This window comes from Lactuca serriola, chromosome 3 (assembly GCF_051521515.1).
Source record: "Lactuca serriola cultivar US96UC23 chromosome 3, Lser_US96UC23_V15, whole genome shotgun sequence".
Classification (NCBI taxonomy): Eukaryota; Viridiplantae; Streptophyta; class Magnoliopsida; order Asterales; family Asteraceae; genus Lactuca; species Lactuca serriola.
In genome coordinates, this window is record NC_136410.1 from 167992984 (window position 1) to 168060733 (window position 67750).

The window sequence follows — 67750 nt, forward strand, 5'->3', positions numbered from 1 at the left end:
GACAAGATTGATTAGATCAGAGTTTGACAACGTCTTTGAGAGCTACGATTGCAAACCGAATTGTACTTGTGCATATAGTTACTAGACTTATCCAAGTGGGAGACTATTGGAATAGTGTCTAAGGCTGCAACTATATTAGGCAAGTATTTGACCCGGTTGTGCATGGTCCTTTTGGGTTGCCTTCACCATAGCAACTTGATAGGATGATTTATTAAGAGAGAGTAAATATTATTAATATATTATGAGAATAATATAAAGAATAATATATTGTTATTTGATTAATATAAGTCATAGAATTAATTAGAATTAATTTGGTGACTTAAAGAGGTTAATTAAATAAAGGGGTATAAACTATCAATTGTGTGACAATCCGAAATTTCCATTCTGTACAAACTATATCACTTCAATAGAAGTTATAGCAGTCTCAGTTAATTTTCAGACTTGTTCGCGTAAGTTTGAGTAATTCAGGGTTTACACTTTAGGAAATATCAGGAGAGTGGGTGCACTAGGGTTTTGTGCAACACTATTATTCCAACACTCTATTATATTAGAGATCATTTCTGGAATAAAAATATTTTCTGCCAAATTATCGCAGGACTATAAATAGTTTTTTAAACCAAATTTATTCATTATTCACATTTCCAACTAGAGAAAAGCCATTTTCTCTCTCACAGATCTTCGGGTTTTTATACCAAAACGTGAGTAACTCTTTCTAGTAGTGTTAGAATGCTTATTAGATGCTTATAACATGATTTAGATGGCTAAATCATAAGATCTAGGAGTTTACTCCCCAAGGGGTTCTTGGACGGTAAACTCTCGAAACGAAGCCAAAACCGACCCTTGTGTTATGATAAAGCCTTAGACTCTTATGTATGCATGTTAGGGACAAGAAAACAAACCAAAATCCACCCAAGTTTGGGAGTTTATGGCCCTAGTTTATCATAGGCCGTAAACTCCAAATTCAAACACTAAATGGTACTTTTAAGGCTCCTAAAGCCTTAGACAATTACCTAGACTTGTTCCCATTAAACCTAGGGCATTAAACACATGAAAGAAACACAAACAAAGGAGAGTTTACGGCCCAAGTGAATCTTAGGCCGTAAACTCCATTGAAATGGACAAAAGGGTGTTTGTATGACACCTAAAGCCCTAGACCTTTACAAGAAATTGTTACACACTTAAATGAAGGACCAAAACTCACCATCAAAGTGAGTTTACGGCCAAGAGAATGCTCTTGGGCCGTAAACTCAAAAGAATGGGACCAAAGTGTGCCTAGGGTCCTCATTAACTTTAAACAATTGTCTAGAACATGTCCTTCAAAAGCAAGAGGCTTGGAAAACAAAAAAAACACCATATACTTAGAGTTTACGGCCGTAAACTCTAAGGGGAATGGCCTTAGGGCCGTAAACTCCTATTTGGAGTATTTCTAGACCTTAAACCCTTCCAAGGACTTAGCCACCAAGTTAGAATAATTCTAGAAAGCATTTGGGACTTCAAAACACACCAAACACACATGTTTGGGAGTTTACGGCCGTAAACTCAAGAGTTTACAACCGTAAACTTCATGTGTGTTGGTATATGAGGAGTAAACTCATATATGGGATCCTTTGGAACCCTAAACACAAGTACCTTGTCCCACATTAGCTTAGATGCAATCCTTAGGGCATAAAACACTTATATAAAGTGTTTATTATGTCTAGGATGTCTTAACTTTATCAATTAGTGATTTAAGACTAATTGAATGCATATATGTGTGATTATATGTTCATTAGGGTCATAGTGTGTGTACAAGTCCTCGCTTGACACCTAGCCATCCTATATCGTTCAGTTCATTCCAATCACCAACTACAGGTGAGTTGATACCCCTAATCAATGTTTTAAATGATTTTAAACGCTTTAAAGGGGGGGAATACAAGTAGAAACAAACATGTTATTAAATCATTGATATGTATTTTATAACTGTGTTTGTTATTTAACAGATTTCACATACTACAAAATGTGATGCATGAAATGGTTTTAAATCTTAAAAACACATTGTTATCAAATGTTTTACCTTTGAAATGTATATTAAAATGACAACAAGTCATTGTTAATTATTGTTCAAAACCCATAAGATATCTTACAAAACTATTTTACATTCTTGAACTAATGCATGTACATTTATATTCTTATATATGTATTGATGTTATAGTTTACAACTTTCATTTAGTTTTTCACACCCTTGAGTAGTAAGAGTGTATAAACCTACTTGAACAACCAATTACCTTCCAGCAAATTATCATAGGGATAATTTGGAGATATCAAACATAATTCCTATTACAAGGAATTCACACAAGAGTCAGTTCATTCATGAGTCCATACCAGTACATTACCTGATACATGAGTACATATACATTTGATTACATGATACATGAGTACGTTTACATATACCTACATGATACATGAAACACGTTTACATGAACGCATTACATGAGTACCTTTACGTAGATACCTTTAACTGTGTACATTAACATGAACACTTGTATCTCGAATTGCGAGGATGATTTATTAGTACCTTCTGTGTAAATCTTCCTGCATATCCCCCATACCTCGGGATATTTAGACAGGACCCTATCCCTAGTACCTCGGGATACCTAGATGGGCCTCTATCCCCCCAGTACCTCGGGATATACGTACGGGACTAACCATTCCGGAACTCATCTGTTAGCAACAGTGGGTATTGAACATCTACGGATGCCTACGGTTATTACTTATACTAGGAGTACCTTTACAGGGATTAACCATTCCTCTGCCCTACTGCTGCTACAGAGGACAAGTGGACAGTCTTCGGATGTTCATTAGGTTATACATGTTATGTTAGCCCTAGTACCTCGGGATAACAGTTACAGTCGTGGTGTTAGCCCTAGTACCTCGGGATAACACTTACAGTAGTACATTTTTCCTGTTTACTTTATTTTGTGATACTTTCACATAAACGATGAGTTAGACTAAGTACTTCGGTACTAAACAATTAAAGGAAAACTATCATTTCACAAACAAAACATTCGGGTCTTGGTAGAAGACTACATCTCAAATTGATAGAAAATAAGGGATTTTCTAGGGTTTTTCATGCTTACATCAACATTTTCATTTAACGATTTACATGGCCTTCATAACAGATTTTCACAAATAAGGCAATGACACTTATATACTTATGAATTCACCAGCTTTAAAGCTGATACTCGCTTTCAAAATAACTTGTATTCTCAGGTCATCAGTAGACAGGTACGGAGGCCAGGTTTTGAGAAGACGGAGCAGACAAGTCTCGTCTTTTATTTTGATTGTATATTTTTGGTGTCTTACTACAATGAAAGAACAAATATGTATTAAAACTTTACTTATAATGCAATGGATGATGTTGTTGCTTGTTTATTATATTACACTGTTGTGATACTGTACATGACGTCCTCCACCCCTGAACGTTTCCGCCGTTCGTGGTTTTAGGGTGTGACAAATTGTTTGATAGTTAAGCTTTAGACTATAAATCCTTATAGATATATAGTGGACGGATTCTAGAAGCTAGGATAGCTTCAAAATCGTCCATGACTTATCTAAGGAAAAGATTTGGATAGCCTTAAGAGAAGATTATCCAATTAGGGTTTAGGTTGTAACCCTTAAGGAGTCTACAAGTATAAATAGACCCCATGGCTAAGGGAAAATCGACGCCTCACCTAAAGTAAGAGAACCCTAGCCGATTTCCTCCCCTCTCCTCTCTTCTAAATCATCTTCCTTACTGTTGGTGTTTGTAAGCCATTAGAGGAGTGACATTTGTGACTCTAGAAGCTCCAAGACTACAAGATTAACAAGGAATTCAAAGGTATGGTTCTAGATCTGTTTCAATGTTGTTATTTAACCTAATTAGCCATTAGAAGTCTTGGATTCAAAGCATGTTTAATTAGAAATCCTAGATCCAAGCATTAGGGTTTTGCATGCGCACATAGGAAAGTTCTTATGGCTAAAACCCATCAAGAGGGCGATGTTCTGCCCTGAGCACGTGTCTACCGAGCAGGGGCGTATGAGTCGGTATTTGAGCATTATGAGGAGAGATATCTGCGAGTTCATGGAGAACTCGACATATCGGTCATTTGCTAAGCTCCAGTCAAATGCCCGAAAGAGGGAGATCGAGTTGGAGACTCAGGCCTGGGAGGAGGCAGAGTCTCAGGGGAGGGATCGCGAATGACGCAGTATCAGCCGACACCCAAGCGGGCAATGCCCGCTGATTCGAGGTCTAGGAATCAGAAGGGCTGCACTTGTGGGAAGTGTGGCAAGCATCATGAGGGGATATGTCGAGCGGGGTCTTGCTACATGTGTGGCAAGGAGGGGAACATGGCTAAGGATTTCCCCAAAGGATTGGCAATTTGTTTCCACTGCAATCAAATCGGCCACCGCAAGGCCGAGTGTCCCTAGCTGCTTCAAGGATCAGTGCAGAGATCTGAACCTACTACTGTACGAGCTACCGAGAGTCGGCTTGTGAAAGCTGAGGCGCCGAAGGTTGGTGGGAGAGCCTTCCAGCTGACAGTGGAGGAGGTCCGCGCAGCACCGGATTTCGTGGCCGGTATGTTTTCTTTTGATTATTTTCCTGAATTATGTGTGCTTATATTGTGTTGTGCGTAGGTACTTTTCTTGTGAGTTTTGTACCTTCCCTAGTGTTATTCGACTCGGGTGCGAGTCGATATTTCGTATCATTTGCATATAGTCGCCACATCAGTATCCGCGTGAGTCATTGAGTCGACCTCTGAGAGTTTCTATAGCCGATGAGCATGCGGTGTTTTTCACTGATGTGATCCTGGGGTGTGTGCTCGAGATTTTTAGTGTTGAATTTCCGATAGGTCTGGTGCCGATTGCCATTGGTGACGTCTGTGTCATTGTGGGCATGGACTTGTTGAGCCGGTTCGGAGTGGTGATCGACTGTGAGCGTCAATTGGTGACCATATGAGACCCCAGTGGGGGAGTGCTTACAGTATGTGGCGAGGGTATCCGATGTAGATCAGCATTCTGCTCTGCTATCCGAGCAAGGAAGATTCTACACCAGGGATGCAGGGGTTTTGTAGCGTATTAGTGGATACGCGAATTGCTATCAAGAGATCGAGTTCTATCATTGAGGTCCCGATAGTGAGGGAGTTTTCGGATGTTTTCCCCGAAGAGTTACCGGGTGTGCCTCTCGAGAGGCAGGTGGAGTTCCGGATTGATTTGGTTCCGGGAGCGGCGCCTATTGCCAAGGCACTTTATCGCCTTGCGCCGCTTGAGATGCAGGAATTATCCTCGTAGATTCAGGAGTTGTTGAGGAAGGGATTTATCCGACCAAGTAGCTCGCCGTGGGGAGCGCCGATCCTTTTTGCCAAGAAAAAGGATGGTTCACACCGGATGTGCATTGATTACCGGGAGTTCAACAAGATAACTTTCAAAAACCGTTATCTGTTGCCGAGGATCGACGATCTGTTCGATCAGTTGCAAGGCACGTCTTGCTTTTGCAAGATCGACCTGAGATCTGAATATCATCAGATGAGGGTCCGCGAGGAGGATATCCAGAAGACGTCCTTTAGGACTTGTTTTGGGCATTACGAGTTTGTGGAGATGCCTTTTGGCCTCACCAACGCACCGGCAGCATTCATGGATTTCATGAACCGGGTGTGCAGGCCTATGTTGGATCGATTGGTGATCGTGTTCATCGATGATATATTGGCGTATTTGAGATCCAGAGAGTAGCACAAGGAACATTTGATAGAGATTCTTGTAGTATTGAGATCTGAGAGGCTTTATGCCAAATTCTCCAAGTGTGATTTCTAGCTACGGGAGGTCCATTTCATGGGACACCTCGTCAACCAGAATAGGATATTGGTTGATCCTACCAAGATCGAGGCAATTATGATATGGGAGGTGCCGAAATCCCCTACAGAGATCAGGAGTTTTCTGGGTTTGGCCGACTACTATCAGAGATTTATCAGAGATTTCTCCAAGATTTTTGTCCCCTCACCAGGTTGACCCAGAAAGGCGTTACTTTTTCTTAGGTTCCAGAGCAGCAGACCTCATTTGAGACTCTTCGCCAGAAGTTGCGCGAGGCCTCAGTGTTAGCTCTTCTCGAGGGGATAGAGGTGGGGGTGTAAGTGAGCCGAGCTACTTGTGATCGACTCGTTAAAAGCTCGACTCGAGCTCGAATTAAAGGAGCCTGAGCTGAGCTCAAGCCTAAATATAAGGCTCGTTTATTAAATAAGCTCGAGCCGAGCTTCAGTTAATGGGCTCGCGAGCCTAAACAAGCTTAAACGAGCCTCTCTCTCTCTCTCTCTCTCTCTCTTTATATATATATATATATATACACACACATACATACATACATATGTACGTACGTACATACATACATACATATGTACGTACATACGTACATACATACATACATACATACATACACATGCATGCGCACACACACAAATATATATATATATATATATATATATATATATATATGTGTGTGTGTGTGTGTGTATGTGTGTGGAGGCTCGTTTAGGCTCGCAAGCCCACTAAATTGTTCATGAGCCAAGCTCGAGCTTCATTTTAAGGCTCAAATCGAGCTCAAGCTCGAGCTCGAGCTTCCTCAAAATTATACGAGCCGAGCTCGAGCTTGGTCAGGCTCGGGCTCGGCTCGGCTCGTTTACACCCCTAGATGGAGGACTTTGTGGGATATTGTGATGCATCTATATCTGGGTTGGGGGTGGTGCTAATGCAAAGAGGGCATGTGATAGCATACGTATCGAGGCAGTTAAAGGCCCATGAGACGAGATATCCCGCCCACGATCTAGAGTTGCAGGTGGTGGTGTTCGCCCTCAAGATATGGCGTTACTACTTGTACGGGGATCGATGTACCATTTACATGGACCACAAGAGCCTGAAGTATCTTATGGATCAGCCCAACCTGAATATGCGCCAGAGGAGGTGGATGGATGTGGTGAAAGACTATGACTGCGAGATTTTGTATCATCCGGGCAAGGCTAACGTGGTAGCCGACGCATTCAGCCACAGAACAGAGTGTGCTCCAATTCGAGATGTGTGTATGAGAATGACGGTGATGACTTCGGTCTTGGATACCATTTGAACGGCACACGCAGAGGTCGTGAAACCGGAGAACCGCAAGAGGGAGTGGGTGGTTGGGCAGGTGTCCGAGTTTCCGACAGACAGTTGAGGACTTATTACCTTTCAAGGGCGAATTTGGGTGCCATATACGGGCGGAGCTCGGCGTGTACTGATAGAGGAAGTGCATAGATTGAGGTTCTCGATCCATCTTGGGGCCACTAAGATGTATTTGGACATGAAGAGAGATTACTGGTTGCCCTGTATGAAGAGGGATGTTGCCTGGATAGTCGAGAGGTGATTGACCTGCCGTCGAGTCAAGGCAGAGCACCAGTGTCCTCATGGTCTATTGCAGCCTCTAGAGATTCCCCAGTGGAAGTGGGAATAGATCTCTATGGATTTTATTACCAAGTTACCGAGGACTGCGCGTGGAGTGGACGCGATTTAGGTGATTCTAGACCGATTGACGAAGAGCGCTCACTTCCTTGCTATTAGTGAGAGCTCTTCTGCAGAGAAATTAATTGAGAATTATGTGAGGGAGGTGGTATCTCAGCATGGAGTGCTGACCTCGATTGTGTCGGACCGAGACGTGCGTTTTACTTCCACGTTTTGGAAGAAATTGCACGATGAGTTAGGCACATGCCTACATTTCAGCATTGCGTACCACCCGTAGACCGATGGACAAAGCGAGCGGACGATTCAGACACTTGAGGACATGTTGCGTGCTTGTGTCATGGACTTCGGAGGAAGTTGGGACACCTACATACCATTGGCTGAGTTCTCTTACAACAACAACCATCATTCGAGTATTTGTATGCCTCCTTTCGAGCTCCTGTATGGGAGGAGGAGTCGGAATCCTATTGGCTAGGGAGAAGTGGGGTAGAGGGTGATGGGAAACACAGAGATAGGGCTCAAGATGACCGAGCAGATTCAGCAGGTCACACAGAGGTTGCTGACAGCCCAGAGTCGCCAGAAGAGTTATGTAGATATGCGGCGGTCCAAGCTAGAATTTCATGTTGGGGACTTTATGCTTCTGAAGGTATCCCCATGGAAAGGGGTGATCCGTATCCAGAAGTGGGGTAAGTTGGGACCCCGATACATCGGTCCTTTCAGAGTGACCGCCAGAGTGGGTAAGGTAGCATACCAGTTGGAGCTACCTGTGTAGTTGAGTCAGATCCATAACACCTTCCACGTGTCCTAGTTGAGGAAGTGTGTAGCCGATAAGACGGAAATGGTGCCACTGGAAGACATTCAGGTTGATGCGAGCCTGAATTATATTGAGAGGCCGATCGCGATCTTGGATCGATAAGTGAAGGTTCTGAGAAACAAGGAAGTACCCCTAGTTCAGGTACAGTGGCAGCATTAAGGAGGATCCGAATTGACTTGGGAGCCGGAATCAGAGATGCGGGAGAAGCGTCCAGAGTTATTTGCGGAGCAGGACTTCGAGGGAGAAGTCCAATTCTAGTGGGGGTGAATTTTAACATCCAGATTACCAGATACTATTTTCATTAATTATTTTTGGAGGATCATTGGTCTACTCGACGAGTTGGTGCTATGACTCGCCGAGTAGAAGCGGGTTTGACATGTGAGTTTAATAAAATACTCGACGAGTCCGATGGTAGACTCATCGAGTAGGCATTGGAATGAGAAACCCTAAATTCCCGGGTTTGGAGCCTATTTAAAGGCACTTATAGCCTCCTTGGGTGGCCACACTTCACATAAAGAAACCCTAACCTGCCATTTTCATGGTATATATATATATATATATATATATATATATATATATATATATATATATATAGAGAGAGAGAGAGAGAGAGAGACCATTTTAAGCATTCTTGAGTTTTTTGGAGGAAAGATTGGAAGAGTTTGGTGGATCTAATCAAGAGAAGGTTGTGGATCTTGCATTCTTCTGTCATTAGATGCTATTCTGATGTAAAAATCTCTCATCTTGACCTCTTGTTCGTTAGATCCCATTTTTGGGAAGCTTTTAGGGTTTTCTCTCAACATATTGTTTTCTAGAGCTATATGGGTATGGTTTGATGTTAGAACCTAAGATCTCGACAAGAGAGGACCTTGAGGGTCCAAAGTTTTGAACTTTATTAAGTTAGAGGCAAGTCCCCATGCATTTGACCTTCCATGGGGTTTGTGATGGCATTATGAAGCATTTATGCCATGCATGGTTGTCAAGATCGAACCTTTACGTGACTTTTGGGTATTAGGAGACTAGATCTAGAGGTTGGAGTTGCAGAGTTAGCCTCAGACATCCATATGAGACATCCAGATGAGTCAACTCACCGAGTCTATGAGATGACTCGACGAGTCGGATAGGGTTGCACCAGCGAATCGTGACCCAATGATAACCCGTCGAGTTGGAGGTTAACTCGACGAGCTATGTGAAACCCTTGGAAGAATTCAGAGGAAACGAGTGGACTCGACGAGTCACCTGAGTGCACTCGACGAGTCGGGTCAACCTTGGTTGTTGACTCATATTGACTTCTGTTGACTTGAGAGTAGGACAATTAGGAACATTGAGACCATGGAGGGGTAAAATGGTATTTTACCCATCCCAAGAGAAAAGAAAGAGAAAAAAGGACTTTAGGTGTAAATGAGGAAAAGAGGGATATTAATTGAAATGGTTGTCTAATGTGTTAGGCGGAGGCTAGTTCGGGATTCTCGAGTGTGTGTCTATTTCCTACTAGCTGCGAGGTGAGTCTTCTCAGTATACATACCTAGAGTGGTAATCAGGGTTGTGTGACAGAGTATCTTATATGTTATTTGTGTATTGTTATATACTGCATTATTTCTATGTGATTTATGTTGTGTATTATTCAGAGTTTACAGAGTTAGGACCGGAGGGTCCATCGAAGTTATGGGACTGGAGGGTCCCACTGAGACACATTGACCGGAGGGTCTTATAGAGTTATAGCTTCGAGTGGCTAATATGTTATATGTGGTATTTAGGGAACTCACTAAGCTTCGTGCTTATCGCGTTACGTGTTATGTGTTTCAGGTACCCCAGAGGATCGCAGGAAGGCACCAGCGTGATTGTACACATCTGTTCATGATGACATGGAGGTTTCTGAGATTTGACTTATGATTGAGATTTTATGTTGACATTGAGACATTTATGATTTCCTTGAAATATAATGCATGAATTTTGTGAATTTTTTAAATGAAAATTTTGGTTGAAGATTTACGTCGTTACAAAAAAATAACATTAAATGGTTTATACCCTTTTAGAAAATGTCCCAAATCTTTTGATTCCTTTATGAAATTGAATATGTAAATAAAAAAACCAAGTAATAATGATAATTGATAGTGTAATGTAGTAGTTGAAAGGCAACAGTGATAAAGTTCACTCTTCTTGTCATAAGACCTTTAACATGTCAAACCCATTTTTAATGAACTTGAAAGTTTTCAAAGAGGTTTAAAATCTCTGATTTTTTTTTTGAAAGAACAAGAATGGTGAAAGGTGCATAATTTAACCTTAGACAATGGATCCAAGCAATGGTTTTGCTTATAGCATTTGGAAACCAGATACTAGTATTGCTACTTTTATTCATATAATAAATACATTTAAACACAATGAAAGATACAGTTCGTTTACAACAAAAAAGACTCCCCCATGGAACAGGGAGCTCTGGAGTTTCTTGTTCAATCTTCTTCAATTCAGCATATACAAATGGTAAGAATAGTCAACTAATGATAAGGTATTGTAAGTTGTGAACTTGATAATGGTTAACAATGGAATGGGGGCACCATACCAAAAATTAGGACATTCCACCAAACTTTTGATCTCACTTCTCACCATAAAATTAGAAATGCAAAACATTTGTGTATGTTCTTTTCCATCTCTTTTAACCATTGCACATAATATACAAGGAAGACCATCTACAAATCCTCTCAAATACCTTGAAAAATAAAATATACATATCATCATATCTACAGATCTAAATAAAAAGAAAATACCTTTTTGGTTCTTATTCACCATCCTTTCTCAACCATTTATGGTGGGAATCTCACCCTCACGGGAACCGGACAAATTTTTTTTGACTTTGTTCTATCCAGCACCGTGTTCTTGATCATATAAATGGCATAAGCATTTATTAACTATTGTTGTATATGACTGAAGTTTAAATACAATTTTAAAATGTGTATATTTTATTGCTTGAAAATTATAATCACAATCAATAAAAAGTACCAAATATACATACCTTTTCATCATGTTCAACAGCATATCACTGTAACCATCGACAATTGATTTAGGCGAGTGCTCTCTATCAAGTAGAAAAAAAACAAAAAAATATAAAATTCTTGACCTATGGAGAAGAGAAGATTGATTGAGATGGGAGGTTTCGAAAATAGAATCAATATAAACGAAAATCAGAAAACATAAATTAGTGATGGTGAGATAGAGATTGTGGCCAACATATGACTCATCCTCAATAAGAGTCTCATTGGTGACAGTGATAGTTTAGGGTTGTGTGTTTATGGTTTGTTGAGAGATAAATGTGAATTGGTGGTGTAATAGTTGGAAGGTGGTGTGTAATGGCGGTGTCGATAAGTGGTTGATGTTGGAAATATGAAGATGGGAAAGAATGCGGTTTACCTATTGCACGCATGGTACTACAACAATAACTCGAGAACAATAAAAAGCTATAGAAGGGATACGACACCAAAAAGGGGTTGCGAATAACCTGAAAAAATACTCATTAAGAATTTTTAGTAACCACATAAGAAAATATGAAACCAACACCAACCCTTCATCAGAATCAAAATCAAGAATTGGGGAGAAAACAAAATTGGAATAAAAACTAAATCAGAAGGAACATGTACAAACGATACTCAGAGAGATGACCCTTTGAGCATAGTTACCAGAAAGATGAACATATTTAAAAAAAAATTAACAACAAATCTAAACCTTTTAGTCGAAAAAAATATACAAAAAATATGGTTTCGATGGTACCCTTGGTGGCTGACGTGACGAAGGTGTTGGTAGGTTACAACTAAAAAATCGAGCATATAAATCGAAAAGAAAAAATGGAACAACAATATCCATACCTATAAATCTAAAATAAATGTGTTGAATATGGTTTCGAGGGTACCCGTGGTGGATGATGGAGATTATGAAGGTGATGGTAAGCAGCGACAACTGGCATGATGGGTTTTCTACGGTGGTGGCGGTAAGCGGTTCGATGTCGGTGTGTTTTTTGGTATGTATGTATTTGTGTGAGATTGCAACCGATAAAGAGAGAGAAAAAGAGACCTTATATGTGATTTGCCATAGGGATTTAACAACGGGGGAATAAAATGGTTTAAGAGAGAAAGAGTTCGTATTTCAAAACTTGAATTGAAATGAGAGAATGGGGGAGGCGTTAAGGATTTATTTGGAGAAGGAATTTTAAGAGAGGAATTGAGATTTTAACGTTTCATACGGGAGATATAAATAAGTAGTTAAGATATCAGATTAAATTGGAATATTTGATCAACATTGACCAATTCCTTTCCTTGTTTTTCTGTAATTGTGGTTATATCTAGCATCTTTTATAAGATTGGTCAAACGTATGCGATATTTAAGGATATTTGTGCATGGAATAATTGCACTTCATGCTTTATATTTTGTACAACTTAAATTTAAGACCTTCTTGTCCTAAACCAGAGATCTTAAGATTCAACCTCAGCCACATAATTCACATCTGCCGCTCTAACCCTCTAGCGTACCGATGCGGTGGGTCACTTATAATCATAAATAATTATGTAGCGTCGCACGTTCCTTTCATCTCCGCCACCTTCCCAACCACCAAAACCGTAACCGCCACAACCATTACAACCACCTCTACCACCTGTCGACCCTACCACTGCCACCTCTGTCACTTATACCACCGCCACCTCTGCCACCAACACCAACTGTTATAATCATATATGATTACTCAATATGTGAACAGACATATGTATAATCATTTATGATTCGGCATATACGTATAAACATGTATAATCATATATGATTATACCTCTCTGCCATTTATGATTAGGCATACTTCGTTGTTGCCGGTACGCTGGAATGTTACAGTGACAAATGAGAAATATGTGGCTGATGTTGAATCTCAAGATCTCTATTTTTTTAATCTCAAATAAACCGTCAGTTTTATATATATATATATATATATATATATATATATATATATATATATATATATAGTGAGAGAGAGAGAGAGAGATAGAGAGGCGGAGAGAGAGATAGATAGAGAGAGAGAGAGAGAAGATCGAGTGATGACTCATTTTAAAGTGAAAACTTGTGAGGACACCTTAAAAAATTTTAAAAAAAAAATCTAAATAAAATACAAGTTATAAAATCGAGCATAGATCTATGTCCGGAAGAAAAAAAATTTGGAAAAATAAAATTTTGATCATTAAAATTGAATCATGGATCATAACGATGCAAAATTTTAAAAATTAAAATTGAATCATGAATCAATTTTAATGATGCAAAATTTTTTCCAATTTTTTTTCTCCCGGACATAAATCTATGCTCGATTTTATGATTTGTATCTTTTTTAGATTTTTTTCAATTTTTTTAAAGTGTCCTTACAAGTACTCATTTTAAAATAAGTCCTAACACAAATTGGATCATATATATATATATATATATATATATATATATATATATATATATATATATATATATATATATATATATATATATATATATATATATATATATATATATATACCCCACAGTTGCCTATCCACCACTCATGATCAGACAGCAAAAAGTATAATAATCTATATCTAGTCATCTAATTTTTCCTTAAAACTTCTACAGGAAACTAATTTAAGGAATATCATTTCAACACAGAATATAAAACCTATAAGGTTTATTCTTATGTTACAAATAAATATGTATTGATGGTGGACAGAATGACATTATATATATTTTAGCAAACGCTGAGAATGACTATTATGATAGTTAATTATAGCGGTTGAGTTCAAAACAGAATACCTTTTTTTTTTTTGAAACGGTCAAAATTACCTACTTTTAAACTATATAGTCCTTAAATCCACCTACTTTTTAAAATATATAGTCCTTAGTTCAATGAATCACTACAAGAAAAACGGGTATTAGCGGCGACAACCGTCGCCGCAAAAAAGTAGGTTTGTCGCCGCTAAAGGTATTAGCGGCGACAACCGTCGCCGCAAAAAAGTAGAGTATTAGCGGCGACGCGTCACCGCAAATACATCGTCGCTAATGCCCTTCTTGTCGCCGCTAATACTTACCTGTCACTGCTAATATTTATATGTCGCTGCTAAAAGCATCGCTGCAAAAGACTCTTTTCATTTTCTTATTTGTTACAATTTTATGGAATATAAATCTACAATTTTATAAAATCAGTTATATTTAACCCATACACAATCAAAAACAATATAACAATTATAAAATATTAATCCACAATCAAAAATATTAGTCCATACAACCTAATTAAAGTATTCTTCTAAACAAACATTTCATAAAATCCTAAAATTCCTACTCCTCGCCATCACTCTCATCATTTTCTTCATTATTTGGTGGTGACAATGAACGAAACCACTCTTCTAATGTCGTAGAACATGCCGGGTCCTTCAATATCATTTGCAGCATTTCCATCTACAAAGAAATCAAAATATATTACCAATATATCATAATAGTATTATATTTTTCAAAAACTACCAACATATCATTATAGCATTATAGCATTATACTTTTCAACTTAAACAAACAATTACCTATGATTGTGATGGTTCTTGTGTCATTGGTTGTTCTTGATCATTCATAGACACAACGGTAGGGGGTTTTCGCCCAATGCCTCTAATATGTCCGCGTCGAACACCCAATATTTTTTCAAAACAGAAGTTGAATAGAAAATAGGGAAGAAATTGGACCTTAAATCGAACTTTTGTCGCTGGAAATGAGTGTGGTCGCTAGTAATAATGGAGCTCCACCAGTGGCCGGCAGTAATGGCTGTCGGAGACGAGTCATGTGGCGCAAACGAGGTCGTCGGAGGAGGTGCAATGGCCGATTATCGTTGGAGGAGTGAAAGGAAGCAGAACGAACAAGAAAGTGACGCAGTGGAGGGGTTATCTGCGACGAGTATTAGCGGCGACGCCTTAGCGGCAATGCTGGGGTTTTAGCGGCGAGAATAGGGTATTAGCAACGACACCCGTGGAGGGAAAACATAGCGCCTTTTTTCCTCATTTCCCACCGTTGGATGAAAAGCAGATCGAACGGACATGGTTGATTTGACGCGGATCGACACTGTAGCATCATTAGCGGCGACACCAACTATTAGCGGCGACATGTAACGCGTCAATTACATGTCGCCGCTAATATCCGGTGTCGTCGCTAAAGGTGTCGTCGCTAATACCGATATTTCTTGTAGTGAATGATATAAAAAGAATTTTGAAAATCATAAAATCTTGTAAAGCCGGTGAAACATCAATCAAGAGAATATAATTAAGGCCGTAAATGAAACGAACGAACACGAAAAAAGCATGTTTCACGTTCGTTCATTTAAGTTAGTTGAATAAAAGAAAAAACATTAAACGGATAAACGAAGAAAGCCTTGTTCATATTCATTGGTTTATGCTGATTGAAGATGTCAAACTAAATAAACGGGCGGACATAAACGAACATATAATATATTATATAACTAAAAAACAATTAAACATATATAAAAATAAATAAAGCTAAAGGAACAAACATAAACAAACGTAAACAAAGAAAATAAAGGAACGTAAATAGGAATTTGTGTCATGTTCGTTCATTTATAATATATATGAATATGAACGAATTTGTTTCTGTCGAACCATTCACGAACAATTCTTTTACCTTTCTTTTGGATTTACAATAGCAGCATGAACTTCAAGATTAACTAATTTTGTTCGACTCACAACACTAAATGTTATTTCCACTTGGAAATGTACTTTTTTTTTCATTGGTAGTTTTATAAAATCACCATCGTCGATACAGAAAACATGACAATAAAACGACAGAATCTCTAGCCAACAAGGGGCCAAAGTGTTAATTGCCAAGACCTTCTATTAAAAATCATGCATCCGATAATTTTATCTTGTTCACAAGTTAAATTTTATATTGTTTATAAAAACTTACTTTTCATATGCTTCAAGTTGGTTAATTGTTTTTTCAACGGAAAGGGAATAACGAGAATTATATAAATACAAACCTCAAGCACCTAAGGTGTCACACTTTCTAGCTACGACTATCATAAAAGATTCCCTTACATTCATAATCATGTCCATAGCACATTCAAATTATGACACAAATGAGTTACCCATCATTACAACCGAAACAACAGAAGACAACCAACAGTTTAAAGTCGCTACATTACTTCAACTTCGGTATCCTCCCGGTTTTTTCCGAAAGGTAAGTTACCATTTCCATAATGGTTGATATCATATTATATACATGGCATCCAATGATAACCATCTTGCTCTATGGACGTTATGATTTACAACATCTATATACCCTTTTTTATCATCTTCAAGATGATTTCAAGATGTTTTGGATTTATTTTTCAGGTGGTGGCAGAGGCGGTTGCCACCTTCTTGTTGGTGTTTGTGACATGTGGATCGGCGGCACTTGCCACAAGCAATGAACACAAGGTGTCTCAACTTGGAGCCTCGCTTGCGGGTGGTCTCATTGTGACGGTTATGATTTATGCAGTTGGACATATTTCGGGTGCACACATGAACCCTGCGGTCACACTAGCGTTTGCATCTGTGAGACATTTTCCTTGGAATCAGGTACGTGGCTAGACCTAGACCATCAATAACATAATGGATCATGTTATTTAGACCATAAATCTCAATAGGCTCGAACCATATGTAGTTAATGTGATTATGTGATAATGATGGGCACATGAGGACCATGGGAAGCCAGGTCGAATATAACCTGATTTGGGCCACTACATGACCTACTTTTAATTGGCGTATTGTATAGCTTCAATAATATCATGAATATTTTCATGGAGTTCAATGAACTCAAGTCAAATCCTTAACTTCAAGTAAGGTTTCATACTTAGATATAAATATATAAATTGATTAGTAGTTATCATTAGTATGTCATATAAGGTTTTCTATTACGACATTAAAGTGAGGAAATGTTTTGTTATGATGAAGATAGGATAAGATTTTTGAATCGTTGACTTAGTATCCCAAGGTGCATGGCACCATAAAATGAAAAAGTTGTAAGAAAAAACTATAACCCTTGTGGATGCTTCCATAATAGAATTTTTTCAAGAACTTATGAAAGAAACAGATAAATAAATGAAAATAAAACCTCGTTCTCAATAACTAATAACATTCACAAATTCAAAATTTTGACTCGTGCAATTATAGTACAAGTAGTTTATTTCTTTTGTCCTCTAAGTTATATAAACTTAAAAGTTGTGGGTCCATAGATAAGTTAAGAATCTTTATAATGGAAATATATATTGATGACAAATAAATCTCATCCATTGTGTTTATGAAGGTCCCGATCTATGCAGCTGCACAACTAACAGGGTCCATATCGGCTTCATTCTGCCTACGTGTACTTTTACAACAAGTCAAACATTTGGGAACAACAACACCTTCAGGAACAGACGAACAAGCCCTAATAATGGAAATCATCGTCACTTTTACAATGATGTTTGTTACGTCAGCAGTAGCCACAGATTCTAAAGCCGTAAGTACACCACAAAAGTACATTGACTTTTTTTGAAAATGTCATAAAGTTAACAAGAACCATAATTTGATTCTAAAATAATTTTTCAGGTAGGAGAATTAGCGGGTATAGCAGTAGGATCGGCCGTATGCATTACTTCCATCTTAGCAGGGTAAAAGCTAATGTAATAAAATATACTTATAACTAAATATTATATTTATAAAGATTAATTTTTTTATATGGATTATTTTTCAGACCAGTATCAGGGGGATCGATGAATCCCGCACGTACTATCGGGCCGGCATTAGCTAGCAATAATTATAAAGGGATTTGGGTGTATATCGTGGGCCCTATAATAGGAACGGTGTCTGGGATGATGTGTTATAGTTTTATTCGTACAACTGATAAACCTCTTCAAACAGTTTCTTCGTTTAAACTTCGAAGAATGAAGAGCATTGTCGAGAATGCTACCGTTTAAAGATAAATTCAGTTCACTATAGTTTTAATATATTTCTATCAACTATAATGGTTTGTCATTGAATAAAATGAAATAAGATAATAAATTAGTTGTTACATTCCATTCCATGGCATATTTTATTGTTGTTTAGGAATTAAATGGAATTACTGCAATGAATCTTTTGTTTATATATAAATAGAAATATGGTTTTAGCAATAGTTTGTGTATTATTTCATAATAGTTAAAAATTCTAGTATTCATAAGTCTAAAACATGTGTCCTATTATAAAAGTTACCCCCTTTTGTACATTTATCAGAAATTTAAAAATAATAATAATACAATTTGCAATATACAATTCACACAATGCATTTTTTCCACAAAATTGCTTTATGATTTCTCCTTGCTACTAAAAAATTTAATAAAAACTATAAAATTCTTTTTTCTTTTAACTCATAATTACATCATCATTTTGATAATCACGTCAATTTGTGTAAAAAATTTTTGTAAGAGGCACTTCATGAAATCCATTTAGCAAAGTATGTTCTTTTATTATATCTTTAAAACTTTTGTTCGGGAGTTTAATGATTGGTGAATAAAGTTTCCTATAAAAGGTCTAAGGTTCAAACCCTATCAAACACACAATAAATGTTCCATTATTGATTACTCACATAGCCTTGGGATAAGTTGACATTTACCGTTTAGATGATGCAGTTACCATTTTTTATTATTATAAACAAGTGTTGATAGGTTGATAGCTCGTGTGTTGTGCCGGCTTTATTAATTATTTATTTTCGACTGAAAAAACTAATAAAATAGATTGATGTGTAAGATTACTTGTGTAAATTATATATTTGAGATAAAAGTACGCAAACAAAAACAAAACAAAAAGTCTATGAAGACCTATTTATTAAAAATAAATAATTGGGTAAATCCTTCTCAATAAATAAAAAACTTGACAAAATTACAAAAATGGTCCTTGTGGTTTACTAAAAGTTACTAACTTAGTCCCTATAATTTTTTTTATACAAATGGTCCTTGTGGTTTGCAAAACTTGCAAAGTTGACTCTTTTTACTAATTTCGTTAAAATGTTGCCGTTAGTGCATCCAATGTGGGGGTATTTTAGTCATTTCAAATATAGGAAGGACTGAATTCGTTACATTTACCAAACCAAATGGACCATTTTTGTTATTTGCCTTAAAAAGTCAAGAAACTAAGAGGGTAGGGTTCAAACCCGGGTCTTCTCGCAAACAGACACCACTTGTTTCCACCAAGATAAGAATCAACTTGTGCTTATATATTTGTAATAGTAAATATAAAGTGCCGTTCTTCTTTTTTTATTAACAATTTTGTTTTTAATTGAATGAGTTTTAATTATTATTAATAATATTATTATTATTTTTATTATAATATAAACTCATTTTTATGAACGTATAAATACAGTTTTATGTATATATATTTAATAAACATATTTATATCTCCATAAAAACGTTATTTTTATATATTAATGTATAAATATTTAATAAACATATTTATATCTCCATAAAAACGTTATTTTTATATATTATTATTATTTTTATTTAAAAACATTATTTTTGTTTATAAATTCATATTTATATATTTAAAGTTATATTAAAACGCTTTCAAAATATATAAATAAGTTACTAAGGACATACAAATGTATGTATATATAATTATTAATTTTAAAAATCTATATACATATTGATGCGTATTTATATGTATTTATACATTTTAAAAACATGTAAATACATATAAATATGTTTTTAAAATGTGTGAACACATATAAATACGTTTTAAAAACATATAAACGTACTAATATTTTTCTAAATTATATAAATTCATATAAAAACGTTTTTGATATGCATAAATTTGTTTCAAATGTTTAAATACATAAAATATGTATAAATGCATACATGTATTTTTTTTAAATTAATAAATATGTATGCATACGTTTTTATATCTTTACAAACTTATTTATAAATCATGAAGTCTGTATATAATATTAAATATATAAAAGTCTGTATATAATATTAAATATATAAATACGGTTTTAAAGATAGAAATATATTTTTTAAAATAAAAAGAAATCATGTTTTTAAATATATAAATAAGTTCTTATACATTTATAAAATATAGTTATGTAATAATAATAATAATAATAATAATAATAATAATAATAATAATAAAAGTAATAAGAATAAGAATAAATATTTATATTAATAATAGTGATAATAATGATAAAATGATTCGTTTGGTTATTGTTATATTGATTAAATCCGAAGGAGAAACATCATCCTCCTCCTAGCTTGATGGCAAAGTCGTTGACCTCAGTATGAGACGTCAACTTCGATCCTTGGCATTAACCCAATTTATTATGTTTTTTCAAACAAACTTCCAAAATGGTCACTGTGGTTTATCAAATGTCACGAATTTAGTCCTTTTGTACTTGAAAAAACGAAAATACCCTTACAAATTCAGTCCATATCGGCATTTTACTAACGGTGTTAGTAAAAAGGGTAAACTCTGCAAGTTTTGCAAAGCACAGGGACCATTTGCATCAAAAAAAATTATAGGGACTAAGTTTGTCACTTTTAGTAAACCAAAGGGACCATTTTTGTAATTTTGTCAAAAAAACACTTTTTGTCACATGTCATGCTCTTATTGATTTGGTCACATGTCATTTTGTGATTATTTTCAATTAATGTTTTTCACATGACATTTTGTGGTTTTTTTCATTTTATTAATTTTCACATAATATTTAAATGTAATAATTACAATAAATATAATAATAAATGTTTGTCAATTTCATTAATTGACTTCCTTCTAATTTCAAATTTTATAAAATTAAAGTTTCATTAGTTTTCTTTGTTTATATAGCTAAATTATTTGTTTAATTTGAAAAAAAACAAGCATTTTAATTTTAATAGTTCAATATTTTTCTTTTTTTTCTTATAAATTCAAACTTCACAAATGTTTAGAATTTCATTTTTTATTCCTTTAAAATGAACTCATATAATACATGAGTATTACACCTAGTACGTAATAAAACTTAAATGAAAAAACAACAAAACATGGCAATTTGATTATCTTGTGGAGATATTAAATCAGCACGGATAAGTGGTCTTGGGAGCTTGAATCGTCGGGTACCTTTACTGATAAATCAGCATGGAATTGGGTTAATGATATGACGCTTCCTATGGGTAGTATGCCTACTAGGTGGAACCCTTTTGTCTCTATTAAAATTAACATTTTTTATGGTGTGTGCTTTTGGATCGCATTCTGGTAAGAGACAAACTGGTGGAAAGGGGGTGGTGATAGATTCCTTATTGTGTTCTGTATGTCTTAATTCTCAAGAAAGTGTGAAGCATTTGTTGCTGCAGTTTTCGGTTGCTGATCAGGTTTGGAGTCGGGTTGGGTATTGGCTTCATTTGGACCTTCTTGTGTTTTCATCTATCCGTGATGTGGTGGATTGTGTGGATTCTAGACCGATGGTTCATATGGAACGCCCGATTGTTGAGTCGGTGTTCATGATGGTTATATGAGTGCTTTGGACGTTTCGTAATTCTTTACTTTTTAGTAGCAATGAACCTAGAAAAGATAGGCTCTTTGATTTTTTTGTGGATCTTTCTTTTCGTTGGTTTTCGTTTCAGAATTCTAAGGTTGTGGTTAACTAAATGATGTGGTTACAAAATTCAATTCGGCCTTAATTTATTCTTCTCTCTAGCTCCTTGCTAGAGGTTAACTGGATGATATGGTTACAAAATCGAATCCAATCCAATCCAATCTAAACCTTTCTACTTTTTATTCTTTTTAATTTCAACAACTTTATATGAAATACACATATAAAAATAAATGCTAAAAATCTTAAAAATATATATTCAAAATAATAAATACTAAAAATAACCTTTCTTGTTTGTCCATTTTAGGTCTCTACGTATTTTTTGTGCGTATTACACCATTAAGGTTATTCTGACCGTTTACAAATAGTTCTTTTAACAGGGAGGAAAACGGTAAAATGAATTATTTCTAAATGGTTATAACAACCTTAATGGTGTAATACACACAAAAAATACGTTAGGACCTAATATGAACAAACTGGAAACTTTATTACCCTCCTAAGTCATTATCCCTTTATAATAGGACACATGTTTTAGACTTATGAATACTAGAATTTATAACTATTATAAAATACTAAACAAACTATTGTTAAAACCATATTGCTATCTATATATAAAATAAAAGAAATAACAATCCAATTTGCAATATACAATTCACACAGAAGTCTTTGTTGTAATGGCTATAGGGATCAAACGTGTAATTTTCGCCTTAGTTGTAATGGCTATAGGGATCAAACGTGTAATTTTCGCCAACCATGGTGATAATCCATCTGAAAATCTTAAAACTTGGACCTAATGTGTATATCATGCAAATCGCATGGAAAATTTTAATTTGGCGTTCTTGTAAAAAAAGTTAAAACACGGACCTAAAGTGCATAACAGTGCACACCACTAAGACCAAAATAGTAATTTACTCATTCTTTCTTGATACATATTAGAACTAAAAACTATAACGTCCAAAAGTGTAATTAATCTATTTCTTTTTAGAATTTAAAACAAAAAGTATAATTCTTTAAAGAAATTTTTTCAAAAATGGTCATTATGAATTTATATTTGTCCTCAAAACAGTCTTTTTTCGAAACATTTTTTCCTCGGATGGTGTTTAAGTATGGATCTCATTTCACTACTGATCCTTTTTTTAACAACGCAAACTTTTATGAAAAGCACTCCTAGATGGTTGCTAGCTAGGCAATGAAGGTTGAACACATAAAAATAACCCTAGGAATTATGTCTAACTCCACCACAACCTTTGCCTCTAACAATTAACCATAAAAGGGAGACAGACACCACCTTACAGACTAATTAGGCAATACTCTTACAAGTACTTTTAAAACATAACTCATTTCTGTAAGACCAAATCACCCATAAGAAAGCTCTAATGATAGGTTCCTATTTGCTCACAAGAAAGCTCCAATTTCCTTTATTACTGGTCCTTTTAATTAACCTTGTTAAATTTGTTACACGTCATCAATCCGTGATAATTAAGCTCTTTAAGTTATTTACATTTTGTGTTTCTTGTGATGTATATATTTCCTTGTTCTTGTTTTGTACAGAAGGTTCCTTTTTTTTGAAAGAGAATGAATATTCTTGATTTCGTTAATTGAAAAAAAAAAAAAAAAAAAAAAAAAAAAAAACACTTATCAATGATCCATCTGATTTTAATTTTGGTGAAATATGTAGGAAAGTCATCCGTGCCTTGTGAAATCGAATATAATTATTGCTGAATCTGATAAATCAATGATCCATCAGATTGAGAATAGCGATGGTGAAGCTCTTTCCAAATTTCATGTGCAGATGGAAGAAACAAGACACTATTAGCAATGTTCTTGTGAAGAGAGTTTAGAAGCCAAATAATAACTATCGAATTGACTCAGAACCATGCAGAATATTTTGAAGAAGTAATCGCAGGTTGAAGAATAGTACCATCAACGAATCCAAATGTGTTTTTGGCATACAAGGCGATTGACATCGATTGTTTCCAAGAAGAGAAGCTGATTTCATTGAATACAGTAGAAACGAGAATTGAACTTGGATTATCTGCATATCCAAGATAATAGGGACTGGAATGATCAGGAATTTGAGAAGAATTATTGGATGAAGAATGAGAATTCATTGATTGAAACAGGATTTGCAGAAAACAGAGCAAGAAAGAAGAATTTTGAAGAAGATGGATCGAACACAATTACTCTGATACCTTGTAAGAATTGATGAAGATAAAGAGATATGATAGAAAGAGAATGTCTTTATTTTATTGATTCAAAAAAAAAACCTTCTGTACAAAACAAGAATAAAGATATATATACATCACAAGAAACACAGTGTGTAATTAAAATAACCAACTTAATTATCACAGTGTGCTGTAACAAAATTTGTTATGTTAAACCCAAATACAATTTACCTTTCCGCCCTTCTTTTATCTCACTATTAATATAAAGAAAACTCAAAATTTGTTATGTTAAACCCAAATACTATTAAAATAATTACATAAATCAATTTATTACAAAAAGATCGGAAAATAAAAGTATAGGGTCTATTTTGTTCTTTTCTGAAACTATTGATGCAAAGAGAATTGAGGATCGGGGCGTATTATGCCATCAGACCAAAATCCGGGGACCTAAACTGCCATTTCCAGAAATTTGTGACATGTCATTGTGTTCAACAGTAGCGACTTATTCTTTGCCATTTTCAAAGCTACACAACCTGATGCAATCGAGAGAGAGAGAGAGAGAGAGAGAGAGAGAGAGAGAGAGAGAGAGAGAGAGAGAGAGAGAGAGAGAGAGAGAGAGAGAGAGAGAGAGAGAGAGAGAGAGAGAGAGAGAGAGGTTTGTTTTCCATTAGATTTTCTGAAATTAATTGGAGAGAAAATGAGATACGTATGATCTCCGGTGAGCACTCAGTAACCCCCAATAGAACTGCAGAGAGATAAAGGCATGGAAAGAGAAAGGAAGGGAGTTCTTCATGTGATACCGGTGGGTGTGGGTCTAAGCTCTTGGTGCTTGATCTCCAGTAACCCTAGGACAAAACTAATAGAGAACAGATAAGTGGGAGATGTGATTATGTTGTTGTTTTTCCATGCTTTTCAACAACCAATATCTGGTGGAAGATGGAGGTCGATCAAAGTTAGACAAATCTGAGATCTAGAGAGGGAAAGTATGAGAGATTGTATGCGACATTGGAGTAATCTGATGACAAGATTTAAGGTGCATGGGAACTGGTTATGAGCTAGATGGAGCCCTCTTTGATTTTTGCAACATTCTAACGAGAAACAGTAAAGGAAAATCGATCTAGGCTCATGTTTACCAAGTGTCATACACGGAGTGTATCTGTGTGTGATATTTGGATTCTAGTCACGTGTACTATAATCATTATAATAATAAGGATGAGTTAAGTGGGAAAAAGGTACATATGTCGTGATGAAGAAATATATAAATGTAAAGACGAAAAATAATGTAGAGATGCTACTGTGATGAACACACAAATAAAGGGAAGGAGACAAGGTATTGGAGTTGCTAGTGCTAGGTTGACAGCCATACCATATGGCTTAACATACATTCTAAATTATTATATTTTTGGATATAGAATCTATCGTTGGGTGTAAACGATTTTTACGAAGGAATTCAGAAAATAAATACATACTTTTTTTTTGAAAGAGAAATTTAATTATATACATAAATAATTTGTTTAGGGCATTCATAATGTATTGAATTTTATAGAATTCAAATCGTTGTCACATTATTTTTCTATATTACATCAAATTCAATTAATTTTTTTCCGAAATATATTAAACTCTACAATGTTTAATAGAAAATTATAAAAACTAATTTATAGTATGTATTTAAGATTAGAATTTTTTTTATTTTTTTCATTGAAGAGTTCAATAATTATTGAACTTCAATTCCATTGAATGTCAATGTGACATCTCATTATGGTAGAATTTCATTTATTGAATGACAACTAAACTTGGCACCTCATTCAACTTTCATATTGAACTCATCATTGAAAATGTTCTTACACTAAATAAGCTTTAATAAATTGTAGTGGTGAAATTGATTTAAATGCATTTTTCTGAATATGATAATAGTATTAACATTAAGAGTTGGTTAGTTGAAAATCGAAAATCAATGCATGTTAAGTCATAATATTTAATTATCGACTAACTCTTATTGTTAGTTATTCAAATGGAATTTTGATATAAGTTTTAGGCTAATTTTTTTTGGAAACGGCAAATATATTAAAGAGGGTACCCCCACCTAGCAAGGAACTAGATGAGGGACCAAAAGACAAGATACAAGTAAGTACAAAAATTACAAACCAGAAAATGGAAAGATCAACCACTCATCCTAACTACAAATTCCGTTATTACCCCTATGCTTTAACCAATAAAATCGTAGACTTAATGCATTCAGTTCCATAAGGAATTGAAGTACCCTCCATTTGAAATAATATTTTGTTCCTAAACCTCCATATGTTCCATACCAGTCATAACAAATGACAACAAACATTTCCCTTTTCGCTTGACTGTTCCCCCAGGTGCTAGCGAAATGAAGCAGATCACCAGTAGTTTTTATTGAGGTCTGATCACTTATTACACCACACCAACTCCAAATGCAGTTCCTTATCTGGGAGGCGAACGGACAATCAATCAGAAAGTGATCCGCACATTCAGGCCTCCCAATGCACGAACTACACATGATGACTTGACCAGAATACCCCTCATCTCCAAGGCTACAGCTGACGGAATTCAATCTTGCACAACTCTTCGTATAAAACATAACACCTTTATCGGTACCGCCTTACTCTATACAATTGCAGGAGAAACAGGGATGCTAATGTGCAACTTATCAATAAGTTGTCTAATGGATCTAATTGAGAACATGCCATCAGACGAAAGTTTACAACTCCAATGATCCTCTCCCAACCCCAAGCGAATGCCAGATACTTCACTAGTGAGACTGTAAGAGCAATTACATCATATTCAAGCCCCAAAACAGTAGGTGTAGACTTCCACTTCCAAGATTGATTCTAGCCGCCAATTATGTCAGATACAGTGCACCTTTTCCTTATTTCCAATTCAAATAAGGCAGGGTATTTTGCTTTCAAACTACCAGAGCCTAAACAATTATCATACGAAAATAAAGTTTTGTTCACTAAAGCAAAATTGACATTGAAAATATCTTAGACATCTAGACCATGCTCACACAAAACCTTTTTGATACCAGCAATAGTGTTCCAAACTCCACTGTACTTTAGTCTGGATAAATACTCGAACGACTTATTCGATAAGTTATGGATACCATATATTACCCGAGCCCACAGAGAATGAGTTTCGTTATTCAAACTCCACCACCATTCCACAAGTAATCCAATATTTAAGGCTTTTATGGAGCCTACTCCCCGCCCTCATCTCCTTTGGCTGCTAGCACTTTCTCCCAACTAACCTAGTAAAATTTCTTCCTTTCATCACAACCACCCCATAGGATTGTACGCCTTATCTTCTCCAATTCTTCTAATACACCCATTGGAGCTTTTGAATAATGATAAATAATAGGTAGGAAGATTGCCAAGGACCGACTTTATTAATGTAAGCCTACCCCCAAACGATAAGGTTTTAGCCTTCAATAAGGAAAGTTTGGAGTGAAATTTCATAATTATTGGCTTCTACTTTTTTATAAGATTCATATTGGCGCCAATAGGAACTCCGAGATAGTCAAATGGAAGATCCCTCGATGCACACTCTAGTAGGTTAGGCCAATTCGTTGTTTCTGTCAGGTTAATACCAATACCAAATACCTTCGACTTATGAAAATTTACTTTGAGTCCCGAAGAGATATGAAAACACCTCAAAATATGTGCAAGATTCTTGAGGTTAGACCGCGACCACTCACCAATGAACAATGCGTTGTCAGCGTAGAATAAGTGACATAGAATAGGTCCATTACCCAGGATTTGAACACCATTAAATAGCCCCTTATCACAAGCCGATTATCCGACTTATAAATAAAGTATAATATACTATAATTAAGAGATTAATTAGATGTTAGACTAAATAACTACCATACGTATTATTGTCTACTTTTTTATTTGGATATTTATATCCACGGAAAGCTATAAGAGTAGTATTATAGTAAATAATAAGCTTTCAAAGAAACGAGGACAAAAGGGTAAGTTGGTCCAATAATCAATTAATATAATTGTTTGAAAGAGTATCCAAAGTCATTATTTATTGGTAATATTTCTGGTAATAACATGGTCCTTTTGGGTTTCCCTTAAGACTCAAATTGAATAGATTAAATAATAGAGAAATTGGTTTCTTAATTATTATTGTTAATAATTAATTAGAAACTAATTGGAAATATATTTTGGGAACTAATTAACAGTTTATATAATTAAAGGGTTGAATATTCATTAATCGATAGTTGGTTAATCATTAATGTTTTAGAACCCTTATGGGATTAGGATTGGATGAAAATCACTCCATCCCACCTGGGAGAATGAGTGAATTTCGTTCTACGTATTCCATCCCACATGGGAATGATTACAAAACCTAGGAAGGGACCCAATGCTATAAATAAGGTCTTAGGGATTTCATTCTTCCATGCACCTTGGCTTGAAGTTTCGCCAACCCTTTTTCCTCCTCCCACAGGGACAATTTCTAACCCTCTTAGGGTTTGTGAAATTGACCATTCTCCTAGTTATTTTTATTACACTCTTTGGTGTCATTAGGTTCGATAGCATTAGATGGATTTTGGTTTGGGTCCTATTATTTAAGCAACTTCGTGGAGGACAAGATCAAGATCTCAAGCATGGAGATCAAGGGCTGCGAAAGAGGTATGTTTTTATTCTTTGTTTTTATGTTTTCATAGGGTAGATATAATTAGCATGAAACCATAGATCCATAGGTTGCATGTACACTTAGGTATATAGTAATTTTGATTTTCCACTATCTAGTTTAGAGTGTACTTGATGTGTAGAAAACCTAACAATGTATCAGAGCCATTGGTTCAAGATTATATTCACCCTAGATCCATATTCTATAAATGCTTGTTTGAAATTGAGTGAAAGAATAATGAATGAAAAAAATCATATTTGTTAAAATCTTTAGTCCCAGCTCACGATGTGAACTTGTCGGATTAGGGTTTCCCTAATTTTTCATTTTTCAAATTTGAAGGTTTGTTAAATATGGATAAATACCAAATTTAAAATGTTTTAAATCTGGAAAATTGAAAAATATTATTTGAATATGATTATTTAAATTTGAATATTTATTTATTATTTAAATAGTGAATTTAAATATTTAATATTGTCTATAATAGAGATTTATAAATTTGAATATTAACCCCTCATGATTTATTAATTGTTACATTGCGTCATTGCAATTAGTTAGAAGTAATAGTAGACAAGTAAGTTTAAAGTGGTTTAAATTTAACTCTTATATATATATATATATATATATATATATATATATATATATATATATATATATATATATATATATATTAGAATTGTATCCTTGGTTTAAAAAAGTGTGTTGCGCTCCGTTGCGATTAGGTCCCGGAGACCGATGCATGTTGCGAGACGCGATTGCCAGCATATCACGTAGGTGTGGCGCACAAGTAGTAATTACTAAATATATAAGCAAATTCATGTTTACCAATAACTAAAACACTATAAACATTAGACATATCAAATGAATCGAAATTCCAAAATTCATGCCATATGTAAACTGAAAACAAACCTGACAGTGATTAGTTAAAACTCAAAAAGCAAAATGCCAGTTTACCATACTCATGCAAAATGAAACTAAATCTAATTGTCATGCAAAATGAAACCAAATATAATCATCAATCCTCATCAAACCCGAGCTCGCAATCTACCTCCTCGACATCGTCACAAGACAATCCAATATCTTCTTTTATCTTTTCATTCACCAACACAAGTCTACTAGGTTCAGGTGGTAGTTTATAAGGTGACTTTCTACTACATGCAGGTGGCCTACCATTTCCAACAACACCTTTATCATGTGCAGGTGGCCTACTAGTACTACTTCCAGCGACTCCTTTATCTTTTGAAGCTCCTCTTGTTGAATAGATAGGCTCATTTATCCTAATTGCGTCTTCTACAACATCCCAAGTCAAATCATCACCCTTAAACACTATATTATCAACTTCATTCTGCTCCATTGTCCCCATCAAATACTCATTGCTTTCATCTATTTCATTTTAAAGGATAGGATCAGCCTTGTCATTTCTTTTGGATCGACGATTCAAGGAACGGTTGAATTTCACATAGACCATATCATTTAGTCTAATTTTTCCAATCTATTTCGTTTTATGGTGTGAAGCTACAATAATACAAAATACAATGAAAGAGTTAAATAGCATTAGACATGTAACAATGTGTAAACAAATGAAAAGATAATAACATAAATCCCGGAACTTACGTGTTAAAAGACTCCCCAGTTTCTCTCACTGCTTGTATCACTACATGTGAGGCTAAGGACTCGTATAGAAAAGTTTTACAAGTTAGGGGCTGAAGACCCAAAAGATATCCACCACTCAGTTGGTGCTTTTGACTTTCTCTGTCTGATTGCCATTGGAAAACAAAATAAACCTTGAGCACTTTGATATATAGATAATTCTTCAATAATCTTGTCGTGGATACTTAACTATGGTACCAATCGCTCGATGCATGCATATAATCCAGTCATAACTTCTTCACAATATGTGCCAGCTTGGTTAGCATAAAAGATTTCTGGATTTAGGTAATGTCCAGCTGCATGCAAGGGGCGATGAAGTTGACATTGCCACCTGTCATCAATAAACTTAAAAGCTTTATCATACTCCTTTTCTTTGTAGAGAAAGGATTGTGAGATAGTCTCCATGGATCGGTCAATAGCCTCATAAATATAAGCTATAGCTGGTTTTTCTCACCGTCCACCATTATAAGGACCTTAACAAGCGGTCCTATCAATTTAAGAGAATACAAAATATTTCTCCAAAATGTGTATGGTATGAAATATCCTTTAATCTTGCTTGTTGTTGCATCGTTGGCCCACTTGCTTTTATTCCACTCTTTTGACAAAACCATTTTTCTTAAGTTATCTTTTTTGCTTGTGAAATTGTGACAGGGTGATGAATGATGTTGCAAACCTACAATTAATGCAACAATTAAATATTAGACACAACAAAAATAATGAATGGTTAATCAACTGTTAAGAGTCACAATTCAAAAACATGGTTATAGCTGGTCTATGCAAGTTTCTTTGATTGTTAAAGTTCCTTATCATATTAACAATAAAAACATGGGTATATATGTACCCATTTGCCAACATACATTTCTTCAAAGAACTTTTCACTTGAAGGATGTTCTTTCCAATGTACTCTAACATAAGATCAATACAATGTGTTGCACATGGAGTCCAGTAGAGGTGTGGTCTTTTGGCTTCCAATAACTTCCCTACAAAGTTTACAACAAAGTAAACTTGAAAATAAACAAATAATGAATAAAATAAAGAAAGTTAGATACTTAAAATAAGAATTAATTATCTATTAGTTACCTGCTTTAACATAAGCATATGTGTTATCTGTGATCACTTGTATAACATTGGACTCTCCCACCTCCTGAACCATGTCATCAAGAACACCAAATAACAAGTTTGCATTCTTTGAAATTTTTGACACATCCATTAATTTAACAAAAATAGATCCTCATGGTGAATTGACTAAAAAGTTTATTATATCTTTTTGCACCACGAAATCATGCCTACCATCCGACATCATTGAACAATCTTTTTGAGCCCACTCGGTCTTGTGGTCTACCATTTTCTCTTGAATGGTGGCTACTTCTTTTTTTAGCAAGGGAACCCTTAACTCATACATGCTTGGGGGATTCATCCCAGGACCAAATTGTCCAATTACTTCGACCATGATATGAAAATTGTCATATGTTGCAGCATTGAAAGGAATGGCTACACAATAAATCAACATATATAACATTAACATATATATCATCATAAATCATAGCATGTATATTAACTTTAAGAAACAGAATAATAGAATATATAACTCTAAAAAACATTACCTGCATTATAAAACCATTTTGCTATTTCCCTGGATGCTTTAGCTCGTAGTTCTTTCCGACACACGTCATTTATAGTTTGTTGTTTCCCTCCTTTCTCATCTTTTCTACCTTCAAATGCATCTTCAGGTTTTGGAGTAAAAAACATATCTATTGGCCCTTTTTGTTTTGGTTTCTTTCTGGGAGGTTGCTTGCTGCTACCTTCACCCTTTTTTCATGTTACTTCAACATATTATTCTTCTTCTTCATCTCTATAGTAATCATCAAAGTCTTACATCCTTGATACCATTTGAATGCTCTCTTTCATTTGTTTTTTCTGTTTCATATAATCCTTGATCTCTTTTCGAATATGATCTAGACATTTTTGGCATGCAAGAACATTTGTAAAGCCTCCAGTAAGGTGCTCTTTTATACGGCTTGTACCTCCCTTGGTGACTTTAGAACAGAAGTTGCAAGTGAAATTATTTTTGTTCATAGGGTCTTTCACACTTTACTTTCTTGCAGGATCAATGTTGTGGTCCAACGAATCATTGTTAGCAGCCATGATTATCAAGACTTAAGAGAAGAGAATGTTAAGAATTAAGAGAAGAAGAGAATGTTGAGCACTATTTGTGACTTAGTGCTAACTATTAACCGTGGGATAAACAATTAAGAGGGTGAATCAAGAAAGAGGAGGGAAAATGAAGAGGTTACTCATCGATAATGACAAAGAGAAGAAAAAGTTTGTCGTGTGATCAAGATGTTGTTTCGGTTAGTATTCTTATATGCACGTATCTAGGGTAGAAGTAGGGTCGGATTCTAATTAAACAATTGCATTTGCATTGGCTTTATTAGATTTTAAGTATTTTCTATGTAAAATGGGCCAGACACGGGATACGACAAAGCGCAATGCGCAGGATGCACTTCGATGCGCACACATCACCTCGCATCATGTAGGTCGCATCGCCCCATATCTTTGTCGTGCTTAGGCCATCACAACGCAACACAACCTCACAACGGTCGCAACATGCACGCTTTTTTAAACCCATATTGTATCTTCTATATGTATAAGAAAGTTACAGCATGCGCCCTGACATGTTTTAAATATTGACATTGTCATTCTTACCATGACTAGGTTCACTCTTTCTGATGTAGGAGTTTAAGGAGGTCTCTATGATTCCTAATGAGGTCAGATTTTAATATTCTTTGTGCTTACCATACTCATCGCCCTATTGCATTTTGAGAATGGATTTACTGAAAGGGTTTGATAGTTATAATGGTCAATCTAAAAGTATTCTAAATACAAGTATAAAACAAAATCATGTTTTATTAATAAATGTGAATCTTATATTATCCATGAAAGTTTCATATTCTCTTTATATTCTATTGATGGAGCTTATATGGTTAATCGACAGATCAATCTAGAGTATAGTTGAGAATGAAGTGGAACTTGAGAATCTCAAGCGTAACTTGGGTCGAAGACCATGCGATGCATGGTTAATTCACAATCTATTATCTCATGTTATCCATAAAAGTTACACATACTCTTTATAACATGTTGACGAGCCTTGCATGGTTAACCAGAACGTTAATTTGAGAGTATAAGTAGAGAATGATGTGGAAATCACGAATCTCAAGCGTAACTTGAGCCGGGAACCAAACAATTTTGTATGGATGATTCACCATTTGTTCATTGATCCGCTACGACCCCGTCATTGAATTTGAGATGAACATAATCCAAGATTAACATGCCATTAATAGTCAATGAATCTCAAAGATCTAGGAATTTCATGGTGACTGAAATTCGCTAAGCGCTTTGCCTACCTAAATAACTTTATGGTGTGTTTATGGCATCCCTTTACACATCATGGAGCCAAATATGGATCCTAGCCTTCTTAAATAATTTTATTTAGGTTGATTATTTTCTAAGGATATGTAAAACAAACTATAATGAAAATTGATATTGAATGATGTCTATAACCATATCCACTAAAATCTACTGCTATAAACCCTTTGCAACAATTAGCTATAAGGATGATAAATCTTGTCAAACTCGTAGTTTGGGAAAGTTTTCATAAACAAAAAGAAAGATCGTTGTAACACCCATAAAAATCATGCCAAATTTAAACTTTTCAAACCATTTCAAAACCATTAATTATTACAAAACTTGTTTTCAAATAGTAAAATATCAGAGTATCCCATAAACATAAACACAAATATGAGGAGATGTGTGATCACGCCTTTGCTTTCCCGTGATCATCTGATGTACCTAAAACAAAAACTGACACTGTAAGCCCAAAGCTTAGTAAGTTCTCCCAAAATACCGATACATTGTCCATAACACATCAACAACTATTAGCATGTACTCGGTCCACAACTTTACAGACTGGATTACCCCTGGGCCCACAGTGTGAGTCTGGATTACCTTCCGGGCCCACAGCTCACATCTGGATTGCCACCGAGCCCACAATATGAGTCTGGTATGCCTCACCCAGCCCTCATCTTGTATCTGGAATGCTCCTGATCCCACAGTTGAGTCTGGCATGCCTACCCAGCCCCCAACTCGTATCAGGAATGCACCTGAGTCCTTAGTATGAGTCTGGCATGCCCCGCCCGGCCCTCAGCTCATATCTGGAATACTTTAGTGTTTGTTGGCTATCGCACGGAGCAGTACAAACTCAACCCAACCCACATAATATGTCGACATATAACACAACTAATGTGCATACTGATAATCACATAATACTACAGGTAGTCCTACAGATCTACCAAATTTTCATAGCAACTAGCATGCAACACTAACTCATACTCAACATTCTACCAACTACTAGGATAACATATCTAATAGTCCGACATTGGTGCTTTAGTGTCACACCCCCAAACCAGAATGGCGGAATCATTTGAGGGTGTATGACTTCATGTAATATCATAACAGTTGAGTAAATAGTAAAGAAAGCAAACACAACCATCATAAATACAATTTAAAAAGTTCCATTGTTGATTGTATTACATGTTTCAAAAGAAATTACATTATGATGATTTAATAAGTTTGAAATTTGACGCCTTAGCGTCCCTTCCCCAAAAGATGTTGTTTACCTATATTACTGAATCCCTAAGAAATACAAGTAGTTTTCAAAAAGTGTCAACAATTAAGTTGGTGAGTTCATAAGCGTTTTTGTATAAGAATTGTATGCCTTTTTGTATAAAGTAACTGAGTTTGTATATAGAAAATCCAATATTTTCCATAAATGAATAGTAGTTTTTAAAAATTCCCAAAAACTGGAATGCATAAGTATTTTCCATACCTAAAATAGGTTAAGTAGATTTATATATGTATGTATAATCACTAAGGTGTCTGTTAGCCCCGTAATAAAATGTTTTAATACTTCATGTACGTTTTATAACCGTACTATTGACCCATACTACCTGTCACAACGTTCTTCAGGCGTTGGAATGATTTGACATTTGTCACCCTAGACCTGTCGGTCCAACTGTAGCAAACAGTTTAGGTGTGGGATTGTCAATCCCGTATAGATCTATACACAAGTATCACGCTCTCCCTACAGGAGATTATGGTTTATAACACAGGACTTGAAATGCGTACTTGAAAGTACGTGAAGTAAATTGTAACGCCCAGATCCTCAGGTATTAATAATGATATTTTGATTGGTCTTTTTAGTTCCTACTCGGCGAGTTGGCATCCCTACTCGTCGAGTAGTAGCGGGCTTGCCAGTGAAGTTTAATGATCTACTTGCTGAGTTCGCTATGGGACTCGACGAGTAGGTGCTGGCAGATGAAACCCTAAACTTCGGGGCTTTTCACCCTATTTAAAGGGTCATAAGCATCCCCTAGCATCCCCTTTACAGTCCTTCTTCCTCCCAAAGACCCCTGATTCGAGTGTGAGTGTGTTCTTGGTGATTTAAGCTTGAAGGAAGGATTTGGTGAAGGGAACACTTGAGGAAACAAGTTAGAAGAAGCAAAGGACTCGTGGGGATTCAAGATCTACCTCTGTGGAGCACTTTCAGAAGTTATTAAGTTGTTCCTTGGCTCATTTCCTTCCAAACCCCTTTTGTGCATGGATTCTAGGAAAGGGCTTTTGTGTTTAAGCCAAGATCTGAAGTTGTAACTTCAGATATGGACTCCTTTTGACCTTGAGATGCATAAAGTTATCCATTTAGCCTAGCATGAGCCTCCCCTCAAGTGTATGACTCAATCCCAAGCTTAGATTTGCTATTTTAAGGTCTTAAAGCCTTGCATGCACGTAAAGTTTGCAACTTTAGGTGAAAAGCATGCCTCAGGAGCCTAGATCTGTAATTTGGAAGCATTGCATGGCTCCAAGGAGTCTGTATGGCTCGAGATCTGATAGGGCTCGGCGAGTCTCAGGGGGAGACTCGGTGAGTCATATGAAGACAGGCATGGACTTGGCGAGTTGGATGAACAACTTGGCGAGCTCGATGAACATTGCTATGAACTCGACAAGTTGGATGAACAACTCGGCGAGTCAGATGAAGATTGCCTAGAACTCGACAAGTTGAAGGAACAATTCGGCGAGTCAAGTAAGATTCCCCAATTGATTCGATGGCGATAAACGTGTTGAGTGGCAAGCAAGGAAACCTGACGAGTAGACCTTAGATTATCAGTCAAGACCGTATGAACTCGACGAGTCACCTCGATGACTCGGCGAGTAGATGTTATCCTGGGAAACTCGGCGAGTCACTAGTTGTACTCGGTGAGTTAGGGTCAACATGGACTGTTGACTTGATCCTAACTGAAGTGGACCAGGGCGGACTTTAAGGTTAATGATTGGGTATTATATGTCACTTTTAGGTAGTTGGGTTGGAGCAGTTCGTGGGGCATATCCAGTCGAAAAAGTATTAGTTCAGCATTCATGTCAGGTGAGTCTTCTCACCATACCTATGGGTCTAAGGCACCAAGGCTGGCCCATTATGTGATTACGGTAGATGTGCTAGATACTCTGTGTTTGCTTTGCTATGTGATTGCATGTTGTATGAAGACCCCGGGGGGAGCCCGTGGCATTGGATGTTAGACCATGTGGGGTAGCCCATGGCAGTCCTAGTTGAAGACCATGTGGGGTAGCCCATGGCACTATTACAGGTTTGATGTATGCATGGCTTATGTGTTATGTGTGTAGCTTTATGGCTATCAGGATATGTGATTGTGTGTGGTATGCTCTGGGAAACTCACTAAGCGTTTCGCTTACAGGTTGTTGATTGTTGCAGGTACTTCGGAGCCTAAGGGCAAAGGCAAGGCGTGATGGCGTGGCGTGTACTCTACCTCTCTTTTGGACGTTTTGGGGACTCTCTGATGATTTCATAAAAACACAACAATGATGTAATGAATGTGAATTGGAAACAAATGTTTTGAAAACTTATGGAATATGTAATCGGAATACTTATTAAAACGAAAAATTTTCTTTGTGAAATTTGGGATGTTACAAATTGGTATCAGAGCCTTGGTTTGAGAGATTCGGACACATCCTCGGATGTGTCAGGACTCAAACTGAGGAAGTGGTAAACGTTTTCAAAAGTAACTTCAAAAGGATTTTTAAGTCCAAAATAAGAGAGTACAACGCGCGTGATCAGCCTAGCCAAGTAAGTAGTTTCCCAATTTGAATAGCCATGTTATACTGAAAATGAGCTCTGTTGATTATGTGAAATTGCTAAGTGTATGTTAAAAAAATTATATACGGTTAGGAGTTGCAGCCTCAGAATGAGTGATTTAGCCTTATTTCCTTTTTCCTTGTTTGGATGTGGTTTTAGGGTAGAATCTCTTATTCAAAATTCTATTTGATCCTTTCTGTGTATAATTTGCATGCCTAGTAGCAACCTGCAGTGATTGGTATGATTGTTGTGAGTAGGACAATCATAGGGTATTTAGGGATTGATTCTTCCGAGGACTGTGAGTCTTAGTTTTTCGGTTATGATAGTTTTGGAGGTACTGGGTAAAGCAGGAGGAAAGGTACGGGTAGGTGTGGAAGGTAGTACCGGGCCCATACTATTGGAAGCACAGGACCCGTACCCGAACCCATGTTCTATTTGGGAATTCCAAAGAAGCTTAGTATGGATACAATCTCGATGTGGGGATCCTGATCTTTATGTTTGTGTTATGACAGTTCAGCATGGTAGTTACGCGATTTGGATCAGGGGGATCAGGTTCGGGATCCGGGGTTGGGTCAGGCGGCCCTACCGATGGTATTGACAAGAGGTTGCGTGAGCTGATCGCGGCCGAGGTTACGAGGGGCATCCTTGACGCTACCCCAGTCATCTTTAGGACGGTCAAGAAGGGCATGATGGAGATCATGGAGGAGAGACTTAGAGCATTCAGGGCTGATATTTCTGCGAGTCAAGGTGGAGCTCGAACTTCCTCGTTTAGGGAGTTCAAGGCATGTGGAGCTCCGGAGTTTTCAGGGGTCCGGGATCCCATTGCAAGTAGACGCTGGGTGGCAGACATTGAAAACGCTCAGCGTACGAGTTCTTGCCCGGAGGAGAAAAAGGTTGGATTTGCTTCCTATACGGTGAGGGATAGGGCCCGAGATTGGTGGGGCGAGGTTACTAGTTAGATTGGGACAGTCGGTGTGACTAGCATGACGTGGGCTGAGTTTGTTTGACGTTTTGATCAGGAGTTTGCACTGCCTATTGAGGTGCAACGAATGGTGAGAGAGTTTCATGACCTACAGCAGACTACGAAGACTGTGGCGGAAATTACCGCCAAGTTTCGAGAGCGAGTTTTGTTGATTCCTCAGTATTCGACCGATGAGGACATGAGGAGGACCCGATATCACTCTATGCTGAGGGAGGACATTCGGGAGTTTGTGAGTTTCACAGGGTGCAAAACCCTGAATGGGATGGTTGAGAAGGCCCGTTAAAGGGAGATGGAGTTGGAGTCACGCACAAAGCGGAAGACTGAGCAGGTACAGGTAGCGGGGACTCAGGCTAAAAAGCCTAAGACCTCTTATTCTTCGGGTAAGGGCCAAGAGGGTCGGGGTCGGTGTGCCAAGTGTGGGAGATTTCATAATGGGGCTTGTCATACAATCGGGATGTCAGGATGCTACTCCTGTGGCCAACAGGGCCACTTGAGTAAGGATTGCCGCAAGAAGGGCTTGATATGTTTTCACTGCAACCAGACAGGTCATAAAAAGGTCGATTGTCCGAGGTTGCAGGGTGGAGGAGGAGGATCTGTGGCGGCGCCCGCGCCCGCCACTATGAGGATTACTGATGGCCGCCCCAAGGCGGAAGCTCCAACGGTGAAGAACCGTTATCCCTTGCCTAGGATTGACGATTTATTTGACCAGCTCCATGGAGCATCATGGTTCTCCAAGATTGATCTTAGGTCAGGGTATCATCAGATGAAGATTCGGGATGAGGACGTACCGAAGACAGCTTTCAGGACTCGTTATGGGCATTACGAGTTCGTGGTGATGCCATTTGGACTCACTAATGCTCCATCCGCATTCATGGACCTCATGAATCGGGTGTGTAGGTCGATGTTGGATCGGTCGGTGATTATTTTTATTGACGACATCCTGGTCTATTCTAAGACCAGGGAACAGCACGAGCAGCAATTGAGAGAGGTACTGGAGACCTTGAGAACGGAGAAGTTGTATGCGAAGTTCTCCAAATGCGAATTATGGTTGAGGGAAGTGCAGTTTCTGGGTCATGTCATCAATCAGGAGGGTATTTCGGTTGACCCAGCAAAGGTGGAGGCGTGATGCGATGGGAAGTACCGAGGAATGCCTCTAAGATTCGTAGCTTTTTGGGCTTAGCTGGTTATTATCGGAGATTTATTCAGGATTTCTCCAAGACTGTCATGCCATTGACCCGCTTAAGTAGGAAGAATGTGACTTTCCGATGGGGTGAAGACCAGCAGAGGGCTTTTGAGACCCTGAGGCGGAGATTATGTGAGGCTCCGATTCTAGTCCTGCCTGAGGGATTGGATGACTTAGTAATGTATTGTGATGCATCTATTTCAGCGTTGGGTGCAGTGCTGATGCAGAGGGGGCACGTGATCGCTTATGCCTCGAGTTAGTTGAAGCCTCATGAGGCTAATTACCCCACTCATGATCTGGAATTGGGGGCAGTGGTGTTTGCCCTCAAAATTTGGAGGCATTACTTGTATGGGGTGAAATTCATTGTATATACCGATCACAAGAGTTTAAAGTATTTGATGGACCAACAGAACATAAATATACGACAGAGGAGATGGTTAGACATGCTAAAGGACTATGACTGCGAGATACTATATCATCCAGGGAAGGCCAATGTGGTGGCCGATGCATTGAGTCGCAAGGCGACGGGGTCACCAATCAGGAGCATTTGTATGAGGGTGACGGTAAGTCCCCCCTTGATAGACATGATTCGAGGGGCTCAGGTCAAAGGGGTGAAGAAAGAGAACTGGAAAATGGAAAGGATTCGGGGGCAGTATCCTTTGTTTGTTAAGGATGGTCGCGGCTTATTGACATAGTGTGGCCGAGTGTGGGTACCGATGTCAGGAGGAGTGAGGCAGAGACTGTTAGAGGAGGCACATAAGTCCAGGTTTTCTATACACCCAGGTGCAACAAAAATGTATAGGGATTTGAGGCGGGGCTATTGGTGGCCCTGCATGAAGCGAGAAATCGTCGGGTATGTGGAGCGGTGTTTGACTGTCACACCCCCAAACCGGAACGGCGGAAACATTCGGGGGCGGATGACTTCATGTGGTAACGTAACAAATGAATACATAGTAAAGAAAGCAATACAACCATCATATATATAATTGAAAGTTTACATTGTTAAAAGGTACATGTTCAAAACCAATTACAATATGATGCCAAAATATGAATTTAAACTGGCGCCGCAGCGTCCCTTCTTCAAAAGCTGTTTGTTACCTGTAATTACTGAATCCCTGGGACATACAAGTAGTTTTGAAAGAGTAGATCGGCATTTAAGCTGGTGAGTTTCATAAGTATTAAATGACAATGTTTGTATGAAATGAAATGTTTTGTTCTTGTTTGTTTGCTTCTAGAAAATCCTATATTTTCTACTAGTATAAATGTAGCCTTCTCTCAAGACCAATGTTTGTTTCTAAAAATGTATGTAAGTATAAAATTTCCAATACGTCTGAAAAACCCCGTAAATCAATGTGTTTTCAATACTCCATGTGAGTTTTATAACCATGCTATTGACTAGAAATGCCTATACACAACGTTCTTCAGGCGTTGGAATGTTCTGACGTTTGTCACCCCAAATGGTAGACTGTAGCTAACAGTCAGGGCGCGGGTTGTCAAGCCCGTATAGATCTATACACAAACACCATGCTCCCCCTCCAAGGGATTCTGGTACATAATATAGGACTTGAAATGCGTACTCGAACGTACGTGAAGTTGATGTCTCACAAAACTTAGTATAAAACAGATTTACGTGAAAAAAAATGTTCGTTTGTTCTTGTATATGAAAGTAAACTTCTTGATATAGTGTTTCTAGTATGTAAAAATTTGTAATGCTCTCGTAAAACTATACCTATTATAGTTTTCTAAAAAATGTGTCTCGTTTGCATAGTAATCCCTAGTAAAATGTTCACTTGTTATGAAAAGTGTAATTTTTTATGTAGAAGACAAGTTTGTAAACAAAACATATATATATGTATATTTTCGATGTAGAAGACAAGTTTGTAAACAAAACATATATATGTATATGGTTATATATATATATATATATATATATATATATATGTATAAATTTTAAAAGATGATTTGGTATGTTTCGTAATTGTTGTTCATATTCTTACGTTTGTATTAGAAACTTTGCATGAAATAATCCTTAAGTTTGATACTAAAGACCTTTTTGTACTTATCACTTTTGTAAAAATGGTAATTAAACATATTTAAATGATTGTGTTTTAACTTCCTTAATGTATAAACATTGCTCAAAAATGTTAGAAGGTGTTAATAAATCTATAAACCACTTTTGACAGTTTTACCCTTTACTGTCCCTGTTTTTAGAAAACTCATAGAAAAATCCTCGTAAGTCAAAAACTGAATCCGTCACCTCTGAGAGTTTATAAAATGAGTCTACTTTGTTCCTAATTTTTATTATGATTTTTAGTGGTCTCAAACTAGTGTGAAAATGAACATCTTCACAGACTGGTCCGAAATCACTTCTGAAATGACAGATAGTTTTATAAAAATCGCCATAAATTGTAGCAAAATCGTATGAATGCGTGCGAGTAGTCATTAGAAAGGTATAAACTTGAAATATTTTCATATTGTACAGTTTTGAAAGATATTAAGTTTAAGATGGTCAAAACAGTCCGTGAACAGGACTCAACTTTTCTGTAGAAAGCTGTCATTTAAATTTAAGTTATGTTTAGTGTTCTAACTTGTATCCCCCCCCCCCCTTAAAACTTGAAGAAAACATGAAAATGTAGGGGTATGAACTCACCTTATGTGAATAATTGAAGAATGGAAGGTTGAAGATGAACTTTTGGTTGTTGGTTTGATGCTCCAAAACAGCCACTCTTTTGGCTATGTTGCTGTCACGAAATTTCACAGCAAAAGAGCAAGAAAAAGGGTAGTTTACTCACTGTTTTGAATCAATAGTTTTGAGTATCATAACAAGTAACTTCCAGGGGTATTTGGTGGTAAAAATACCAAGCAAAAGGAAGGTGTAGATGGGTGAAATGGTGGCTGAAACACAAAAGGGACAGCAGCCCTTTAGTTCATGGTTTTGATGGCTTTGGAAGGAAGTTCTTGTGCTTGAAAATAAGATGAAGGTTGAGAGTAATTCCCTGGAGTATTGGCTGGTCAAATGAGGGTAAAATGAAGAGGAATTTCGTGGATATGAAGGAGGAAATAGTGGAAGAGGATAAGGGGGCAAAACCTACACTAGCTTGTGATGGGATGTGAGTTTAAGTGATGTGATCTTGTCTAGCCACTTGCTTGGTTGGTTGCTTAGAGATAGAGTTAGTTAACTAACTAACTACTAGTTATTTAGTTAGTTAGGAGTTCTAGTTAAGGAGAGGGAAGGTCTTAATCTCGAAAATTAGAAGAGGGATTAATAAGCATTCTTAGTAAAATGTCTTAAGTGATTAAGCACTTATTAGTTAAGTTGGCACTTATCTCCACCAATTCTCTTGTCTTAATTGATTTAGACATCATAAAACTTACATGAAATCACTTTAATTCATGACCCATTACTAGTCATTCACTAGATAATAATACATATGTACAAATAGATACATGTATACTTAGTATAAAATAACAATGTAGTTTTTGTGTATTTGAACTTTAATGTTTATGTTTTATTCTTTTTATTCAAAAACACTTAAATACATTTTAATTATACCTTATAATAATTCATTTTATATTTTAATTTATTTAAATATAAAATTTATTGACCAATGTATAATTTTGTGACATTTAACCGGTTAACCATATCGTTAAACACGTTTTGTCACTTTGGTTCGTATATTTGTCAAATTTAGATCCTCCACAACTATTAAGCACACGTTTTACATAGAACCTAACTTAATTATCAACTAGATATATGTTGATACAAAAATTAAGTTTGTTGCGTTCAAATGATGTTATATGCTAATTTTCACAAACCGGCGATGGTTCGTAGTCATACATCATAACGAAATTATCATTAGTTACTTGTTTTATATTTCACAAGAACTTATTTAAATAAAAGAGGTTAAATTCTTTCAACCATTCTTGATAAAATACTCATATTGTTTAATAATCAAAACATAGCATCGTACGATCGTTCCTATTTTTACCAATTGTTACATTGACCTGCAGGAAGGTCAAGGCCGAGCACCAGCAACCTCATGGCAAGGTTCAGCCATTACCCATTCCCATGTGGAAGTAGGAAGAGATCACTATGGATTTCATCACGAAGCTACCACGGACAGCGAGGGGAGTAGATGTTGTATGGGTAATCGTGGATAGAATGACGAAGAGTGCCCACTTCATCCCGATCTCCAAAAGTATATATGCGGAAAAGTTGGCGGACATTTATGTCCGAGAGGTGGTGGCGAGACATGGAGTGCCGGTATCAGTGGTTTCAGATAGGGATGTTCGGTTTACATCCAGGTTTTGGAAAAAGTTCCATGAGGAATTAGGTACCCAGCTGCATTTTAGTACGGCGTATCACCCCCAGACCGATCGCCAGAGTGAGAGGACGATCCAGACACTGGAAGACATGTTGCGGGCATGCGTGCTGGATTTCGGAGGAAGTCGGGATGCGTATCTTCCACTGGAAGAGTTTTCATATAATAACAGCTATCATGTCAGTATTGACCAAGCACCATTTGAGATGTTATATGGGCGGAGGTGCAGGACCCCAGTGTGCTGGGACGAGGTTGGGCATCGAGTTTTGGGCAGCACGAAGGTGGTACTCGAGACCACCAGATTGATTCATCAGGTACGCGACCGGTTGCGGGTCGCGCAGAGTCGTCAGAAGAGTTATGCGGATCGACGGCTATCAGACGTCGAATTTTAGGAAGGGGACTTTGTTTTGTTAAAGGTGTCGCCCTGGAAAGGGATTATTCGGTTCCGCAAGAAGGGCAAATTGGAGCCCCGGTTCATTGGACTGTTCAGGATCATCGCCCGGGTGGGCAAGGTGGCATATCATTTAGAGCTTCCAGAGGAGCTTAGTCGGATTCAAAACACCTTCCATGTATCTCAGCTTCGGAAGTGTGTCGCCGACGAATCCTCAGTCATACCCTTGGACGGCATTTAGTTGGATGGGAGCCTGAATTACGTCGAAAGACCAGTTGTGATCTTGGACAGGAAGACAAAGAAGCTCTGGAATAAAGAAGTGAAGTTGGTTAAGGTGCAATGGTAGCACCGAAGGGGTTCCGAATGGACTTGGGAATCGGAAGATGAAATGCGAGGTTTCTACCCGGAGTTATTTGAACCAGCAGGCTTCGAGGACGAAGCCTAATTCAAGTGGGGAGAGTTGAAACGCCCAGATCCTCAGGTATTAATAATGATATTTTGATTGGTCTTTTTAGTGCCTAATCGGTGAGTTAGCCTCCCTACTCGTCGAGTAGTAGCGGGCTTGACAGTGAAGTTTAATGATCTACTCGCCGAGTTCGCTATGGGACTCTACGAGTAGATGTTGGTAGATGAAACCCTAAACTTCGGGGCTTTGCACCCTATTTAAAGGGTCATAAGCCTCCCCTAGCATCCCCTTTACAGTCCTTCTTCCTCCCAAAGACCCATGATTCGAGTGTGAGTGTGTTCTTGGTGATTTAAGCTTGAAGGAAGGATTTGGTGAAGGGAGCACTTGAGGAAACAAGTTAGAAGAAGCAAAGGACTCGTGGGGATTCAAGATCTACCTTTGTGGAGCACTTTCAGAAGGTATTAAGCTATTCCTTGGCTCATTTCCTTCCAAACCCCTTTTGTGCATGGATTCTAGGAAAGGGCTTTTGTGTTTAAGCCAAGATCTGAAGTTGTAACTTCAGATCTGGACTCCTTTTGACCTTGAGATGCATAAAGTTATCCATTTAGCCTAGCATGAGCCTCCCCTCAAGTGTATGACTCAATCCCAAGCTTAGATTTGCTATTTTAAGGTCTTAAAGCCTTGCATGCACGTAAAGTTTGCAACTTTCGGTGAAAAGCATGCCTCGGGAGCCTAGATCTGTAATTTGGAAGCATTGCATGGCTCCAAGGAGTCTGTATGGCTCGAGATCTGATAGGACTCGGCGAGTCTCAGGGGGAGACTCGGCTAGTCGTATGAAGACAGGCATGGACTCGGCGAGTTGGATGAACAACTCGGCGAGCCCGATGAACATTGCTATGAACTCAACAAGTTGGATGAACAACTCGGCGAGTCAGATGAAGATTGCCTAGAACTCGACGAGTTGAAGGAACAACTCAGCGAGTCAAGTAAGATTCCCCAATTGATTCGATGGCCATAAACGTGTCGAGTGGAAAGCAAGGAAACCCGACGAGTGGACCTTAGATTATCAGTCAAGACCGTATGAACTCGACGAGTCACCTCGATGACTCGGCGAGTCACTAGTTGTACTCGGCGAGTTAGGGTCAACATGGACTGTTGACTTGATCCTAACTGAAGTGGACAAGGGCAGACTTTAAGGTTAATGACTGGGTATTATATTTCACTTTTAGGTAGTTGGGTTGGAGCAGTTCGTGGGGCATATCCAGTCGAAAAAGTATTAGTTCCGCATTCGTGTCATGTGAGTCTTCTCACCATACCTATGGGTCTAAGGCACCAAGGTCGGCCCATTATGTGATTACGGTACATGTGCTAGATACTCTGTTTTTGCTTTGCTATGTGATTTCATGTTGTATGAAGACCCCAGGGGGAGCCTGTGGCATTGGATGTAAGACCATGTGGGGTAGTTCATGGCATTCCTAGGTGAAGACCATGTGGGGTAGCCCATAGCACTGGATGTAAGACCATGTGGGGTAGCCCACGGTAGTCCTAGGTAAAGACCATGTGGGGTAGCCCATGGCACTATTACAGGTTTGATGTATGCATGGCTTATGTGTTATGTGTGTAGCTTTATGGCTATCAGGATATGTGATTGTGTGTGGTATGCGCTCGGAAACTCACTAAGCGTTTCGCTTACAGGTTGTTGATTGTTGCAGGTACTTCGGAGCCTAAGGGAAAAGGCAAGGCGTGATGGCGTGGCGTGTACTTCGACCGGAAAGTGGAAAATTTATCGGAAGTTTTGGACCTTCGGACCTTCATCGTAGCTTGGATACGTAACCGGGGTGTCGGGGTAGTTTCGGGAGGCTTAAGAGTGAGAAAATATGGGAGAAATGTTGTGAATTAGGAAAAGAAGTCGGAAGCCTCGCACCCTTTTTATAGGGGTGGAACAGGCCCTCGTACGTTGGGCGTACTCGCGTATACTGGGTGTACGCCATGCATGACACCATCTAGAGGGTATAGGGTAGCGGGGGACGTGGTCGATCCGAGGTCCTGCATTGAGTACGCTGGGCATACTCTCGTACGCCGGGTGTACTCCCCCTCGGGTTGTGTGTCCCGAACTTCAAAAATCCGTAACTCTCGCATACTAGCTCTGTTTTTGACGTTTTTATATCCCCGCGTAGGTGAGATTATACTCTACAACTTTCGTTTAGACTCAGTCGACTGGTTTCAACTTTATTTTTATTATTATATTTTTAGTAGGCCGGGACAAGAAAAGACCATTAAAAATTCATAACTTCTTCATCCGATGTCCATTTGCGTCGGTCTTTTTACCGTTGTATTACTATTGTCGAGATCTTCAATTCTCATTTAGGTTGTGGCGGCTAAATATCGTTTGATCTCTATTTCAAGTTTTTAGTTGTCTACTGCTACTCAGAAACCTTGGGATACTATCAATCATCAGCTAAGTAGAGGACTACTCTTATGAAACAGAATATCCTGGAGGGAAAGCGTGGCTTTTGTGTATAGATCTATACGGGCTGACTATCCTGCACCTGGCTGCTAGCTACAGTCGGACCGACAGGACTACAGGTGAGAAATGTCATAAAGGATACTGGCCCCGATACGTGTCATATCAAGTTTAAGTATGGTCATAAAACTCGCCAACCGGACGGAGCTTATACGTAATAATAGTATACCTCTCTTAAATAACTGCTTTAATAATATAAGCGTAGTACTTATATCTTACGATTAAAGCTAAAACCTCTCGTATTCCAGGGAAAATAAGGTATTTTCCCAGCCTCAACCTCTTACTGGTGGTAGCCAGGATTTTCAAAAAAAGGAACTAATCTTAACCTATATAAGTATGGTAGATACTTATACCTTCTGATTTAAAACGAGTAATTCAATTGTTTTCACTTAAGGGAAATGTAGGATTTCCAGAGTAATCAATTATTATTTTATATAGAGATGGCCTATCATCAACTAACGAACTTTCATTATTAATTCCATGCTTTCTTAGTTTATACATTTGGGTTATGTATGAAGAATACCTGATAGACTGTGGAATGTGTGGTTTCCGCCTCATCTCTTATTCCTTGTTTGGTTGTGGGTTTAGGGCAGATCCACACAATTAACTGTCTGTCCGATGTTGGTTTATACATAACTAGTATGAACTAAGAAGTCATAGAAGGAATTGGTTAATCATACTTTTCATAAGAAGATAATGGTTTTCTTGAGGATCAATAGCAACAGATCAACTATGGTTAACGTTGTAAGTACCTATTGAATACTTCAGGATTATGTACATGAGAATCTGACTACCAGTGGAATGTGTGGTCTCCGCCTCTTTTCATGTTCCTTGTTTGGTTGTGGGCTTGGGGCAGAACCACACAATCGACTGTTTTTTCGATGTGGATTGCATATGGTTTGTATACACTAAGTACTCGCAGGAAGAACTAGCAGAAATCATTTTTACCTAACTTTTACTATATCAGAAAATGTAAGGTTTTCTAGAGAAAAATAACATATTTTTCGAAAGAACAAAGAACAGTTTTTCCAAAACAAAATGCTTATGAACTCACCAGCTTTATGCTGATACTCTTTCAAAACTTACTTGTATTCTTATGACACTAGTAGACAGGTACACGCACCGGGTTCAAGAAGATGGAGCATAGTAGCTTCGAGTCTTTACTTGTTATTTGCTTTTGGTGTCAAACATGTATAATTCAAATGAAAAGTAAACATTATACTATTAATGTAATGGTTGTTATTGCTTTGATTACTATTATTCAATTGTTGTGATAATATACATGATGTCCTCCGCCCCCAAACGATTCCTCCGTTTCGGTTTGGGGGTGTGACATAAACCCCAACCCTTAACCGAAACATTCACCGTTGAGATGGCGAACGGAAAGAAAGACATCACTACCGACATATTCATAGGTTGTACCCTTACCCTAAATGACCATTCCTTTCCAATTGACCTTATGCCAGTTTCCATAAAAATCTTCAACGTCATCATTGGCATGGATTGGTTGAGATACAATCGTGCTGATATCCTTTGATATGAAAAAGCCATTCGACTCAATCTTCCATCTGTCGAAGCCCTCATTATTTATGGTGATAAACTCAGCTCAAATCTCCGTATCATTTCATGAATCAAAGCCTAGAAATATCTGCAAAATGAGTGCCATGCATTCCTAGCCCATGTCGTTAATGAGAAGCAGGAAGTTAAAGACCTCGAGAGCATCCCCGAAGTCTGAAACTTTCCTAATGTCTTTCCCAAAGAGCTTCCCGGAATCCCTCCCAGGTGCCAAGTCGAGTTCCGAATCGACTTAATCCCTAGAGCTACCCCCGTAGCTAAATCCCCATACCGTCTAGCGCCATCAGAAATGCAAGAGTTATTCAGCTAACTCAATGAGCTACTACTCAGCAAGGGATTCATCAGACCGAGTTCCTCACCTTGGGGAGCCCCCGTCTTATTTGTGAAAAAGTAGGATGGATCTTTTCGAATGTGTATTGATTATCGTGAACTAAACAAGCTTACTATAAAAAATCGTTATCCTCTTCCTCGAATCAACGACCTCTTCGATCAACTTCAGGGAGCCAGCTACTTCTCGAAAATAGACCTAAGATCAGGGTACCATCATCTACGAGTCCATGAGGGAGATGTTCCTAAGACAGCATTTCGGACTCAATATGGTCGCTATGAGTTTGTAGTGATGCCCTTTGGTCTAACCAACTCACCGGCAGTGCTCATGGATCTGATGAATCGGGTGTGCCGCCCTTTCCTAGACAATTTCTTGATAGTGTTCATTGATGATATACTTGTTTATTCCCGAAGTAAGGGAGATCATAGTCAGCACTTGAGGCTAATGCTAGAAACTCTAAGGGCGGAGAAGCTATATGCGAAATTCTCTATGTGCGAATTCTAGATCCGAACGGCAACTTTTCTCGGTCACATGGTTAGCGAGGAAGGCATACACGTGGACCCTTCCAATATCAAAGCGATAGAGAATTGGTCGGTACCGAAGATGCCCGTAGAAATTCATCAATTCTTGGGCCTCGCTGGCTATTACCGCAGGTCTATCCAAAATTTCTCTAGAATTGCTAAGCCTCTAACCACCCTGACTCAGAAAGGCATACCCGTTAGTTGGGGAGAAAGGAAAGACATTGTGTTCCAAACATTGAAGCAAGCTCTATGCAACGCACCTATCCTGTCTCTGCCGAAAGGGACGGAAGACTTCGTTGTCTATTGTGATGCATCCAATCAGGGCCTAGGTTTTGTGCTCATGCAGCGAGGAAAGGTCATTGCTTATGCCTCAAGGCAGCTGAAAGCACACGAAGCCAATTATACGACTCACGACCTAGAGTTGGGAGCAGTGGTCTTCGCATTAAAGATATGGAGACATTATCTCTACGGAACCAAGTGCACCATCTTCACCGACCATAAGAGCCTGCAACATATTTTCGATCAGAAAGAGTTGAACATGAGACAACAGCGATGGGTGAAGCTACTCAATTATTATGAGTGTGAGATACGCTATCATCCAGGCAAAGCCAATGTAGTAGCCGATGCCCTCAGCCGGAAAGAGTATTCAGGTAGTAGAATGAAGGCACTGACAATAACCATCTATTCCCATTTGTTTGCTCAAATTAGAGAGGCTCGGCTGGAAGCCTTGCAACTGGAGAATAGGTCGGATGAAGCCTTGAGGGGAATGGAAAAGAAATTAGAGATCAAGGGAGACGGAGTTTATTATTTCATGAACCGGATCTGGACCCCAAAGTTCGGTGGTTACAGAGAGGTTGTCATGAGCAAAGCTCATAAGACTCGATAATCTGTTCACCCAGGTTTGGATAAGATATATCTGGATCTCAAAAAGCTCTATTGGTGGACAAACATGAAAGCAGAGATCGCTACTTTTGTGGGCAAGTCCTTGACTTGCGCCAAGGTGAAAGTGGAATATCAAAATCCCTCGGGTCTACTTCAGCAACCAGAAATACCTGAGTGGAAGTGGGAAAGGTTTACGATAGATTTTATCACTAAATTACCTAAAACTCCGAGTGGGTACGATACCATATGGGTAATTTTCAATCGATTGGCCAAATCCGCCATGGGCTACCCCACATGGTCTTCACCTAGGAATGCCATGGGCTACCCTACACTACGTGTAAACTAGTTAATATAGGAATGTAAGATAACTCTTCAATTGTACCCTTCGGGGTACTGATAAAATCCTTAACATTTAGTGTAACCAGAGTCTCCTGGAAGGAGAGTGTGAGATTTGTGAATAGATCTATTCGGTACTGACAATCCCACACCTAAACTGCTAGCTACAGTTAGGCAGGCATGCCTGGGATGACAAATATCATACCGTACGACGCCTGAAGAACGTCGTTGAGGTCATCATTCATATCAAGCATGGTTATACGAACTCACAATAGTATAAACTAACCTTTGTTTATGGGATTTCATTCTACATTAGTTTTATTTTAATTAATAGAACTACTATACATTACACTGGAGGATTCCAGGGGTACAATACATGGTTTTATTTTAAGTAATAAAATTGTTATACATGCTGGTGGTAACCAGGGTTTTCAAACAGAATATTTTATATATACTGGTGGTAACCAGGGTTTTTCAAATAGAATATTTTATAGACATAGGTGGTAACTAGAAATTTCAAACAGAACATTATATACATTACAGGTAATAGCCAGGGTTTTCATACAAGGGTTTTTCATTCAAAACAATGATATACAATACAGCTGGTGGTAACCAGGCATATGAACCAATACATTATACATTACTACAGAACACAGTAACAAACATATATGTTAGAAAATATTAGATTTTCTTGGGAAGCATACAAACATTTTTTTATAATTCAATGACAGGTTTCAATACAAAAACATTCTTATGAACTCACCAATTTAATGCTGATACTCTTACAAAATCGCTTGTATTCTCAGGAAACTAGTAGACAGGTACTCCCGCAACATTTTGAGAAGACGGAGCGTATAGAAACACGTCTTTATATTTTGTTATACTTTTGATGTATAGAAGCTATGTATCAAACAGATGTAAATATTCATATCTATGTAATGGTTGTGTTCACTTTGATTACTATGATGCAATTGTTGTGATACTATACATGACATCCTCCACCCCCAAACGTTTCCGTCGTTTCAGTTTGGGGGTGTGACAACTGCCACCATCGAGCTTCAGCTTCCATCAACGAAGACACCCACCAAACTGAGGTTTTGGCCATTATCTCGGCATTCTAGGGTCGCCTTCCCCTATTTCCGGCATCTTCCTCCTGAAAATATGTATGCTCCTCATTTTCAAATATGTATCTTTCTAAAGTCACATTTTCTCTCATCTTCTAACTTCTTTAAACCCTAGATTCCCTTCATGATCTGTAGCCGTCATAGCCCTCCTCCGTTGTACAACCAACTCACAAGCATCAAATCAAGCCCTAAAAATCACACTTAATCTCGATTCAAGCCTTAAACCGCTCTCTCGATTTCGATGTTTTGCAAATTAGAGATAAGATATGTTTCCATGCCCTAAAATTCTTTTACAATTTCATTTTTTTTCTTTTCCCCTTTAGATTTGTTAAATATGCATCAATTTCTATTACATGCATTTAAAACTTATAGATATTTGAGGAATTTAAGGGATGGATTCATATATGTATGTATGTTTAACAGATGAACCTAAAAAATAGAAGGTTTGAAAAAGGTTGGAGGAAATGGCAGGAAAAAATTCCACACAAAGGTATGTATAGGCGATGACAGGAAACTGTTCTCATTGTCTAAGACACTACTAGAAAAACAGCCTTTTACGACGCTCATTGCGCGTCGTAAAAGGCTCAGACGACACGCAAATGTGCGTCAAGGAAGGCCCTGTCATAAAGAGAGACGATGAGCAGTTACGATGCACGTTTACGACACGCAATGCGTATCAAGGAAGGCCCTGTCATAAAGGAAGACGACACGCTTTCGCGTGTCGTAACCTTACGACGCGCATGTTAATGACATGCAATGCGTATCAAGAAAGCCGCTGTCAAGAAAGGCCATGTCATAAATGAAGATGACACACATTTGTGCGTATCGTAAATTTAAATGTTCAAAAAATAAATTTATATATTTATTAATTTTTAAATTAAATTTGCATGTAATATCTCATAATAGAAATAAAATATCATATATAAAAAATACAATCCATTGCATAATATAAAATAAAATTTCATACTCAAAAAATAAAATAAATTACACAAATTATAATGTCATATAAAGAATCATTCAAATGTTAAACAAAAATAATACATTGCTAACATGGGTTATACATTCCTATAAAACTAACAAATAATCATACAACTCTGTTTCTTACTGGAAAGGAATGCCAAACATGATTACAAGTCTCCATTAATCTTTATTACTCACCTGCTTAAGTAGAATGTTGTTGTTGAGAAGATTACCTAGCAACAGAGAAAAACACAACACCTCTCCCACAATCACAACATCATTTACAGAAAAAGGGTTGTCAATTACTTTCATTAAGACTTATCATTCAATCACAAAAATATTAAATAAAAGGGTGAAAAAAATAACTTAATTTTGATAAGTTGATCTCCCTTAGAGCAAACACAGCTAAAGCATTGAACAAGACCCTAGGGCCTTCTTCTAATGTAAACACAATGCTCGTCTACAAAGTTGAGGCGATAAAATAAAATTTGAATATTGTTTGGGTAGTTTATATATGATTTGATAATTTGATTTAAATTAAAATAAAATAAATTATCTTTTTTGTTACCTTATAGGGCTTGTCAATTCCTGGGATTATAGGTTCGCTTGCTAGTATTAGAAAATGAGTTATGTTATCTAAATCATCCTGAACATTCAATATAACAATTGTAAGACAAAAGGAGAAATGTATATTTGAAAATACTATGAGATGTGATTTTTTTTAATGTTATCAATCCATAAATTAAGCGCAACAAATAGTTACCTATCTTTTTTAAAAACTTTGATGGGGGTATAATGACCGAAATGCCCTTGTATTTATATACATGTTTACAAATATAACTTTAATAACTAGGTGACACCTGGATTGTTTTACAAATATAACTTTAATAACTAGGTGACACCTGGATTGTTTGTGCTAGAATATCAAGCCCAATTTCAGCAGCCCGAGAACTTGCAACTGCTTCAGTGTCTCGTATGGATTCCGAGGCTACAATCTATTAAAAAAAACTCTTAACAAACTTTAAACAAAGAAAAAAACACAATATTAAAAGTTTAAACGCAAGAATTAGCAACTAGTTTCATTTACCTATCCATAGTTTCAGTTTATAGTAATCAAAATATAATAATAAAGAAAAAAGTTGAGAAGAACTTACAGCTTCTACCATCAAACAATGAGTCAGCACTAGCTTCAATTACTTGATATGTTCCAGCAACAATGTCCATAATAAGTGTAGCCATTTGAGACATGAGGACCATATGGTAAACTCCCAATTCCATCAGTTCTTTGGTTCTTTTCACAGTTGCAGCTGTGTTTGATGACATTGCTAACTCCAGAAGTTCCAATAAATTCTGATCAGAGACAACTCCTACCTACAATCAACTCCAAAAGAATCAGTAAAAAGTTTGAATAAAAAGTTACAAGGATCAAGAAACCAGTAGATTAGATACTTACAAGTTCATTTCCAGCCTCTGAAGCGTCTTCATCTTTTTCATTACTTTGAAAATACTATGAGATGTGATTTTTTTAATGTTATCAATCCATAAATTAAGCGCAACAAATATGTTATCATCCTGAACATGTCACCAATTAATAAAAAAAATGTGCACCTGTAGTCAGGCCTCTGTGATGAACTTTAGTTGTGATTCAGGCTGGCACTGCTTGTCACTCAGCTTCTCAAGCTACAAAAACAAAAATTAAATCTATTTGTTACAGATTTAATAAAAAAACTAGAAGACGTATAAAATATATAAAAAAAATGGCATACATGTGTGCTTTGCATTTGCTGAAGATCTGCCAGGGCCTTTTGTCTAGACTGCAGAACAGAAAACAATAATTATCCTGTTAAAACTTATAAATTATAAAACATCGTATAAAAGTCAAGAGATTTTTTATATAAATAGAAATGATATTATAAGTTATAACAATAATAATGTAAGCTTATGAATTGGTTTGTAGCCCATCTTTCATAATAATGAGTGTATCTTTCTAAAGAGTTTTTAGCCATCTCTCTTCGTTTCTCTGTATCATCATACTGCAGACAACAAAATACACAATATTTATTATTTAATAACTTCAATTCAAATGTGTAAAAGATTTATTAAATGATATATAAAAATAATGGTGTTGGTGGTGTTGTTGACATTCCTCAACACATCCATGGCCTCAGACACCTTTGCTTTCAAAGCATCTGGTGACTCCAGCAAATGTAACACTTCTGTTTGATCCATCTTTCCTGTTACTTTAGCAGCATTCTCAGGTTCCAACTGATCCACCAGTGGATATAAACTCTCACCCATCATCTGTCCATTCATTTAAAACACATATCATATGTTAACACCCTAATTTAATTATTAGAGTAAGTTCCATATTTGGTCCCTATGCTTTACACAAAATTGCAACTTTAGTCCGAATAATTAAGAAAATGTAAAATAACATACATACTGTCCTTTGTTGTTCAGGAGGGGCATTAGCAAGGGAAGAAGCCAAAGTTGTATTTGGCATTGGCTGGCCCATTGCTGCACCTGCATCCCGAGGAAACATGTCACCATTGAGATTTGAATCCGGTGCATTGCGACCCGGGTAACAATACATGTGTCCTCTTGGAAACATCTGACAAAAACAAATGGAAATACGTTACTGTTTCTTGATTTTTAGCCATTTAAAAAATGATAAAAAAATAAATAGTATAAAATATCTGTTGTTGCATCATGAGAAGAGGTTGTTGAACAGAGCCTGCACCACGCCTGTCAGTGCCACTAAGGCGTTGACCTTGTTGGGCAGCAACAATGTTTTGAAAACTGGACCGGACATTGAACCGGTCGTATTACCGGTTCATGGTTCAAATGGTTCGACCGGTTGGACCGACCCTTAAAACCGGATGAACTGTATATATATATATATATATATATATATATATATATATATATATATATATATATATATATATATATATATATATATAAGAACTATTAAAGTGAACAACTAATATATCGATTTAATTATTGTAGATTTTTATATGAAGTTGTTATAAATAAGTTCATTTGTAACATATAACAAACAGCTTCTTGGATGGATGGTTAAGTTGCTTGGCTTTTGTTGAAGTATTTCCATTGTTGGATAGTTCGAAACTTGTCATCGACAAGTAGTATTTTATTTAGCATAACCCATACTGTCCCACATCGTTGGCATGATAAAACATACATCAATTTCAACTATACAAAACGATTACTCATATCCTTTTAAGTCTAAGCTTGGAGGTATCCCACATCGGGTGGGACAAGAAACCTTTGCCAACTTAATCCTTTATATAACCAATCAGTTGGGTTGCTGTTTAGTGCGCTAACCTGAGTTGAACGCACCGAACCGCAATTTTCAGTGGATTGGACCAGTACGGTTGAACTGCGGTTCATAAAAAACGGGCGGTTTAAAATGGTTTGGTGTAAAAGCGGTTTTCAAGCACTAAAAAACCAGTAACTTGGCCGGTTGAACCGGTCGAACCGGCCGATCCGGTCCGGTTTTCAAAACAGTTGGCAGCAACAGGCAGAAAGAAGTTTGACATTGGGCCCCCACCTGGCCTCATTCCAGGGACCAACTGTTGCTGGTAACCAAAACCCACCTAAAAGTAAATAACAGAATCTTACTTACTTTAGTGTATTTTATTTAATCAAGAAAAAAGGGAAAATAACAATTGTTGTTGCTAACCAAAACCCACCTTTTGATTAATTAGTTTCTATTCATCTTTTTGCATCAAAGATGTAAATCTGATTTTATATGTTCTGATCTGTAAGTTTTATTTATTTATTTATTTTTAAATTCTTTATTTCAAAAAAATATTGTCTCAATCTTCATCACTAATAATAGCACCAAATAACCCAACATAGCCATGAGTTCAATTCTATCAGCAGTTTTCACAAAGAACTCGTGCATAACTCAAAAGTGATCCATTAAGCTAAATGACAAAATTGCCCTTTGACCAAAAATGTTAAAAGACAAGAAGATTACCTCAGTAATTAACATTGTTGACAGCATAAAGGGTAGCCCCAGCAACCACTAGAAAGTGGCCCTTGATAGGGCTACTTCCACTTTCTAAAATTATACAAAAATACAAATTAGAAGTAGAGCTAAAACTATACATTGAATTCACGTATTATATAATAAATTTATATGAAAAATCATTTTGTTTCCAGTATGAAGATGGTTACTTGAATTTCTTTTGCCAAGTTTGTCCCACCAACATGCTTCTGTGTTGCTCTACCATTAAATACAAATCTAAATGTAGTGCAAGCTTCCACGTCTTTAAAAATCTACATGAAAAAAATAAGATGTAAATAACGCAAGTTATATAAACAATAAAAACTTCATGGTTGAATGTTCCTTTGCAAATATATAAATACAACCGTTTTACCTTATTAATATTTACATCATTCAATTCATATGAAATGGAAAAACTCGAGACTAGACCAGCATTTAGTGTTAACCTGTAAATCACATAAATAAATAAATAAATATATAAAAATAATTAACTCAAATAGAAGAAAAACTATATTTTTTTTTCAAACATCGAACAAGTTTTCAGTAGGAACCTTTGAGTCATTAAGTGAAGATAAATGAGATCAACACTGTGGCAACCATTCCTACTCTTCAGATTGTCTACACCCAGAGCTAAAGATACTTTTTCACTCTCAATTTGACTCTCCACAAACCATACAAAGGGTAAGGAAGTAAAATATCAAATAAGATTTGAAAAGGGGACAAGGTTTTGGGTTCTGTACCTCTTGAATGTCCTTCATATTGACTGACATTGACTCACTTGGAAGGTTTTTTGGCAGGAAGTTTGCCTTAATTCTTCAGACTCTGATATTCCAGATGCAAGTGATTTTACCCTTTTCTACATAATAAAAAAATAAGAAAGGAAAAAAAAGTAAAGGGTAAGAAAGTAAACTTCTTAATTGAAATGAGAAATTTGTAATAATCTGCAAGTAACATCCATTATTTAGTTCAGTGCATTCAATCATCAACAAAAAGACAATAACTTAATAGCTACCTGTGGAAAATACATGTTGCTATGTCCTGTTTCCTTGAATTTAATATTCAAATAATCATGTAAAAGGAAAACCAAAAGTCAACAACTCCCTACAAGATTACTCCGTCGAATCCAGATGATAAACAAGAGCTACAAATTTGCTTTCAAGTGTATGCTTATGTTTCCAATGGTAAATAGAAATCCCATATTTGGCTACGTTATAGAGAGTGATCTAATCTATGAATATATACTACTTTTGGTCAGAAATGAGTCTGAATGTAGAAAAAGTTGTTGGTTTTAGCTTCAAACAAATCAGAATTGACTGCATTTAAGTACAAAGAAGTACTACAGGAAACGTTGCATATATTAAAATACTGAGAAAATCTTGGTTAAATTTGGAAGAAGGTAAAAAAAATTAAAAACCGAACAGCTAGAGCTTAACAAGTTCGTCTCAAAACAAACAAAAGACCTACCTGATACACTTCTTAATATGTTGCTTGTACTTCTCAACCCATGCAGCTGACGACGCAATCACAACCAAATCCCCAAACACATCAACTATAAGGCCTGGCAATCTGTACTTTGGATAAATTATTAAGCCATATATAGTTATAAAAAACAGATTCAAAATAATAGGAAATAGCTACCTATCTCCTTCACTATTCACAAGACGATATGCATTTATATTCTTGTTTCAAGCAGCTTTTCCACATTCAATGCACAAGAAGGATCTCTTTTCCATTCAATTCATTCATTCCATCCATATATTAATTAAAATAATCTTAATTCATCAAATGCACCGCTGTCAACCATTGGGCTTCCATCACGAAACAATTGTGTTTTCCCTTTTTCAGGATAACCTATGCAACACCTGCAAATTCCATGTTACCATTGTGAAGGGTATATGCTAACTGCTAAGGGTTAAGCCTATATATGAAACCCATAACCAAGTTTTAAAAATCATACAGACTATGCTTCCTGACACACATCAGGTGCATGAAAACCTATATATTTATAAAACTAAAATTAATTGCTTTAGGTTTTGGTGACATAAACAACCAACATCAATCAATTGTGATGGGTAAAATTAATTGGTTCCGTTCGCGGGTGTGCCATTCAGAATAATATGAAAAAACCCAAAAAAAAACCCACATAAGCTTAAGACTTACGACTAACAGAAGGGAATTCACATCTTCAGATTTACCTAGGCTCATTGTCCTCATATGCAAACAACAGTAATGTTCCACCTTTAAAATGGACAGAATCCAGAATAACAGGAAGCATCTTCTCAGCTCCTACTGCTTTTTCGCCATTAGCCCCCCTTTCCATAAGTTCAACAACAATACCTTCAACTTTTTGGACAACCTCCGACTTAATCTTTTCAATGGAACCAACAACCAAGTTTGACCACAACTCTTTTTTTCCAATTCAAAGCTTGGTCAAGTGAAAACTGGTCTCGTCCAACACAGATGGTGGAAAACAACATGAAAATTCCTCTGCGATGATGATAGGCTAGGGTTTTAGAAAGAATGAAGAGAGGAAATGTTTAGAGAGAGAGAGAGAGAAATTCAAAATAAGGTATGGATGATTGTGATCTTCAGAGATGACGTACACTTCTCTAAACCATATCAGGGCGAACCCATACCATCTAGAACTGCAAAACAGAGGAAACGATCATCTTTTCCTTCAAGCCCATAATAAGGTTAATGTATTTTGAAAAGACGTTAAGAACAGTACCACAGCTCCGATGCATCCTCCTCTCGGCCTTAAACTCTCTTCTCTCTCTTTCTGCTCGTTTTTTTCTTTTCTTTCCCATTTTCTGTTCAGTCTTGTCGCGCACACACACATACCATCTGGGAAGTAGGACGACGTCAACAATGGTGGAGATGATATTCGGCGGTGGCTGGTTTAGGGCTTTTAGAGAATATGAGATATTTTTGTTCAGAGAGAGAAAGTGGAATCGATGAGAATGTAAGCTTCGGTTATTGTATACCAAAAAAATTGATGTAAGCTTGAATGAGAGTAGAATCGATAAGAATGTAGAGAGCCCCAAATTGAAACCTTGTCCAGTAGAATCGATTTGAGAGTGAGTGTTGGATTTATTGCTTCCCTTTCCCGGTTCACTTACCCTTTAGTTACCCTAGTCGACCGATTCAAGCTTTCACGAAAAACCCTAGGTAGCAACTGATAGAGACAAGAAGGATGGGGCGAAGGTAGGATTGGATTCGATTTCAAAGAGTAACACTAGATTTCAATGAAAACCCTTTCCCGATTCGCTTGACCTTTGGTTACCTTAGTCGATCGATTCAAGCTTTCATAACCCTAGGTAGCGACCGAGAGAGACAAGAGGGAAAGGAAGGTGCGTTGATGATCTGGGCAAGAGGGAAATAAGAAAAAGATGCGGGGTTTTTAATTTTTTAGGATTTCATTTTCCCCCGGATGGAACGCGCGTTCCATTAAAATTTATAAAGCGACATCTTTAGACGACACACACTTTATTATAGGTGTCCTCCGTGTTTTTTTTTTCGTTTAGACACTAATTTAAGGGCACGCAATAATGCGTGACATAAATCCTTAAATTTTTTGAAGAGACGATACTTTTTTAATGTTACTCTCTTTTGCGTAACATAAATCAGTGAGTGTCATTGTTTGCGCGTCGTAAAAGGGTCTTTTTCTTGTAGTGAGAATTCATTGTTTTCCTATATTTGAAGGCTATGTTTTGCGTACTAATTGAAAAGTTGGTTGTTAGCTGAAAAGCTAGTTGATAGCTGAAAAGCTAGCTGTTAAATAAAAAGTTAGCTGGTAGCTGAAAAGCTAGCTGATAAAAAATAACGTTTGGTAAAACTAGCTGAAATATATAAAATTACATAAAAGGACATGTAAGAATATATATTTTTATAATTAATTAAGGGGTGTATTTGGAAAATATTAAAAAAACTCATAAAAAGCTAGTCTAAGTAGTTTTTCAAAAAGTTAGCTTATAAGCTAGTTTATAGCTACTTTTTGGCTTACCAAACACGACAACACAAAAAAAGCTTAAAAAATAAGCTAGCTGTGGCGCGCCAAACATAACCTAAACATGGTTATTCAAATTATCATATGGTGTTTATGATCTGATTATTATGTAGGTATCCATTTTAATCTGATGGAAAGGTCGTCATTGTGCTTAGGGCTAGATTTGGTTATATATTACTAACAAACTCATTATGTTATGGTTGTACTCTTGCTACTTTGCAAACTCTCCTAATGAAGAAAGTAATGGTGTTGTTGATGTTTTGTTTCAAGCTTGCTACTACTGGTGTTTACACATGGCTCTCAAAGGTTTCTTCAATATTGTATTTATGCTCCTCTTTACAATGAAACTTATTAGAAGAAATGATGTTTTTATTTATTTTTTTACTTTTTTTCAATAAACTAATCATTTTAATTGAAATTCAAATGACATTTAAATAAGTTCTACAAAAAGTATGATGTGGGTGTAGACCTTGAAGCCTAAAATGCTTACAGATGAAACAAATGTAAAGTTATATAGACATATTTCAGGTTACAAGCAGCTGAGTGAGTTTTCCATTAAACTATGAAAAATGCTTTCAAGTGACTTTTTCATGTTTGTGCATGGGGCATGAATGTGGTTGCCTCCCATTTTTTACAGGAATGGTAAGTTCTGATGATATTATTAGAAGATAAATAGTTGTTAATGGTACTCAAACTAAATAAATTTTCATAATTTCATTGAGATTCTAATATTTTGGGATCATTTGCTATTTTGCTGTATTATTGTGACTGTTTGGGTGACAAAAGAGGGTTGTTGTCCGGCTCTATTACAGCATGCTCAATTGTGGGTTTAATGCAACAAAAAACAATATACTTTCTCTTATTTATATATTAATTCAACATGAGGTATGTATGCACTACAAGTTCCTCTAACGATTCCTTAAGTATTTTATCATTCAATTTTACTTATATGCTGCTCTTTTCATCTTTAAGATTAAAATTAGTGACAGTGTATTATAAGAAATAAATTAATATGCTTTTATTTAAATTAGGCATTAGTGTATATAAGATAAGCGTTGTTTCCTCTTTTAATTTGAAATTAACGGTGGTATTTATCTTTTCAAGTTACTTATTTAATCACTTTGTAAATGTTGTATTTAAGGTGGTCAAAAGTCAAAACAAAAGCCAAAGAAGCAACCAAGACTTAAAGAAATAAAGCCTCATGTTGATATTTGGGGCTCAAGATTTATAAGGTTTTGTAGATTTTGTTCCCATCAACTCCATATTCTAATTTAGTTATGCTTAAATGAACTTTTAAATGTAATCGTACATTTATTGCAAATTAATGATAATGGTTTTTCTTAATGATATATAACCCAGTCAAGTCGAGCTCAATAAGATCAATTCTTCTATGAACTCCTGCTTGAAAATTAAGGCACAATGAAGCTTGAGTTTAGTTTCTTAATCAAGTTGAGCTTGAACATGACATTATATCGACACAACTATAGTTTATTACACTACGTCATTTGGGTGCTATTGCTTTGGAAGTTATAAGGGTTAGTGTTTTATATTTTATGTTTTATTTTAGACTCAAACTGCAATATATATATATATATATATATATATATATATATATATATATATATATATATATATATATATATATATATAATAACCTTTTTTTCTTTTTAACCCAAAACAACATTGTATTTGTTTTTATCAAAAACAACAATATACTTTTTAATCTAAACAACAATATAGTTTTTTGTGACTGACAACGGAACTTAACTTTATTTTTAATCCAACATAGTTATATACTTTACTTTTAATCCAACATGTTTTTATTTATAACCAAAATCTAAATAATATATTTTAAAGAAATCATTTTCTAAAAGACAATTACTCGCCCAAAAAAACTATCAAACGTCCATCGAAAATTATCCGTACCCGTCGCTTAGTACGGGTATATATATATATATATATATATATATATATATATATATATATATATAAAGAGAGAGAGAGAGAGATAGGTTCAAATGTAAATTGACATATATTGTGCAGACGTATGGACAGTGTTATTCTGTGAGAATGACAAATAAAATATGTTATTAGATAATGTGAATATGTTTAATCTTACATAACTATTGTTATTATCACGCATTCTTACCACTTAAATCGTCTATAAGGTTATTAATGATCTTTTTTTATTATTCTTATTCTGTTATAATGTTGTTTAAGTCGTATTTTGTAAGAATAAAAATAAGTGAAAAATGATGTGTAAGAACAAAAATGAATAAGAATTAATGAAAATGTATGGTAATGACAATAATTGTGTGATGTTGAATATATTGACGTTACTAAACAACTTATTCTTTTAGTAATTTTTATAGAATAACATTGTCCACACGTCTGCACAATAGTTGTCCATCGACATTATATATATATATATATATATATATATATATATATATATATATATAGAGAGAGAGAGAGAGAGAGAGAGAGAAAAGTTCAATAGAGAACCATAATTATGGGTTCTTCAAGGAACCAAATCTTTTTTTCAATTTCTAGAGCTTACTGAAAAAAAATCTAAAAATATCTAAATTCATATATTAACATTGTGAATGTAAAAAATATTTTTCGGATTCACGTTGTGGTTCTCTATTGAACCTCACCCTATATATATATATATATATATATATATATATATATATATATATATATATATATATTATAGAATCAAAAGAGTTTAAAAGATATTTATCATCTTGTGAAAGAACATTAATGGAACTATTAGTAATTACATTGATTAAATTATTACAGTGACATTTACCAATACACTCGCAAATATCAGAATCTTCTGAACTTGAAGTAGTATTTTCGAGAATATTTAAATCATTTGTTTGAAAATCAGAAATACTTTCATCGGAATCTGAATCTGTATTTAAAATAACTTTTCTTATTTGTTCTTTCAAATCTTCAGAGACATTTAACTCATTTATTTTTCTCTTAGCATAACAATTATTAGCTGTATGACCATTACGCCCACATTTATGACAAATAATAATATCTTTTGATTTTCTTTTAGATTTTTTATAATTTGGTTTATAAGGTTTTTTAGATTTTGAAGCGTAATCTTTTCCATTTTTATAATTTTCTGGAAGATTATATTTCTTTTTCCTGAAATATTTTGAAGATATTTTCTTAAATACTTTAGATTTTGAAGTAGACGGACCATTCAAGGGCTGATAACCATATTGTTGGCAAAAATTTCCCAATTCATTTTTATTGTTAATTCTATCTTTTTTGAGTTTTTCTTTAAACCTAAGATCAGCACAAACTACTAATCCATCTTTATTAATATAGTTTATTAAATCTCCATAAGTTAAATTTTGATAAGGGATGGTATTATTAAAATTTTCTCTTAATTTTTGTCTAACTCTTTCTGTAAAGAGTTTTGGTAGGCCAGCAATAAAACGTTCTTTCCAATAAGACTCTTTACAATCAGGTCTTGAAAAAACTTTAACAATATAATTATCTTTATACCATCTAAAATCAGTAAGTTTTCTGCAATGTAAATTCATTAAAATTTCTAAAGTTTTTTCTTGAAAAGTAGTAGGATCTCCTACAAAGTTTTTGATAATAGCAAAAATTAAAGTGTTAACCATATAATCTTCAAACGTTTGTATTTGTTGATTATTTTTATAATAGTTTTCTTAGCAGATAAAATATAATCTTTTTCTTCTTGTGAAATATAGAAATCCCACCAGCCTTTAAGACTGCCAGTAAAACCAGAAGTAATAATATTAACAATTTGGAGTTGAGTATTATTTTGAGCTTTATAAGCATTAGCAGCCATAGTCATCTCTTATACAATATTCATAATTTGATGTTCAGAATGGCCATCAATATTCCATTCATAAACAGAATTACCATCATATTGAGAACGATCAAATTGAAAAGTTCGTTCTTCAAGTTGAATATCTGGAAGAAAGGGTCTATTCCAATAATTTCTTACAGTTGGTTTTGGATTTTTTCCGAAAGTGTTTTGCTTTGATTGATGAATTTTATTAAGATTTGAAAAGTCATTAGTGAGTTGATTAATATCATCATTTGTATCAAATTGTTGAGCAAGAGTTTCAAAATCTGTTTCACTATTAATATCACTATTTTCAGATTCTTCATTTGTAAGAGTATTAATAGTATTAGTGCTTGAGATATGAAGTTTTGAAAGTCTTTTTTCTAATTCGTTAATTAAATCTGTATTTCCTAGATTAAAATTACCATCGATTTGGCAAGGAACAAAACTTAAATTACTAGTGCTTGCCATATCTTGCTTATTAATGTTTTTATCTTTGAAAATTTTTTCTTCAATTTTAACTAAATGCTCAGTAATACTAGATAAGGTTTCATTTGCATAATTATTTTGGTAAATAATTTTTTGAAGACCCTTTTCAGTAGTTAATTGATTTGAGGCTTGAACTAAAGGAGTTGCAATAAACATATCGTTAATAATAATTTCTCCTTTTGGTGGAAAATTAGTAATAATTTCTTTATTATAAATAATATCTTTATATTTTTTCTCTACAATGGGAGTGATAGAATCATTTTTAAATGGGTAATTTATTTTATGTTTAAGGGCATAAATTAATTCAAACCATTGAAAAAAAGGAGAATGAATTTTATTTGATAAAACATAATCTTCCCAAAGGCCTAAATGGAGAAATTTTAAGTAGTATGAAAAATTTTCTTCGTGCCAAGCTCTTTTTTTATTGTTATAATCATTATAATACTTAATATCTTTTAAGTAATCAAAATCAACTTGATATTCTAAATTTGAGAAATTCATTTTAACAGGTTGTTTTTGTTAGGATTGAAGAAATATGTTTTATTGATTCTAAATTATGACTTCTTGATTTTTCGTATTTTTTTATTCCTATCTTTAGCCTAGAAATTTTTTCTATTTGTTTATTATATTTATTAGTATATGGAGGTATTTTGTATAAATTATAATTTTCATGAGTTCTAGTTTCTTCTAAATGTTGAATGGTTTTGCATATATTAGAATTTATCTTCCAATGTCTTTTTAACATATTAGCCCAAAGCTTATTATTTTGTGAACAATTAATTTGTATTTTAGAACTCATAATTGTTGTTTAAAATTTTGAAGTTCATCAATAAAATCTGATTTAGTAGGACTAGGAAGACTATTTTCACTATTTTGATCATCTTGATATAATGGTTTGAGAATAGAATTAGTATAGTCAACAGTTTTTAGTTTTAAAATCTCGACTTTAATAACGAAGATTTTGAAGAGCCTGTTTCTGGGATAAAAGAAGTTGATAATCTGGATGATGAAATATTTAAGGAAGAAAAATTTATATCTACAGAACCATCATTATATTCAATAATATTTGAGATTTGTTTTGAAGAGTCTAATGGTTTTGGATCAATAACATTTTGTAAGTTCCAATTACATGATTGAGTTATATCAGATCATTTTAATCTTTTTGGTGTGTGAACTTTGGTATGGTTAGTATTCGCTTCAAAAATAATTGTTTCATTTCTAGGACTTGATAAACGTGTTTTTGGTTCAAGTGTACTTGTCATAGTTTTGTAACAAACACGATAAATTATTGCTAAAGGATTTGTATCATCTTTAAATTCTAAATTTTTTGTTTCTATAGTTAAAACCAAAGTATCTAAAATATTTTTATCAAATAATCCTACAGAGAAATTTGGATAACAATTGAAATAAATAGGTCCGTTAGCAATATTTGTTTCAGCCATAGCTAAAATAGAATTTTGAAAATCTTTATGTCTCTTGTCTCTTAAAATAAGAACATGGGCATCTATTCCAATTCTAAATAGAAGCTTGATAGCAATTTGGACTAAACCGACATGTAAAAATTTATATTTCGTTCTATGCTCTAGAATAGATCGTGATGATAACAAATGTAAATTTTGTTGGTTTTGACCAATAGACAAAGTTTGTTCTGTCATTTTAATAGAATAACCTTGAAAATAATCAAAAGTGCATATTCTATATATTGTATTAATATTAGTTTTAGGTATTGTCCAATTATTCAAACTTTGTTCTATGTTATTAACGGTTTCTTCAATAGAATTTATTTGATTATCATCATTATCTTGTTCACTGTTGACATTTTTACTAGGAATATATTTTTTGGATAGTATGCCTGAAAATTTACTCATATTTAATTAATTTTGCTTTAAAATTCTATAAGAAAACTTACTTGTCTTAATAATGGTGAGCAGAGGGGAATCGTCCCGACGATGATTGTGGTCCGGCACCGCGACTTACGTTCTTATCTGCGCACTTTACGCTAATCCAACCAATCACTGGTCTTGTCTCTGAATCATGCTTATTAAAACTTATAAATTTCTTATAGGATACTAAACCAAAATTAAATAAATTTTAAATAAATATATCATGTATAACCACCCCAAAAACTTTTCTTGGCTCTGATACCATTTTACGCGAGTAATTATCAATAGTAATTTTAGAAAACAAATAGTTTTGTTTTTAGATAACGTATTTGTTTGTAACGAATTTTAATACTTGCTCTTATGAGCCATCTAGCATCATGAATATGATTAT

The 67750-nt window shown here is 36.0% G+C and overlaps 1 protein-coding gene and 1 pseudogene across 1 annotated transcript; one reads left to right on the forward strand and one right to left on the reverse strand.

Moving 5' to 3' along the window:
- The first annotated feature begins 16324 nt into the window (after nt 1-16324).
- On the forward strand, nt 16325-18455 carry LOC145093352 (aquaporin NIP2-1-like). Its single transcript, XM_079031462.1, has 5 exons — nt 16325-16522; nt 16678-16902; nt 17630-17824; nt 17914-17975; nt 18059-18455. Exons 1-5 carry the CDS (start codon nt 16391-16393, stop codon nt 18279-18281), a joined length of 837 nt encoding a protein of 278 aa, XP_078887588.1. The 5' UTR covers nt 16325-16390; the 3' UTR covers nt 18282-18455.
- Nucleotides 18456-29737: 11282 nt separating this feature from the next.
- On the reverse strand, nt 29738-31182 carry LOC145095859 (uncharacterized; annotated as a pseudogene).
- Between the last annotated feature and the right edge of the window lie 36568 nt (nt 31183-67750).

What these genes read in the sequence shown, in the direction of transcription:
- LOC145093352 (XM_079031462.1), top strand. Translation starts at nt 16,391, where the DNA reads ATGTCCATAGCACATTCAAATTATGACACAAATGAGTTACCCATCATT. An exon ending in CTCCCGGTTTTTTCCGAAAG is followed by an intron (nt 16,523 to 16,677) that starts GTAAGTTACCAT and finishes TTTATTTTTCAG; the next exon opens with GTGGTGGCAGAGGCGGTTGC. An exon ending in GACATTTTCCTTGGAATCAG is followed by an intron (nt 16,903 to 17,629) that starts GTACGTGGCTAG and finishes GTGTTTATGAAG; the next exon opens with GTCCCGATCTATGCAGCTGC.